General features: G+C 44.8%; 1 protein-coding gene across 2 annotated transcripts; it reads right to left on the reverse strand.

Moving 5' to 3' along the window:
• Positions 1–14,772: 14,772 nt before the first annotated feature.
• On the reverse strand, positions 14,773–40,396 carry myl12.1 (myosin, light chain 12, genome duplicate 1). 2 transcript variants are annotated; one of them, XM_085992784.1, is made up of 4 exons: positions 40,259–40,396; positions 18,861–19,060; positions 18,111–18,272; positions 14,773–15,808 (listed from the first exon to the last, which is right to left on the reverse strand). In XM_085992784.1, exons 2-4 carry the CDS (start codon positions 19,042–19,044, stop codon positions 15,636–15,638), a joined length of 519 nt encoding a protein of 172 aa, XP_085848910.1. In that variant the 5' UTR covers positions 19,045–19,060; positions 40,259–40,396; the 3' UTR covers positions 14,773–15,635. The 2 variants fall into 2 exon arrangements, with proteins under 2 accessions (XP_085848910.1, XP_085848911.1); XM_085992785.1 differs by lacking the exon at positions 40,259–40,396 and adding an exon at positions 39,931–40,051.
• Positions 40,397–72,089: the final 31,693 nt, after the last annotated feature.

The raw sequence follows: 72,089 nt of genomic DNA on the forward strand, positions 1-72,089 counted from the left end.
TGACAGCTGAACCCAATCCAGTCCTCATCTATTCATACAGATGCACCTCCAGCTTGGGATAGCAGTCAGCAGCAGAAATCCAGGTTGAATTTCTTCTCCCTACTGCAGGGACACCAAAGTCAATTGTATTGCCTGTACTGCCACCCTTGTAATAATAATAATAATAATTCAACTTTATTGTCATTGCACAAGTACATGAACAACGAAATGTGATCTTGCAAGCTCCCATGACTGGGAGAAGCAAAGCCGCTGCGTCGGTGCGCGCCGCCATTCCATTTCCACCATTCCTCCTGTCCGACAATCTTCAGCCCACCGCCCGGGCCTGCTCACCAGCCGCTCCTCCCGTGGCTCCTTCCGTGACCTTTTCACCAACCGCCCCTCCTCGGGGCTCCTTCCGTGACCTTATATTTATATAGCGCCTTTAACGTAGTAAAACGTCCCAAGGCGCTTCACGGGAGTGTTATAAGATAAAAAATTTGACACTGAGCCACATAAGGAGAAATTAGGGCAGATGACCAAAAGTTTGGTCAAAGAGATAGGTTTTAAGGAGCATCTTAAAGGAGGAGAGTTAGAGAGGCAGAGAGGTGTAGGGAGGGAATTCCAGTGCTTAAGGCCAAGGCAACCGAAGGCACGGCCACCAATGGTTGAGCGATTATAATCAGGGATGCTCAAGAGGGCAGAATTAGAGGAGCACAGATATCTCGGGGAGTTGTGGGGCTGGAGGAGATTAGAGAGATAGGAAGGGGCGAGGCCATGGAGGGATTTGAAAATAAGAATGAGAATTTTGAAATCGAGGCGTTGCTTAACTGGGAGCCAATGTAGGTCAGCGAGCACTGGAGTGATGAATGAACGGGACTTGGTGCGAGTTAGGACATGGGCAGGCGAGTTTTGGATGACCTCAAGTTTATGTAGGGCAGAATGTGGAAGGCCAGCCAGGAGTGCATTGGAATTGTCAAGTCTAGAGGTAACAAAGGCATGGATGAGGGTTTCAGCAGCAGATGAGCTGAGGCAATGTTACGGAGGTGGAAATAGGCGGTCTTAGTTGTGCCACGGATATGTGGTCGGAAGCTCATTTCAGGGTCAAATATGACACCAAGGTTGCGAACAGTATGGTTCAGCCTCAGACAAATGTTAAGGAGAGGGGATGGAGTCAGTGGCTAGGGAACGGAGTTTGTGGCAGGGACTGAAAACAATGGCTTCAGTCTTCCAAATATTTAATTGGAGAAAATTTCTCATAGCACAGATGGGATCATACCTAAGACCTATTTCATCTGCAGACAAACATTCTATCATTAAGACAATGCCCATTTAATTGTTCTATAACTTGTGTGCATTAATGACTGTTTATGACTTGTAACCACAGCACAACTGGAGTCAGTGTTGTTAGCAATAAGGTAAATTGAAACCCGAGTCTCAGATCTGTATGTGTATTGTAAGAGAGATTGTCCCCAAGGTGCCAATCAGGGCATACACTCATACCTAGTAGTAATTGAATTGAAGTTTGATCTATTACTGATCCTTTTTAATTTGAAACTGCTTTGTTATCAATGTTCCTGCAAACAAGAAAATTAGAGAATCCCTTCCTCACTGCATACTGCTTCAGTCAATAAAACAGAACCAATCTCTTATCTTGTATTCTTAGACACAAATCTACTCACCGAATGTTTAAAATAAATCAAACAAACTCTTGCTACCCATATCCTATCCCCCATTAAGTCCCGCTCAGCCATCACCCCTATCCTCGCTGACCTACATTGGCTCCTGATCTCCCAACACCTCCAATTTGAAGTTCTCATCTATGTAATTAAATCCTTTCTTGGCCTTGCCCCTTCCTATCTAAGTAACCTCCTCCAGCCCTATATTACTCCCAGAACTCTCCATTGCTCTGGCCCCTTGGGCATCCCCCCCTCCCTTTGCCCCACTGTTGGTGGCTGTGCCTTCAGCTGTCTTGACCCGACAATCTGTTATTCCCTCCCTAAACCCTTCTCCCTCGCCACCTCCCTCTCCTCCTTTAAGACTTTCCTTAAACCCATCTCTTTGACCGAGCTATTGGTCACCCCTCCTGATATCTTCTTCTTTGGCTCAACATCCATTTTTTCTGATTATGTCTCTGTGAAGCACCTTGGGATATTTTTATATGCTAAAGGCACTACATAAATGCAAGTTGTGATTGAATTAATATTTTAACAAGGATTTCTTTCAATATGCCAACATGAACTGCTGTCAGTGACGTTATGTAAATGCTCAACACGCTCATAACAAATTCCTCTCTCTGCTAGTTCCCATTAAAGTAACATGTAGTAATTTGATATGACTGCAATAGATGTTCATTCAGTAACATCACCAACAGTAGTTTTTATCTTCATATGTTAATCCAGAACACGGCTGTTAACTCCGACCCCTCCCCTCAGAAATGCAACATTTAGAAAGTGAAAGTGCCTGTCTTTAACAGGACACAATTTAATTTATCCCTATTAATAGCTGTATCTCATGTTTTTCTCATTGTATCATGGCCAGATTCCGTAGGCACTGGATATCCCTTTATATATAAACCCAGATGTCAGCTATATGTCAGCTTGGCTCAGTAGTTGCACTCACCTCTGAGTCAGTAGGTTGTTCAAGCCCTATTATGGACACATAGTGCCAAGATTTGCGGTGGGTATGATGGTGTACTCTCAGAATATGCCATCATACCACCTTTGAAATGGTCCGCAAGTTTGGGATTTCCGCACGCGCTTGCGCATGTGCTAAATCCCAAACTTGCGATCTGTCAAATTACGACTTAACAGATAAAAAAACTTGCATTTATATAACGCCTTTCATGACCACTGGATGTCTCAAAGCGCTTTACAGCCAATGATCCACACTGATGGGGAAATCCTCATTGCTGACAGAGTTGGACTAATTGCCCACCAGCTGCCCAGCAATTACATATGAAAATTTTTACAGTTGATGGAAACAGGAACAGGGCCTGCTTGTATCAGCGTAAGGGATCCAAAAGATCCAAAGCATCGTTCGGCATGTTTTAACACCATTTTCATCTTGGATCATTTGGTTATTTAGGAGAGAAATTATATATCAGTTGTTTGCAGCAGTGCTATTGTATTTTTTCTCCCATTGCATTCCATAAAATGTCTGAGATTTTGTATGGAAGTCTGTGGCTAATGCAAAGGGACCATTATTAAATAAGAGGTGGTCAGGGCCATCAGTGAGACCACAGACCATCAGAGCAGCGGTCCGCTATTGATGCAGTTCTTTGTTGAGGCACTTCTCCCAATATATTCTCAGCAGTCGGACTGTTTAATTTTCTGCGATCCGAGTGTACTGTTTGGGGTGTTTGAATTGATCTATAGATCGCCATCCCCATTAATAACTCAATTTTGTTAATTAAACATACACAAAGGACATGTTACAAAAATGTATTGTATAGATGTTTATGCACATTTAAATCCCGGAAGGCTCTAGTAATGAGGGTTTAAATGAATGAGACACCCGTTTCCTGCTTAGAGCACCAGACCCATGTGATCCCAGGTACGCTTCCGCACATGCTGCGCCCCTGGGATCCGTGGGCCATTAAACTGCCCTCCAGCATGCAGCATCAAACAGCAAGTTCGCGAAGGAGGGTCCCCATCAGGTAAGTTCACATTTTATTCAGATACCAGCGGCGTACTGCGTAGGTACGCTGCCGACCGCAAAATTCAGGCCATAATCTACTTCAGTATTGAATGCTACATTGTTGTAGGCACCATCTTTCAAATGAAATGTTAAACTGAGGCCTTCTCTACCTGTTCAGGTGGATATAAAAGATTTCATAACATTATTTGAAGAATTTGCATTTACACAGAGCCTTTACCGTGGAAAAATGTCCCATGGCACTTCACAGAAACATAAACAGGCAAAAATCGATGCAGAGAAAAAAAAAATATTAAGAATGGTGACTAAAAGGTCAGAGGTGGGTTTTAAGAAGGAGAGCAAGTTGGAGAGGCTGACAAGTTTGAAGAGGGAATTCCAAAGTTTAGAGCCTAGACGGCTGAAGGCATGGCTGCCAGTGATGGGGCAAAGGAAGTGATTGATACACAAAAGGACCAAGTTGGAGAGTTGGAGGGCTTGAGGAGACTACAGAGATGAGGAAGGGGCTAAGCCATGAAGGGATTTAAACAAGAGGATGAGAATTTTAAATTGGAGGCATGGGGGACTGGGAGCTAATGTAGGTCAGTGGTGATGGGTGAGTGGAACTTGGTGCAGGATAGGATATGGGCAGGAGAAGTTTGGATGAGCTGAAGTTTGTGGAAGGTGGAGGATGGGAAGGAGAGAATTAGAATAGTTGAGTCTAGAAGCATGGATATGGATTTTGGCAGAAGATGGGCTGAAGCGGGCGGAGACTGGTGATACTGCAGAGGTGGAAGTAGGCAGTCTTTCTGATGGAGAGGATGTGGGGTCAGAAACTCAACTTGTGATCAAATAGGACACTGAGTGTGTGGAATTGGTAGCGAGGGTATGGAGATTGTGGCAGGGGTCCAAGACTATGGCTTCGGTCTTCAGTTTAACTGCAGGAAATTGCAAGTTATCCAGGACTGGAAGTCGGACAAGCAGTCTGACTTTACAGATGCAGTGGAGGGGCCGAGAGAGATGGTGAAGAGGTAGAGCTAGGTGTCATCAGAGTATTTATGGGGGCATATGTCTTCAGATGATGTCGCCAAAGGGCAGCATGTAGATGAGGAAGAGAAGGGGGCCATGGACAGATCTTTGAGGGGACTCCAGAGGTAGCAGTGTGGGAACAGGTTTATGTCTCATAGACAAGATAAGAACTATTGGGTCCTGTTCTCGTCTGTCAAAACTGCTCACTATTCCAGGATCATCCAGGAATGCAGAGATAACCCCCAGCTTCTTTTCTGTTTCGCAAACCGTCTTCTAAAACCCCTCTCCTCCGTCCTCACCTCCAACAAGTGGGAGGAGCTGATGGACTTCTTTCTCACTAAGATTGAAACCATCTGTTCAGCTGCCTCTGCCGCTTCCCTCCCTTCCCCAAGCCCACCGGGCTAAACTTCCTTTAAGGTTCCCCCCTTGCCCTAGCCCTGAACTTGCATCTTTCTCTAGTTTCTCTCCTATCTCTCCTCATGTCCTCTCAAAAAGGGGGCAGGGGGGATGTAGTAGAGATTGCGGGCTGGGGTTGAGCACGGGGGGGGGCGGAGAAAAATCAGAGGCCAGGGGGTGTGTGGAGGATGTCCTTGTGGTGGATATCGGAGGCCTGGGGGGGAAAGCGGAGGCCTGGATGGATCAGATGCCTCGTGGTGGGGGGGGTGGGGGTGGGGTGGGTTATGTAAAGTCACTTACCTCCTGGATCCAGTAGCCCTCGCCTTGTATTAGCTGGCAGGTTTCACAAGGTATGCAAAACCCAACCAGTTAAATACAAAATGGAGGTAATAGTAGAGGCTTCCAGCCTCATTATATTTAAATAGACGACCCGCCTCCTGGCAGCAGATTGGGTACGCTGTCCCTTTAACGAGTTGCACGGCCCATTCAAAGTTTTGCGCACGCACAAAATTTAAAGCCGCCCCGAGCTGTGCAGGACCGGCAGACAGCTGCGTGGCTGCGCAGCTTAGAGGGAACGTTGGCCAGAACACGAGGATCAATCAGGATGGGAGAGAGTGAGTGTTTTATTGGGGACAAGGGCATCAATGGTGGAGGTGAGGGAGCGGTTGAGCAGATTAACAACTGCATACATATCATGGCGAATGGAGCACCAAAGGCTAGACAGTTGGGAGTTTGAAAGTGCAGTTGTAACTGACTATTTGAAGAAGAGTGGACAAACATTGAAGATAGGAGCAGTAGGCCATTCGGCCCCTCGAACCTGTTCCACCATTTAATGAGATCATGGCTGATCATCCAAATTCAGTACCCTGTCCCTGCTTTCTCTCCATATCCCTTGATCCCTTTAGCCTTAAGAAATATATCTAACTCCTTCTTGAATATACTTAATAAGTTGGCCTCAACTGCCTTCTGTGGTAGAGAATTCCACAGGTTCACCACTCTCTGGATGAAGAAATTCCTCCTCATCTCAGTCCTAAATGGCTTACCCCTTATCCTTAGACTGTGACCCCTGGTTCTGGACTCCCCCGCCATCAGGAACATCCTTCCTGCATCTAGTCTCTGTCTAGTCCTGTTAGAATTTTATAAGTTTCAATGAGATCCCCTCTCATTGTTCTAAACTCTAGCGAATATAAGCCTAATCGACCCAATCTCTCCTCCATTCCTGCCATCCCAGGTATCAGTCTGGTGACTCTTCGCTGCACTTTTTCCATGGCAAGAACATCCTTCCTCAGATAAGGCGACCAAAACTGCACACAATACTCAAGGTGTGGTCTCACCAAGGCCCTGTACAACTGCAGCAAGATATCCTTGCTCCTGTACTCGAATCCTCTCGCTATGAAGGCCAACATACCATTTGCCTTGTTGGCCTTCATAGCAAGAGGATCTTCTGGTGTCGTAACCAACATTTTATCCCTCAACCAACACCACCATAAACTGGTCATTCACTCGTTTTCTATTTGTGGGATGTTGCTGTGCACAAATTGGCTGCTATGTTAGCTTACATGATTGTACTTCAAAAAGAAATCCACTGGTTGTGAAATGCTTTGGTATGTCCTGAGGACATGATAAGGCACTTGTATAAATGCAAATCCTTTCCTATGCATTCCCCCTCCCTCCACTGCTTCATCAATGGCAGAGCCTTTAGTCACATCAATCCTATTCTCTGAAATTACCTCCCTGTCTTTAAACCCCTCGTCAAAACATTTTTCAACCAGGCTTTCAGTCATCTCTATCAGCTTTTACTATTGCTTGGAATCGGTTTTGCCTCTATGAGGCACCCTAGGAATTTTACTATATTAAAGGCAGTCCTCACCACCTACACTTATCATGGGCAGTTGCCTATATAGGACAGATAACGCCAACAATTTGTCAGTGCCATAGGAGTCGATTACAAACACGGTGCTTAACATGTCGGCTATTTCGGGCAGTTCAATAAATTCTTCTGTATTTACCAATTTACACACCACTTTGTAACACCCCTCTATCTGTGCAATGTTCATGTTTTATGCCCTGGGGATTTCTGTGACAAACTGTTAGTTAAACTGTAGTATGGTCGCAGAAATGAAGATATCGGGGATTAAAATATCTAAGAGAACCACTAGAACATTGCACGTTACAAAAGCTGAACTGTACATGTAGACAGGAGCACATATCCTGGTTACTTGATCTCGCCCAATTCTGATGCATGCAGATGAATGAAAATACATGTGTGTTTTAAGTTTGCTTGGTTTAAACTGCACATGTTCTGCTGTTGGTCTCAAACATGAGGCACTGGTGCTCAATTTTTATATATTGAGGCAGAGATTGGTTTTACCGTCCACCGCTTATAGTGGGTAAATCACGTTAACATTAACATGCACGCTATAAGCAGTGGGGACTGTGTATAAATGCAAGTTTAAAAAAAAATGCAAAATCATAAATGTTTCCTTTATAAACAGGTTTATGATTTTGCTACACCTGGCACAGGTGAAATCTTCTCGTAAAATGAAGGCAAACCATTCTTTGAATAATGGACAAAGTTGACAACTTTTCAGCTGTTGTATACATTTCCTCAGGCTATTCTGTAATTTCGACATCTGCATACCCTGCCTTCACTGTGAGATTATCCCTGCCAATTCAAAACCAGACATACCCAGCATCCAGGCACTTCCCACTAGAGGAGAATTGCTAATTAATGAGAGTCAGCTTTAATGAAGTGCCGTTGAAAGGTGACAGTCAGAACCAGGCATAAACTGTTAAGAACTGGCACAGATTACACATTCTTATTACTCAGCCAGGTTCAGCAGTGGGTTTCCCTTAAGAGGGACTTATGAAGAGTATCTTTTTCTTTCCAACGTATTAAGTTAATAGCAAAACAAATTGTGTTTTTTTTATAAACTTTTGTTCGAAGGTGGCTGTAGAACGTTGAAAGTGGAAGCATTTTCGCCTGAATTTATGAACCATTTGTATTATTTGCTAATGCATGGAACACCCTTTAAAGTGCATGACATCACTCCTCATGGCTCAAGTTTTAACTTGCAGCCCCCACTCCTGCCTGTGATATGGGTTTCTGATGATGTGTTCATAGTACTTGAAGGAAAAAGGTCACCAGTGCACTTTCTTTTAGAAAAAATATAAATGTAGTAGGAGTGAGCATATGCATTTCATTTCTGCAATTAAGAAAAGTGACTTTGGAAGGAAAATAATTAAACAGCAGACTGTGACTGCCAACAGACTACTTGAACATGATGCGGGGAGTGCGGTGGGGTGGCAGCATCAGAGCTAAACCGGATACTGTCCTCATATATAATAGCAAACAAGAACAGGATCCCAGGTTTGGGACCTGTGGCAAATGTTGCATCTCCACTGTCATCCTGGCAAGCCGAGATCAAACCTGGGCCCTTCCTGGTCATATGATTCAGTACCATAATATGTAGTGCATTTTCCTGCTGTCCCATTGAGGGAGCTCTCTTTAACAATGTTAAATCTGTAGCCATTAGACCTAGATTATTTTATAGCTATTATTGTCTGGTACATTTCCTTCAATTAGTGTTTATGCTAATTTCCTGCTGCACATCAATGGAAAGGGAGGGGTGCAGACCAGAAGTTACAATCGTCAAAAATGCAGCAATCTAACAGATTAAAACAAATTGTGGCAAAAATTAGGGTTGAAATTCTGATTGGCTAAACTCATATACAAACACTTAATTTGCTTCCACTACATTCCTGTGTGCAATACTTTTTACAAAGGTTTTTCTTTAAAAATAGGTTAACAATTGTATAAAAACAATAACATGCATTTATATAGTGCCTTTAATGTAGTAATATTTCCCACAGCGCTTCACAGGAGTGTTATCAAACAAAAGTTGACACCAAGCCACATACGGAGATATCAGTACAAAAGCAAAATACTGCAGATGCTGGAAATAAAAACAGAAAATGCTGGAAATATGCAGGTCTGACAGCATCTATGGAGAGAAAGAGTTAACATTTCAGGTCGATGACCATTCACCAGAATTGGAATAAGTTAGAGATGTAACAAAGTAAAAGAGACAAACGAAGATATTAGGACAGATTAACAGAGTTAAGCATCTGTAAGTGAATTTAGCCAATCAGAATCTATACCCTATTACCTACTTCACCTCAGGGACCTGGTTTTGAATCTGTTCAATTAAGCAGAGGCCTGTCCATTTTATAGAGAAAGTGGGCCAAAGGAACTCTGAAAATTCTAATATCCTCACTGCTAGCTCGGCATGAACCAGGGTTTGAACCTTCCAGTGGAAGCAGTTCTGCAAACACTCCACAAGTGTGGCTACTTGCTTTTCATTTACAGCACAGTATTGTAATATGAAACAAAAACAGAAAATGCTGGAAACACTCAGCTTTGACAACATGTCCACAATTGAAACATCAAATCCTCTGTTCTCTCCACAGATACTACCTAACCTGCTGATTGTTTCAGATTCCACGTATCTTCAGTTTCTTGCTTTTTGTTTATACTGTACTACCATGCAGTTACTTTCTTTGGGGCCACCAAGTGGCAGAAATAGGACTGTACAGCAAGTAAATTACATACTGGGATTAGACTAATTTTACTGCACTGTAACAACTATTTTGTAATTTAAAAAATACTTTTACATAAGAGAAATTCACAAACTTAGTAACTTCCCCCCCCCCTTCCTATCTGAAGGTGTTGTGACTCCTGTTGTAGAGTTCTATGGACACCTGATCCTTCCAGTCTCTGGCCATTCTTTGTGTGTGCCTACCCAGTGAATATCAGTAGTCTATTTAACCATAGAGGCATCAAAGCCCCTGATCCTGTCCTCAAACCTGGGACCTTATGGATTGTAGTCCCAGTACCATACAAGGCTGTAGATTTGTGCATCGACTCACCTGAAAGATCTAAAGTGCATAAAAGAACATATGTTGAAAACATATGCGCATTCATATCAGAAACTTGAATCTGATTCCAATCACCTAGCCCATTTAAAAGGCCAATATGCTGCCCTGATTAAGTTTTAGGTTTAATCTCTAGTCTGTGCTGGACCTCATGAGAATTTCATGTCACTTGAAAAAGTTAATGCCTCCATGGTACCGGAAGATCGATACCAAAGAGGTCATTCACAGCTTTCACAAAGATGCAAGAAAATGTATGTAACCTGACTGATGTCTCATGTTCAAATATTCTAAATTTTAATAATGAGGCTCACCCATATCATGCTTTCAGAACAGGAACATTTTTCTGCTGAAAATTGTATGCTTCAAAAGCCTTCCTTAATTCTTCAAACTGGTGGAGCTTTTCAAAGATGATTCATGTCATATTCTTCCACTAGTTTGTACAATTTTATGAAATTATGCATTAACCCTCAAAGACATAGGCTTGAATTTTCAGACAGGCTTCAGAATTATTTTAGTGCAAGACCTTTTTATTGCCAAATCAAAAATATTTGTGGAAGGCATTTGTTTAATGGCAAACCTGATGAATGTAAAATTTTCTCAATGAACTTGCCAGCAAGTTAGTCTTCATACAATACCATGCCTGAATTTTGTTTTCTCACCTCAAGGGTGTCACAACCCTAAGGTCACCCCAGCTAAGATTAACAGGAGGCTCCGATCGTTATATGGCTGAGAGATTATGCCCACACTAATTTATTACACTAGGGACTCAATTCTGTTAAACTGCAGTTGTCGCACAAAATTTATCCAAATTGTTTTCTCTCTCCTTTTAGCCCATGGTGAATCTCTTCTGTACTTTGAAGGGGTAAGACTATTTTAACAGATATTACTAAATTAATTTTATTACCACATTGTACAGTACTCTAGTACAACTTTCAAAAAGTTTAATATTTCTAAAAACACTCGGATTTTGGTGTTGCAAGTTAAATTTTCTCAGCGCTAGTGTTGAGCACACCCAATTTAAAAAAAAAATTAAATTCAGAGTAAACTTTAAAAAAAATTATTGGGCTAACAGTGCTTGAATGTCTTAAAGGTTACCTCATGTACGCTGACAGAATATTTGTCACAGCTGGTAGTATAAAAGAACAACCGAAAACAAGGGAGCAAATGTAACTCTTGTTCAACACGAAGAATCTCTCTGCAATTACACTTTGGTATCATTCACTATCATATTCTCTGGTTACTGCTTACTGGTCATTAGCTCAACAATCCTTTCTTCCCTCTTCTCCCCACCCTGCCCAAATCTATTGATTTTCTTGCTACCAGACTTCTGAATTTTATGGAGATATAGCAGACCACAGCTAGGGCAGCAGTAGAAAACAATTGCTTCAACTTCCCTACATTATGAGATTTTATATATATATCTATAAATAAAAGGATAGCTCATCACTCAAAAGTTATAGGGCGTACCTACACATATATCAAAAGAAAGCTTATTAGGGGATTCTACTAGGCGTCTTTACTTTTTGGTCAGACAAAAATTGTTCGGACAGTAGACAAAAAACTGAAAATAATCCGCTCATTAGTGGTTGACCAATCCTACCGCTCATTAGCGTTGAGTGACGTGATGGTTGACCAATCCTACAGTTCAGTGACCGGATGGTTGACCAATCGGTGTCGCGGGGGGAGTTTCATGGCGTTTGTGGGCGGAGCCTAATCCTTCAAACTGCCGTTACTGAGGTGAGTGGCGGCCATTACAGACCGGCTGGGCCTGAAGCTTAAATTTCTCTCTCTCCCCCACCCCCCTCTCTCTCTCTCTCACTCTCACCGTGAGTGCGGGACCGGGAAAACCGGGCCTTTCACACGAGCCGTCCCCGACCGATATCGGACACTGGAGTCCGGAGCGAAAGGCGTTCTACTGCCGCCTGGCTAACCGGGTCCAAAGGCCCGCCGCGTTAACCATGAGGAACCCCGGGCTCGCTTCGGAGCGATGGGCACCCGGTGTCAGATATGCTCCGTTCTGGTACCGTGGTGAGTTGGAGAGGAGAGGGAGGGGGAGAGAGGGGCAGGGAGGGGGAGGGAACTTCCCACCGACCTCACAAAATGGCAGCCGCCCTTCTTCACCCAGTCTTTCCTTCCTCCCCCCCCCGTCTCTCTCTCTCTCTCTCTCTCTCTCTCTCGAGCCCCGGATTCTTTTTCCACTTGATATTTTGCATTTGGTTTTCCTCAATTTGCATATCCCCACCCTAACCCTTCTACCCAGGCTCTGGCAGTCATCTCGGTGCCAGATGTAGTCAGTCAGTGTAGCTCAGGACAATCCTTCAGCCTTCATTTCAAGAATCTGCTTGTGGGCTTCAGTTGGGATAGTGGCAACCACATTACTGATAGTGGTGAACTCCCCCAGTATGAATGAAGGCACAAAATGGTGTTTTTTTGTTAACTCTCATCTTTTGGCTCCTACTACACTTGTGCTCTGGTAACTTACCCAAGTGACTGTTGTTCAGGGGAATGTAGACAGCAAACGATACCAATTGTTATCAAAGCTCAATTTTCTGCAACATTTGAAAACTTATTTTCATGGGCTAAATTCTGTTGCATAGCAATCTATATAGAGATTACAAAAGTTAACATAGGGTCTCTTTAGCCTTATACAATCCCATTGCTCAAATATAAATTGGAGAGATGCAAATATTTGAACAGTGCTCCTGGCTAATATAAAAGCCTACTGATTCAACCCTACCCACAATATACCCCAGACTAATGCAGTCAGAAGTCATAGTTATAGGACAATTATTCCAATTTACCCCAATGTATTGCAGGCCCTTTCCTTCTTCCCCACCCAAATTTGACTCCTGAAGGCACCAATTCAATGCTGGAAAATATTTCTACTGGAACAGACTTCCCTCTAGTATTCTTTACACTGCCTTTACCTAACATCCACTCTCCAGCAGAGATGCAGACATCAAATCATAATCCTACTGTTGCCTGGCTGAGGTTTGCTAATGCAGCATGACTCACTGAACCTTGGACTCTAATCTGTCACTCAGTATCACACTTAGCGTATTTACCCACTATGCCACCAGAGAAGCTGTAGTGTAGATTTTTGTGAAAATATTAGGCAGCAGAATAGGGTGCAGCCAAAAAAGTTAGGCAGACATCTCAAGTATGACTCAGTCAGTGGCTAAGTACAGAAATACATTGGGCTGAGAAATCTGTTACCCACTGGTAGAAGTACATTCTCTCTCCCAGCCCACACAAGGGCTGAATCAGGATTGTAAGAGGTGGTAACTATGTCTTTAAAATGCATTCAAAAGATTAGAATTCCAAGCACAATGCAATGTAGACAAGGGTTGTAAAGGCTTGTTATTGCTAAAGCAGCTGTGCACAGATGACAGGTCCGTCTCCAAATTTAGACAGATCTCCAAACAGGTTGTGAATATCTAAGTACTGTAGATACAAAAACCTACTCAACTCACATTTTATACTTCAGTAGGAGACCACTTGAATGTTCCGGGAAATCTATTTCCATTACTGGAGGCACAGCTCGTCAGTCATAATGGCACAGCAGTCCACCATTTGGCCCATTAAGACCGTGCCGGCTCTCTGTAGAGCAATCCAGTCAGTCCCATTCCCCCATTATCTCTGTAGCCCTGCAAGTTTATTTCCCTCAAGAGTCTATCCAGTCTCCCCTTGAAAACATTGTCTCCCCGCTTCCACCAGCAGTGAATTCCAGGTCATCACCACTCACTGTGTAAAAAAGGTTTTTCCTCACATCCCCCTGTACCTCTTTCCCAAAACTTTAAATTTGTGTCTCCCAGTCCTTGTACCATCAACTACAGGAAACTGTGATATTCGGCACTGACGGGACCGAGCTGTTGCCGTCCCATCAAAACTGCCGGACAAACCAGCGCTAATGTTAAAACATACGGAAGCTTTTGAGCTCCGTATCTAGCAACAAACCCACAGCTTCTAAACAATCGGCCGTAGCTTGCAAGCGTCTCTGTAGCTAAGCAACAGCTTTAGCTAGACCTTGCAGAGCCTGACTTGACTAGTGAAAAAAAAGCAACGAAAAGGAAAAAAAACTTACTGAACCGACTCCTGAATTTTGCCAGTGGCTCGAGCATTCTGGACAGTTAACCTCCGGATAAACCAAAGTTTCCTGTAGTGAGAACAGCCTTTCCCTGTCTAGCCTATCCAAACCCGTCAATCTTGTATTTAAAAAAAAACGAACCAGTTAGAGATATCTAGTATCACACAGAACAGATTGTTTGTGGAACTTAAGACCTCAATAATTGAACTCCAAAAGCTCTATGGGTACAATGCCAGAGAGTCATTGGGCAGCTTTGCAACAGGACACCCAAATGACCCTTCTGTAGACTAACATATAGCAGCAACCATATCTTTTGTGATTCCATCTCAGCCAAGTTCAGGCCTGTCCCCACAGCAAGTTTTCCAACAAAAGTCACTAGATGGCAATCAGGAGCAGGAACTTTAGTCAGTAGTTTCCTTTCCTAGTACTTAGCATCAGAAATTGTGGCACTACCACTTCCTGGCTGAGATCAAGCTAACTCCATCTAAATTAGGAATTAAGCTTGGACTGTTCTGGTCTAGGTCGTGCGGTGCCACACCATGTAATGCATTTACACAATCAGAAGGGCAAGAAACTAATGCTTGGGGAGGGGAAAAAAAGTCATTACACAATCCTGGCCTATGTCTCAGTTCCACGTGGACAGTCTATTACAATGTCATTATAAGAATTGACTCAAACCAAGTATCTACTACCAAATGAAACAATTTAAACAAACACAAATTTAGAACTTTTTATTTTAAGTCAGAATTTTGATAAGGACACTCAAATCTGAACAGGATGTAAAGTACGATCAAGAATAAGGCAGAACAGATCTACACCAATCTGCATAGTCACTTGGGACACTTTGGTGCTACCTTAGACAGGAGAACATGGAAAAAAACTCTGGATAAAATCTGAGCATTAAATTGAAATCTTGTCACCGAGTTAATTTTTCACAATACCTCAATATATAGCATACTACTCTCTATACCTTTTACAGTCATCCACAAGTATTGTCAAATAGCAGATTGATTAGATGAGTATCTTATTTAAGCAAAATATAGCTCCAAGAATGGAGAACCAAAACAGACAAACAAAACACAGTTCAGACTCTTGCATATTAAGAGTGCCATCACCACTATACCGTGATCTCTAATGCAAAACCAGCCCTTTTACAGGACATATCTTCATGGTTAACTTGGAGTATATTTTCAATGTTTTAGTTGGACATAATACAGGTATATTGATCAGAATACAATTATATATGGACAATGTGATGTATTTTCCCCTTCCCATAGTACTGCAAACCACACTATGACACTGAATTTAAAAAGGGTTTGTTTTAGGTTTTAAAAAACCAACATCAGGAATTCTGACAAGGCATTTTACTTAAGGGGTCTGTTTCTATACTTTTGTTCCCTGCTACTCATCTTCCACTTATTCTAAACATGTGCAAAGTGTGCCAACATGACTGGAAAAAAATATAAATATGAAAAAAGCAATGTTTATTTTAGAGCCAAGGCATGCAATTTGTTCCAATAGGTATAAATTTTGCAAAGTAAAAGAATGAACAGGAGCTTTTTTAGTAGTTTACATTCCATTAGTCATCTTTGTCCTTAGCACCATGTTTCAGTATGCGGGTAAACTCAATGTAGTTGAAGTTGCTCTTGCTATCAATTGGTGCTTCTCGGAAAAGTTCATCCACCTCATCATCAGTAAACCGATCCCCCATTGTTGTCAGCAGATCCCTCAGGTAGTCTTCCTGGATATAGCCTGCAAAGAAGAAAGCACAATTACAGCAAATACATCCATTGAAACAAAATTAGTTATCCATGTCAGAACAAAAAACTGTACAAAAATCACAAATAATGGTTAGGAATAGAATAACTTCATGAATCTTGTCAAAAGTGTACAATAAAGTATAATTAATCTCAGATGCAACATAAGGAGGTGCACAAGGTACCAGATGTTTTCCCACAAAAAAGGGAGGGAGGGAGATAACCCAATAAAAGACACTCAAATCGCTCCTACTGGCACATTATAAAGCAGCATTGCCAGAAGCTTGGGTGCAGGGTATGGCAGCAAGATTAAGAGTCAGCCATGACTCAGTTGGTAGCACCCTTGCCTCTGAAGGTTGTGGGTTCAAGTCCTACATCCAGAGACTGGAGCACAAAAATCTAGGCTGACACTCCAGTGCAGCACTGAGGGAGTGCTGCACTGTCTGAGGTGCTGTCTTTTGGATGAGACGTTAAACAAAGGCCCCCGTCTGCTCTCAGATGGGTGTAAAAGGTCCCGTGGCACTATTTTGAAGAGCTGGGGAGTTATCCCCAGTGTCCTGGCCAATATTTATCGATCAACATCACAGATTATCTAGTCATTATCACATTGCTGTTTGCAGGAGCTTGCTGTGTGCAAATTGGCTGCCACATTTCCTACATTACAATATAGTGATTACACTTCAAGAAAGTACTTCATTGGCTGTAAAGTGCTATGGGACGTCCGGTGGTCATGAAAGTCACTATATAAATGCAAGTCTCTTTCTCCCTCCACTCAGATGTTGGGTGAACAAAAAACAAAAGCAGCAAAGAAACACCCAAAAGTAGGCTGTTAAAACTGAAAATTTATGGTCCTGGGAAGTTGTAGGCACCCAGAATTTGCTAACCTTCTCATTCCTATCCCCTTCCAAACACCGTGGAGATGCTCCTGACCCCAACCATCTTTCCAGCCCCAGTGTGTTTACATGCTAAAGCCAAGCTCTCCAGGTATCAGCCAGGGAGTTGCATTAGATTGAGGCTTCTGTTGGGGGAAAAGGGCGAGGCTGCCACAGCAGGAGGAAGACAGCGACTGCTGAGCTGCTTAAAAAGTCTTCCCAACGTGAGGTCCCATGCAGACCGCTCACCAGCTGCTGCTGCAGGAAAAGATACCCTGCATGCACAGCAAATTTAAAGGGACGGTACACAAAGTTAGAGGGAACATTGCTTCCCACTACTGGGCTCAAAGCACTTGCACAGACACATCTAAAATTGAGCCCATGCAATCCCTTATGTCTACTTTTGAATAAAGGGCCTGATGGCTTGTGTCCAACATTCAAACAGGGCATATGCCAGGAAACAGCATGGGGACAGAATGAGGAAGAGGAAGGAGGCAGCAGAGATGCAGCAGAGCACATTCCTAGCCTCCTTCATCCCAGATCTGCTGGAAAACCAGTGGGATGGGGCCAGAAAGCCTAGACTCCAATGTCTACATATCAGTATGCTTCAGAGGGGACAGGGGTCTCACTGACTATCTTCTGCTGTCTAGTATGAGGACGAGGTCAACTCATTGAATCATAGCACGGAAGGAGGCCATTTCGGCCCACTGTGTCCAGCGCCAGCCAACAAAGCTATCCAGCCTAATCCCACTTCCCAGCTCTTGGTCTGTAGCCCTGCAGGTTACAGCATCCCAAGTGCACATCCAAGTACTTTTTAAATCAGGCAGTGAGTTCCAGACCCCCACAACCCTCTGGGTGAAGAAATTTCTCAAATCCCCTCTAAACCTTCCACCAAATTACTTTAAATCTGTGCCCCCTGGTTTTTGACCCCTCTGCCAAGGGAAATAGGTCCTTTCTATTCACTTTATCTATGCCCCTCAACCTCCTCTGTTCCAAGGAAAACAGACCCAGTCTTTCCTCATAGCCAAGATTCTCTACTCCCAGCAACATCCTTGTAAATCTCCTCTGTACCCTCTCTAATGCAATCACATCTTTCCTGTAATGTGGTGACCAGAACTGCAGGCAGTACTCTAGCTGAGGCCTAACTAGTGTTTTATACAGTTGAAGCATAACCCCCCTGCTCTTGTATTCTATGCCACAAATAAAGGCAAGCATTCCATATGCCTTCTTAACCACCTTATCTACCTGGCCTGCTACCTTCAGGGATCTGTGGACATGCACTCCAAGGTCCCTTTGTTCCTCTACACTACTCAGTGTCCTACCATTTAATGTGTTTTCCCTTTCCTCGTTAGCCCTCCCCAAATGCATTACCCCTCACTTCTCCGGATTGAATCACTGCCCCCCTGCACAGTTTTACCACTTTACCTGTTCCTTCTTCATCGAAGCATGCAAAGGCATTTCTGATTACATCTTCAGGGTCTGTCCCATTCAGCTTTTCACCAAACATGGTCAAGAACATGGTGAAGTTGATGGGCCCTGGGGCTTCATTCATCATTGCCTCTAGGTATTCATCAGTTGGATTCTTTCCTGCAGGAAATTCAGATATTCAAAATGGTTTGTTACTTTACATCAGAAACATGAGGAGAGAAACAGCTCATCCATAATGCATATAAATAAATTGGTGGTCACTTATCAACTTGCACTAGAGGAAGAGGACAAAGATCATAGCCAAACCTCATCCTGTTCTCAAGGGTTGCTGGATAACAACTTACTCAGGGATGTAGAGACTAATTGGAGTAACCCCATTAGCTCCTCACCTGAAATCAGTTGCCAGGAATCTTCCTGATCTGCATGGCTCAATTATTCACTGGCTAAACTAAGAGCTTCTGGAAGAACCACACCCAAGATTTTTACATGGAATGCTTTGGGCACTAGCTGGATGCAACATTTTCAAGAAAGGAAAAAATGCACATTATAAAAAGTCTGATAAGTGAACTTGGTAACACTATGTAGAATGATGCAATCCAGTTGGACAATTGATCAGTTGCGACTTTGCAACATTACATTGGAGGGAACAGGGAAGCTTGAAAGCATTGCGAAATGTCTTCATTTTTAAGACTTAGCATGTCAAAGATAAAATGGACACATTTACAAGCAAAAGCAAATTATAATTACCAAGTGAAGCCAACATGTCATGCAAATCCTCCTTATCAATGAAGCCATCACGGTTCTGATCAATCATGTTGAAGGCCTCCTTGAATTCCTGAATCTGTGACTGATCAAACATAGCAAATACATTGGAGGTTGCGCGCTGAGGGCGCTTCTTGGTGGTCTTTCCCTTGGCTCTTTTGCTCGACATGGTGGCTAGATCGTATCTAGGAGAAAACAAACAGTGGGGATTATAAACAGTTCATTGACCTGGCTCTCTCTACAGCTGCTGTCTGACCTGCTGAGTGTTTCCAGCATTTTGTTTTTATTTTTGATAAACATGGACTTTTCCAAAGCCGAACTGGACCCAGATATTTTCTAGGTCAAAATGCACAGGTTTTCCTTACTTAAGTTTAACACACTTGAGTCAGAGAATAAAATGGAGATATTCTAGTTTGTTAAAGGAGAAGGGGTGTAAGAAATCCTCTAAACAAAGTTTCAGGTCAGGCCTCTATTCAGTGCCAAAGACTCCAGGGAATGTGACAGAAAAGGCACAAAATACAGGGAGGCACTTACACACCCCATCCCCCAGCTTAGTTTATTTAGAACTGAGTAAATTATCTATCTTCTTGGCTGGGGATGGCATGTGGCACAAGCAAGATAAGTTTTTTTTTTTTTAAAAAGGAAGCTCAAAACTTCAGGTTAAAATTAGGTTTGAAATTCCACAAATACACAATGTGGCCTACACACAATTTTACTAGCACAGATGACCCGAGATTACAAACTAGAGTGCAAAAAGTACCACAGATGCAAAAACAAGACTGGAATGCAGGAATAAAATATGTTGTGCAACCTTGGTTCTGTCCCATAGATTAGGATGTTAATTGTATAAATTCTCACAAAGTCTCAGAATCATTTATATAGCATTTCACAACCAATGAATTGTTTTGATATGCAACTGCCGTTACAGGTAAACACAGCAACCAACTTGCCCAAAACAGCAAATGAGATGACAGCACTTTATATAATTTGTTTCCCATGCATAACTGGTCTGAAGTTGATAACAGCACTGCAATATTAAGGGAGTGGGAGGAGCGCAATCACCAGAAGCAGCATCCATCAGGTGGTGTTTTCTGCACATACTTCCAACACATTATAGGTAGCATTCTGGGAGCATTGTTGACTTTAACCAACTACTGCACATCAGTCACACACAAGCAGCTTTGCTATTACTGGCCTGTACAGACTTAGCAAGTGGGGAAGGCACCAGCCACAGTTAGTTTTGAGGCATCTAAAAAAAGTGGCTGCAGAAACCATCCCACAATATAATAGCTGCAAGAGCAGGAGTGACAGCCAGTAATGCAGCTCTCTTCCGTCACTAGAGGAAGCCCTACTACCTGACTAGTGGCAATAAAAATTAAATGCAAGCAGCAGATTTCAAACCATCACATTCGGTTTTGCACAGGACCAGACTCCTACACTTAAGATTAATGGATACCTGGAAGCGATTGCACCATTTTCTTTTCAATACCCAGGCTACGTAAAAGTGACTGCACTTAAAGTAATTCATTGGTTATGAAATGTTTTGTGCCAGACATCCTGAGGCCATGATAAGACACTGTATAAATACAAGTTATTCCCTTGTGTAGACAGACTGCATCGAATATTTTCAAAAACCTAATTTGCAGGGGGAAGGGGCAGGCAGGTTCAAGCATTAAATTATTTTCTACGAGATTTTTCTTCATTGCTGCAAGTTTTCAGTAAACCTCAGAACTACCAGAGCTAGAAATTTTAGATTTCAAGAGCTGCCCATTTATTGCAGTTTGCCCATTATCAGGCAGGGTTAAAAAAAGTATTAACACTTAATACTAACATTCAAGTATAGTTAAAGCAAGACTGTTGCTATCTAAAGAAATGTATGCTGTAAAATATATATCCTTACTCTAGAATTTGCTGGATTATAAAATTTTAGTTGGCCCTTACTGTTACTATTAAAGTTTCTATTTCATTGAAGTAATGATGCAGTGTTTTGGCTCCAATACTAGAAATTGTTCTTTACCAAAGGGAAATGGCAAAGCAATCAAATAAAAAAAAGGGCCACACAGTTGAGGTGCTGTTTGGATTCAAGTTATAAATTATGCACTGAGAATACCATAAGTAGAATTTACTCAAGTCAAATGATTTTAAATAATTGTCATAGTACTATACTAGGTAAGTGACTGTCAGAAGGAAATAGGGCTGAACACATGGATATCTAAAACTGTAGAAGTTTACAACAGCACCATTTGGCCATGGTCAGCTGGCCCGCTGCCAAAATTAATTCCACTGCTAGAGACCACCACCCCCAAAATAGCTTCATACCTTCTCTGCTTCAAATATTTATCCATTTTTCCCTTAAAACATGCAATCATTGTGGGATGGGCACGTCAATTAAGCTAGCAGTCTTTCTACAAGACTAAAGAATATTTTGTGCAAAAAGAACGAGCTTGCATTTATATAGCACCTTTCACGACCATCGAACTTTCCATGGCATTTTGCAGCCATTTACTTTTGAAGTGTAGTAGTCACTGTTTCATAGGCATAAGTAGCAGCCAATTCAGAGCAAGGATCCACGAACAGCAATTAGATAAATGAATAAATAGGTCATGCTTTTTGGAGGAATAAATGTTGGGTCAGAACACTAGAAAAAAACCTCCTGCTCGCTGAATAGTGCCATGGAATCTTTACATCCACCCAAGAGCATAGACAGTGCCTCGGGTTTATTGTCTATCCAAAAGATAGAACAGGAAACTCTGGTATCTGGCACCAACGGGACCGGGATGGTGCCGGTTGATTAAAAATTCCAGATGACGGAGAGGGTTATCTACCGAGGCTATTTTTTAAACAAACAAAAATTTTAAAAAATCAAGAAATGTGCAGTACAGGAAACTTTCGATTAACCGGCCCCTAAATAACCGGAACGCTCTATCCAACGGAAAATTCAGGAGTCGGTTCAGGTAACTTTTTTTTACTTTTAGTTACTTTTTAAAAAATTGATTTGTTGCTGTGCAAGGGTGTAGCTGAAGCTGTTGCTAAGCTACAGAGTCGCTTGCAACTTGTGCCGATTGTTTTGAAGCAAGCAACAGGGTTTGTTGCTTTATACGGAGCTCTGAGCTCCGGATCTTTTACTATAGCGTTCGGTTATCCGGAATTGTTGATGAACCGGCAACACGTCGGTCCCGTCCGTGCCGGATACCAGAAAGTTTCCTGTAATTGGGTACTCCTGGCAGCACGGGAGAGTCAGACTCCTGTTATTGAGGTGTTCAGACTTCCGACAGCGCCAAGAAGCCGCGTAGTGGCAGTTTGGAGAACTACCCCCCACTGACTAACTCGGCCACCGCGGGAGACTCGGACTCGGCAACATTTCCAGTTATTGAGGTGTTGTTTTTGGAGTATGAATTTTGCCGGTTAATAGAGAATTCCGGATATTTAGGTGCCATTTAAACGAGAGTTTCCTGTACCTGCAACGATGCAGCACTCCCTCAGAACTGTGCTGAGGTGTCAGCCTAGCTTGTATGCTCAAGTGTGGAGCTTGAGCCCACGACCTTCCAGTTAAGAAGCGCTACCACTGAGCCAAGGCCAACACTGCAGATGGTAGCAAATACAACATGGGTCGGAAGGCAAGATGAGTTCAAGGACAATCTCAAAATAAAGATTTCCTGGTTTACTTCTTCCAGAAATACACAAGTCCCCAAAAAAAAAAACTTTTCCACTCCCATAAAATAACACGAGGTACAGTTTGGTAGGCAACAGCAGCCATTGTACCTTTTTCAAGTAACCGTTCTTTAAGCTATGAATCAGCAAGTGTTCAGATTTGAATGTGATTTTTACTGAGTCGGATCCTCTAGCCTCCCAACATCTGCAGGCTTCCTGAGACAATGGATAGTAATGTGGAAAACCAAATTGATTTGACCCCTTCCTAGCCCAGGAAGGAGACCAACTGTAGCATAGTCAATGCTGCCTAGTAGAGATCAGCTAACAGCACTGACTATGGAATGATACCAACACAGGAAAGGCAAGATGCAAAGTCTAGTCTTCTTGCAGTGATCTTCAAGACCAGCACCCAAATATTAACCCCCCCCCAAACAATAAGAATGAACTTGCATTATAATCGCACCTTTCACACACTCAGGATGTCCCCAAGTGTTTTACAGCCAATGAAGTGTAATCACTTGTATGCAAATTGCTGCTGCATTTCTTACACAAGGCCTCAGAATATGCAATGAAATAAATGACCAGATAATCTGTTTTAGTGAGGTTAGTTGAGGGATAAACATTGGCCCGGACACCAGGGAGAACTCTCCTACTCTTCTGTGAATAGTACCCTGGGATGTTTTACATCAACCTGAGGGGCAGACAGCTTAGTTTAACATCTCATCTGTTACAGATACCAGGCACCTCCCAATAGTGAAGCACTCCGTCACTGCACTGAACTGTCAGCTCAGGCTATGTGCTCAAGTCCTGCGTGAACCCATGACCTTCGCAGGCAAGAGCACTACAACTGGGACAAGGCTGACTCCTAGTCTAAGTTTTACTTGGAAAAATCACAATAAGGAAGTTACCTAAAGCCATCAAAGCAACATTAAAAACTGAGCTTACTTACCACAAGATTTGTACTAGTACTAAAAAATAAAATTAATTAATTCACAATCAAGTTGCAAACTATGTCTAGATCTTGTTTATATTGCATTGCACAGGTCTATTGGTTATGTTCATACTGGCTTTTAAAAAAAAAAAAGACTTGTACAACAGGAACTGTTTCACAATATTGCAGGCAAGAAAGATAGAATGAATAAGGATTAAATAAAACTGCAAGGAAACGGGGAATATTGCACTTTTCAAATTCCTTTTGACTAATTTCTTCTGCTGGATCTCCGACATGGTAAAAGTCAAAGGACCAAAAAACAAGCAAGTGATCAAGCCAGATGCCACCGTTTTATTAAAAGACAAAGTATTAATTTTCTCTTCAGGACTCCCAACTGATACAGGTTCAAGAATAAGCAGACAATTAGCTTCATCTATTGCTTAGTTTGAGGAATAGGTGATAAGACTGTTGCCAAAGTAGGCATCGGTCTTCTAAAAAGAACTGGAAGGTATAGGATGACTAATAAGTTAGAATACTATAAGAATGCAACATGTCACTGCATTGATAGCAAAATACTGCGGATGCAGGAAATCCAAAACAGAAGTCCCTGGAAAAACTCAGCAGGCCAGACAACATCCGTGGAGAGAGAAATAGTCAACGTTTCAGGTCAAAACCCTTCTTCAGAGCTGAGAAAAAAAGGCAGGAAATGAAACAGATTAAAAGGCAGTTTGGGGCTGGGAAATGGGGGAGGGGGATGAAAGAAGAGACATTAAGATATTCAAGGTGAGACGAGATAGCAATAGGACAGGTAAAGAAACAAACAATGGCTCTAGATGAAGTGTGAAATGCGCTGGCAGAGTGAGACAGCTGCCATGTGGGAGAGAAGTCACAAACCAAAAGTGTGGATAAAAAATATGAAAATATAATGGGGCCGAGGTTATGATCTGAAATTGTTGAACTCGAGTCCGGAAGGCTGTAAAGTGCCTAATCGGAAGATGGTGCAGTTCTGTGCGCTTACGCTGAGCTTCCGTGGAACAATGCAAGAGGCCGCAGATGGTGAAATCTGAGTGGGAATGGAACGGTGACTGGAAATGACAGGTGACCGGAAGCTCGGGGTCCCCCTTATAGACTGAACGGAGGTGTTCCGCAAAGCGGTCACCCAATCTGCGTTTGGTCTCCCCAATGTAGAGGAGACCACAGTGAGCAGCGAACACGGTACAGGAAACTCTGGTTTATCCGGAGGTTGTATGGCCGGAAACCTCGATCTAACGGCAGAAATCAGCCGTTTTGTTAGGTTTTTTTTCTTTTTTTCCTTCTAGCATTTTTTTTATTTTAATTTTTTTTTTTTTTAAATAAGTCAGTCTCTGGAAAGCCTCTCTGAAGCTGTTGCTAAGCTACAGAGAGGCTTCCAAGGTACGGGCCGACTGTTTACAAGCTGTTGCTAAGCAAGTGTTTGTTGTCAGATACGGAGCCTTCAACATTAGTGCTGGTCTGTCCGGAAGTTTTCACAGATCAGCATCACGCTGGTCCTGTCGGTGCCAGATATCGCAAAGTTTCCTGTATACTAGCTTGCAAGAAGTGCAAGTAAATCGCTGTTTCACCTGGAAGGGGTGTTTGGGGCCCTGGCCAGTGGGAAGGGGGGACGTATATGGGCAGGTGTTGCATCTCCTGCACTTGCATGGGAAGGTGCCGGGCAAAGGGGAAGGGGTGATAGAGGAGTGGACTAGGGTGTCTGAGGGAGTGGTCCCTACAGAATGCTGAAAGGGGAGGGGAAGGGAAGATGCGTTTGGTGGTGGGATCACGTTGGAGGTGGCGGAAATGGAGGATGATCCGTTGAATGTGGAGGCTGGTGGGGTGAAAGGTGAGGACAAGGGGAACCCTATTGTGGTTCCGGGAGGGAGGGGCAGGGGTGAGGGCAAAAGTGCGGGAGATAGAACGGACCCGGTCGAGGGCCGTGTCAACCACAGTGGAGGGGAATCCTTGGTTGAGGAAAGAGACAGACATGTCGGAAGCACTGGTGTGGAAGGTGGCATCGCCAGAGCAGATGTGGCAGAGATGGAGAAACTGGGAGAATGGAATAGAGTCCTTACAGGAGGCAGGGTGGGAGGAAGTGTAGTCCATGTTACTGCATGTTAGGCTCATCAGTGGAAGGTATGTTAAAAGCTTTGACAATACAAATCATAAGATTGATCTCTGGGACAAGCATTTACAAGTAAACCTATTCCCAATGTCCTAAGGGCATAGAAGAGTCAACACATGTCACTACATACCCATTACAATTTCTAGATCCTTCCACTAATCTAAATTGACACTTCAGTGCCATACTGAGGGAGTGCTGCATTGGAGTTGCATATTTGAATGAAAGGTTAAACCGATCCCCCATCTGCCCTTTCAAGTGGATGAAAAGATTCCATGGCAACTGAATCAGGAGCAGGAACATTCTCCTGGTGTCCAACCAACATTTATCCCTCAACCAAGGCTCTGTACAACTGAAGCATCACTTCATCCCCTTTATATTCCAGCCCACTTGCGATAAATACCGTGCTCATTTTTTGTTCCCGTCTACTAGCTTTAAATGATGTGTGTACTTGGCCTCCCAAATTACTTTGGGATCTCTGAAGGATATCTTAAGGCAGAGCTTCCCCTGGGGGAAGGAGTGATGGTTATTTTTGGGGTGGGGTGCGTGAAGAGGTTGCTGGTTTTAACTCAAGACAGGTAATGCCTGCAATATGTATGTTCTCCATTAGTGGCAGTGTAGCCCAACCCTCAACTGAGGCAGATACCCAACTCTGCTCTCTCCAAAGTTCAGGAACCCCCTCCAAACAAGTTTAAGCTCACCAGGTACTTTTAATGATCCTCAGTTTAAATGGGTTTCCTTCAATTTCACAAAAATAAAATTGCTTTCGGCTCTGTACCTCTGCCGCTTGGATAGCGAGCTGGCCACAAAACAGTAGGGGTTAAGGGTAGCTACTCAGATTGGCAGAAGGTGGGAAGTGGTGTTCCACAAGGTTCAGTGCTGGGACCACTCTTGTTCACCATTTACGTAAATGATTTGGACTTGGGAATCAGAAGTACAATTTCAAAATTTTGCAGATGACTCAAAGTTGGGGATGTAGTTATTCTGAAGGGGATTGACAGGGTAGATGCGGAGAGGTTGTTTCCCCTGGCTGGAGTGTCTAGAACTAGGGAACAGTCGCTGGATAAGGGGTAGGCCATTTAAGACTGAGATGAGGGAAATTTCTTCAGAGGGTTGGGAATCTTTGGAATTCTCTATCCCAGAGGGCTGTGGACGCTGAGTCTGAGTATATGCAAAGCAGAGAGATACATTTTTGGACTCTAGGGAAAATAAAGGGATATGGAGATCGGGCAGGAAAGTGGAGCCGAGGTCAATGATCAGCCATGATCTTATTGAATGGTGGAGCAGGCTCAAGGAGTCTTATGGCCTACTCCTATTTATGTTCTTAACCAACACCAGATTAACTGATCATTTCTCTCAATTCCTACTGCTATTTTGCTGTGCACAAATCAGCTGCTGTGTTTGCCTACAAAACCATCACCACACTTCAAAAAAGTAGTTTACTGGCTGTGGAAGGCACTATATGAAAGCAAACTTGCTCCTTCTCCTCTCCCTTCAACAACAATGAAAAGCTTGCCGGTCAATTAGTTACAATTAGGTCACTCCTTTACATTTTCAAATTATTTTTCCTCATTAAAACAGCAATTTTCACTGCAGTCACAATATTTCCATTCAAAAGCAGAACAATCTGCTTCTAGGCCTCCATCCTCCCAACTGTGATCCAACCCTCATGTACATAGGAGGTGGTCTGTTTAAAATCTCCAAATGTTTTAACTTTATCTCAGTAGTATTGGAGAAAAAAGTGAATCTCAGCAGCAGAAATTGGCAGCCTAGGGAGCTGGGAAATGGAGCAGACATGCAAAACCGGAGCTATATGGAGAATGAAACAAACAGGGATTCTAGGAGATTGTAATAAGGATGGAGATAATGTACTGTTTGCTATATATGTTCTCATTCAAATGAGCAATCGGTACATACAAGCCTGGCAAGTGTTAGAGAATTATTTAACTGAGGCCACCACAACCAAGCTCAAAGTTGCCTACATCCACTTCTCATTTTCAAGAGTTCATTGGATAGCAACATGGAGTAGTAACCTTGGCTACTGTTCTCCTTCCCTAATTGAAGGGGAGTGATCAAGCATAGTACCTTGCTTCAATGGCCTTCCCTTTTATATTAGGCTGTTCACTGATTATTTTACAGTTTTCAGTTCCATTCACAACTCCTCCGATAACAAAGAAAGACTTGCATTTATATAGTGCCTGTCACAACCACCGGACGTCTCAAAGCACTTTACAGCCAATGAAATACTTTTTTGGAGTGTTATCACTGTTGTAATGTGGGAAACGCGGCAGCCAGTTTGTGCACAGCAAGCTCCCACAAACAGCAATGTGATAATTACCAGATAACCTGTTTTTGTTATGTTGATTGAGGGATAAATATTGGCCAGGACACCAGGGATAACTCCCCTGCTCTTCAAAATAGTGCCATGGATCTTTTACGTCCACCTGGGAGAGCAGACGGGGCCTCGGTTTAATGTCTCATCCGAAAGACAGCACCTCAGACAGTGCAGCACTCCACTGGAGTATCAGCCTAGCTTTATGTGCTCAAATCCCTGGAGTGGAACTTGAACCCACAACCTTCTGACTCAGAGGCAAGTGTGCTACCTACTGAGCCACAGCTGACACTGCAGCATATGCCAACCTAGAACGTTGAGGTTTGGGCTGACAAGTGGCAGGCAACATTCACACCACTCGAGTACCAGGCAAGGATCATCAACAAGAGAAGGCCTAACCATCTCACCTTGACTGGCGGGACCATTGCTCAACTTCCAATCATCCTGATGGGTCACCAGTGATCAGAAGCTTAACTGGACCAGCCACATCAATACCATGCCAACAAAACAGAGCAGGGGCTGGTTACACTGATGAATCTCACCCCTCCGGAACCATTGTGCCTCTGTACAATCTAAATTGAACATTGTAGAAGTGTGTTGGAATGATCACCATTTGCCTGGATGTGTTCAGCTGCAACAACACTCAAGCTGACCAACATCCAAGACAAAGTCGTCTGCTTGATCAATATTTTACCATCACCGCACTTTTGGCTGCTCTATTTTCTATCTACAGGATACACTGCAGCACAAGCTTACTTCAATAGCACCTCCTAGTTATACAACCTCCACCACTGAAGGATAAAAAAGACTTGCATTTATATAGCACCTTTCATGACCACCGGATGTCTCAAAGCACTTTACAGCCAATGAAGTATTTTTTTTAATAAAGTGGAGTCACTGTTGTAATGTGGGAAACATGGCAGCCAAATTGCACACAGCAAGGTCCCACAAACAGCAATGTGATAATGACCAGATAATCTGTTTTTTGGTTATGTTGGTTGAGGGATAAATATGCAGCAAGATCATGGATCAGCATCACCTTCAAGTTCTCCAACTGACATGCCATCTTGACATGGACAATATCACAATTCCTTCATTACAGTATTGGGTCAAAATCTTGGGTTTCTGTAGCTGCCATCATTGTGGGAGCACCATCACAAAGACTGCAGCAGTTAACACAAATGTCCACCACCATCTTTTTAGGGCAACTAGAGACATGCAATAAATGTGACCTTGCTAGTGCTGACCACACCCAGAGAACAAAATAAAAATTGAAAGCCACCCAACATGCAAGAGGAATGAAGCCTGGATGTTTGATATTTATAGTAAAGTACCACATACATTATTAACCTATGAACCAAGGAGGAAGGGGTGCAGCATAATTTAGTAGTTGTGCTTCTGATCAGCTTGTGGCATGACAGCTTATTGGCAATCTCTCCGGTGAGCAGATCTGGATCAGGTGAATTGAACTCATTCAAAACTCTGCTGCTTGCATTCTAACTCGCAACAAGTCTCGTTCACCCACCACCCCTGCGCTCGCTGACCTACACTGGCTCGATTTTAAAGTTCTTAACCTTGTTTCCAAATCCCTCCATGACCTCACCCGTCCCTATCTCTAACCTGCTCCAGCCCTCAGATCTGTGCTTCTCCAAATCTGGCCTCTTGCACAGCCCCGATTGTAATCACTCCACCATTGGCAACCATGCCTTCAGCTGCCTGATAGAAATAAACAGTATCTGATGAAGGGAGGTTCGTTTTGAATAAGTTTCAGTTTAGCTATAAAGTATGGCTAATTTTGTAAAGTAGTACATTCTCAAAAGGAGAGATTCAAAAAACAAACTTGCATGTATACAGCACTTTTCACAGCTTCAGGACATCCTAAAGTTCTGCACAGCCAATAAACCCCCAGTACACCAGTGATCTACAGTTGTTGGTTTGGTTTCCTGCTTTGCTCATGTGATCAAGGAGTGAAAATATGAACTGGCTAAACTGAGGATGACAACTGTGCATTTCTCCAATATTACTTCATTACAAATCGAAGTAACTTAACTCACCATAAAAAGGTCAACTGGAGTAATGGCTTCCCTCCCACTCCCCAACAGCTGCTTTGGCTTCATTTGATATTTGTTGTGGACTTCCAGAACAAGAATCTTTTGCCACTCACAGGCCAAGTGTATTAAGAAACTGAAGTTCTTGGGCTGTATCACACTTTTACAGAGGCAAGTCCCTGCACATACCAGCCAAGGAAAGCTGAATGAATGATTAACCACAACTTGTTTTAAGCAAAACTGTTCAACATTAAGCAGCAGACTTTTCAATTAAAAATACAGTATCTGGTACTGAAAAGGATTCTATACATTTTTTTGGGGGGCAGGCAAGAAATTAAAGTAACATTTTCTGACTTTAATTTATGCCCATTATTCTGCCACAGTCACTATTCCTTTTAAACTTGAAGGGATTAAACAGTGATCATTTGCCTGTTGGAAATTACACAGCATGACACATGAGGGAGGTGTAGAAACAGAGTTAACTAATTACACAAACCTCTCAGACATGCAATTATTTAAGCAAGTCAAGCTAGTGACCTAAATTTTTACCAGGCCTACAAAAGGCTGAAAAACAGCACAAGGGCAGATTTTTAAAAAAATTAAAAATGGCACAATTCTCACTTCTACCGTTACTTAAAATGTAGATCTTAAATCCCATATAAAGCATGTCAGGCTTAAAAACATTCAGCACAAATGTGACAGGTATGCAAAATACATTTATCATAGAAATGGTACATATTTCTTGTACAACACCAAGTGCTTGCATGCCCACAAGAAGCTCATATCAAGTAAAAACTCACTTCCCTCCTACTTTCAATGCTGTAAAAGTTCAGTTCTCTCCCCTTTGCCAAGTCACTTCCTCCTCTATTCAAATTCTCTCTTCCCCCTCACCCTAATGCAGAGCCATGCAGAAGTCTCAAAACTCACTTATTGGATTCAAATATATGCCTGAAGTTTGGTCTTAGTCAGGAACCAAAGGTTATAAAGCGCACTAAACAATGTTTAGTATTTAAGAATTATCAAAATTCTTATGATTAACATTTTCACTGATTTTTCAGGGAAATGGGATGTGGTTTCAACTTCATAAACATTAACAAGTTCAGCAATCTCAGCCATGTCATCATAGAATGAGACAGAAGGCGGCCATTCGGCCCATATTGTCTGTGCTGGCTCTTATCCAATTTGTCCCACTTCCCTGCTCTTTCCCCATAGCCTTGCAGTTCTCCAGCCCCCCCCCAACTTTTCATTTCCCTATAGAAAAAGTTACTAGTGAATCTGCTTCTACTGCCCTTTTGGGCAGAGCCTTCACTGTGCTCCTGGCTAGCCTCCCACATTCTACTCTATGGAAACTTGGTCATCCAAAACCCCCTCAGCTGTCCGTGTCCTAACACACTAAGTCCCGCTCACCCGTGCTCACTGACCTCCACTGGCTCCCAGTTAAGCAACGCCTTCATTTCAAAATTCTCATCCTTGTTTTCAAAGCCCTCCATGGCCTCACCTCTCACCATCTCTAATCTCCTTCAGCCCCACAACATTTCTTCCCCCCCCCCCCCAAAACAAGATATGGGAGCTCTTCAAATTTGCCCTCAAGCAGCCCTGATTATAAATAAATCACAACCATCAGTGGCTGGGCCTTCAGCTACCTCGGCCCCAAGCTCTGGAACAACCGCTCCACCTCTCTCTCCTCCTTTAAGACGCTCCTTAAAACCTACCTCCGACCAAGCTCTTGGTCATCTGCTGCAATTTCTTATGTGGCGCGGTGTCAATTTTTTTGTCTAACACTCCTGTGAAACGCCTTGGGATATTTCACTATGTTAAAGGCGCTAAAAAGTAGTTGTTGCTGCCAAATGCATTCTGCTAAAAGCAGGTGCTTAAAAGAAACATTACAAAATGCCAAAAAAACAGCTGCACATTCAGGAGTACTATGAGGTGTCAGATGTCCATCATCCTATTTCAACTTGAACACATTCTGGAAGAATCACCATGTATCCCTAGGACTGAGTAATGCCAAGTTTCCAGTAGCTTACATGTAACTGGCTGAATTAACTCAGTTGCTATTTTTTCTGGTCTTCTGTACTGGCAAAAAAATGTGCTGAATCAGGTGGGGTGGGTTTTGATAAGTCGATTTGGAACCACTTGTAAATACTGACTAAAAACATTTTCATTTTATATTACATTTATGTATTTGTATGTTAGTCATAGTCAGTTATATAGCACAGAAAGAGGCCCCTCAGCCCATCGTGTCTGCACCGGCCAACAAGCCCTGTCTATTTTAATCCCATTTTCCAGCACTTGGTCCACAGCCTTGTATGCTATGGCGTTTCAAGTGCTCACCTAAATGCTTCTTGAATGTTGAGGGTTCCTGCCTCTACCACCCTTTCAGGCAGTGAGTTCCAGATTCCAACCACCCGCTGGGGGAAAAAGTTTTCCCTCAAATCCCCTCAACCTCCTGCCCCTTACCTTGAAACTATGCCCCCTGGTTATTGACCCCTCTACTAAGGGGAAAGTTCCTTTCTATCCACTTTATCTATGCCCCTCAATTTTGTACACCTCAATCAGGTCCCCCTCAGCCTTCTCTGCTCTTCTCAGGCTGAGGGGGGACCGGATTGAGGTGTACAAAATTGAGGGGCATAGATAAGGTGGATAGAAAGGAACTTTCCCCTGGGATGGCAGGAATGGCATATGAAGAGAGATTGAGTCAATTAGGCTTATATTCGCTAGAGTTTAGAATGAGAGGGGATCTCATTGAAACTTATAAAATTCTAACAGGACTAGACGCAGGAAGGATGCTCCCGATGGCCAGGGAGTCCAGAACCAGGGGTCACAGTCTAAGGATAAGGGGTAAGCCATTTAGGACTGAGATAAGGAGGAATTTCTTCACCCAGAGTGTGGTGAACCTGTGGAATTCTCTACCACAGAAGGCAGTGGAGGCCAATTCATTAAATATATTCAAGGAGTTAGATATATTTAAGGCTAAAGGGATCAAGGGATATGGGGAGAAAGCAGGGACAGGGTACTGAATTTGGATGATCAGCCATGATCTCATTAAATGGCAGAACAGGCTCAAGGGGCCAAATGGCCTACTCCTGCTCCTATCTATGCTTCTAAGGAAAACCCCAGCCTGTCCAGTCTCTCTTCATAGCTGAAACACTCCAGTCCAGGTAACATCCTGGTGAATCTCCTCTGCACCCTCTAATGCAATCACATCCTTCCTATAGTGTGGCGACCAGAACTGCACACAGTATTCCAGCTGTGGCCTAACTAGCATTTTGTACAGCTCCATCATAACCTCCCTGCTCTTATATTCTATGCCTTGGCTAATGAAGGCAAGTGTCCCATATGCCTTAACCACCATATATCTACTTGTCCTGCTGCCTGCAGGGATCTATGTACGTGCACACCAAGGTTCCTCTGTCCTTCCTAGGGTCCTACCATTCATTGTGTATTCCCATGCCTCGTTAGTCCTCCCAAAATGCATCACCTCACACTTTTCAGGGTTAAATTCCATTTGCCACTGTTCTGCCCAACCCGTCTATATCGCCCTGTAGCCTGAGGCTTCCCTCCTCACTATTCACCACCACCAATTTTCATGTCATCTGCAAACTTACTGATCATACCTCCTATTCATATCTAAATCATTAATGTACACTACAAACAGCAAGGGACCCAGCACCGATCCCTGTGGTACACCACTGGACACAGGCTTCCAGTCACAAAAACAACCTTCAACCATCACCCTCTGCCTCCTGCCACTAAGCCAATTTTGGATCCAATGTGCCAAATTGCCCTGGATCCCATGGGCACTTACCTTCTTGACTAGTCTCCCATGTGGGACTTTGTCAAAAGCCTCACTGAAGTCAATGTAGACTACAACTGCACTACCCTCATCCACACACCTAGTCACCCCCTTGAAAAATTCAATCAAATTGGTTAGACATGATCTCCCCCTGACAAAGCTACGCTGGCTATCCTTGACTCCAAGTGGAGACTAATTCTGTCCCTCAGAATTTTTTCCAATAATTTTCCTACCACTGACTTGTAATTCCCTGGTTTATCCCTACTACCCTTCTTGAATAATGGTACTACGTTAGCTGTCCTCCAGTCCTCTGCCACCCCCCACTGTGGCCAGAGAGGTTCTGAAAATGTGTGTCAGAGCCCCTGCAATCTCCTCACTTGCCTCAGCAGTCTGGGATACATCTCGTCTGGGCCTGGGGATTTATCCACTTTTAAGCCCACTAAAACCACTAGTACCTCCTCTCTCAATGCTAACTTGTTCAAGTATATCACAACCCCCCCTGCCGGATTTCTATGCCTACATCGTCATTCTTCAGTGAACACAGATGCAAAATATTCATTTAAAACCTCACCTACATCTTCCGGCTCTACAGAAAGATTCCCACTTTGGGCCCTACTCTTTCCCTGAATATACTTATAAAACCGTGGGATTTTCCTTTATTTTGCCCACCAGTGTTTTTTCATGCCCCCTCTTCGCTCTCCTAATTTCTTTAAGTACCCCCGTGCACTTTCTATACTCCTTTAGGGCTTCCACTGTTTTTAGTCCTTTGTATCTGCCAAAAGCCTCCCCCCCGCCCCCCACACCCATCCATTCTTGTATATCCCTCGACATCCAGGGTTCCCTGGACTTGTTGGTCCCACCCTTGACCTTTACGGGAACATGTTGGCGCTGTACTCTATTTCCTTTCTGAATGACTCCCACTGCTCTGATGTGGATTTTCCTACAAGTAGCTGATCCCAGCCCACTTTGGCCAGATCCTGCCTTATCATATTAAAATCAGCCTTCCCCCAATTTAGAACCTTTATTTCTGGTCCATCTTTGTCCTTTTCCAGGACTACCTTAAATCTCACTGAATTATGGTCACGGTCACCAAAATGCTCTCCTACTGACACTTCAGCCACTTGCCCGGCTACATTCCCTAGAATTAGATCCAGTACCGCCCCCTCTCTAGTAGGACTTTCTACATGCTGGCTCAAAAAGCTCTCCTGGATGCACTTTAAGAATTCTGCACCCTCTAAGCCTTTCACACTCTGACTATCCCAGTTAATATTGGGGAAATTGAAATCCCCTATTACCCTATTATTTCTACACTTCTGAAATTTGCCTACATATCTGTTCCTCTATCGCCCCCCGACTGTTTGGGGGCTTATGGTACACTCCCAGCAAAGTGCTTGCCCCCTTTTTGTTTAAGTTCTACCCATATGGCCTCATTAGAGGAACCTGCTAAGATATCATCCCTCCTTACTGCAGTAATTGACTCCTTGATTAATATTGCGACACCCCCCTCTGTCTCGCCTGAAGATTATATACTCCGGAATATTGAGTTGCCAGTCCTACCCCTCCCTCAACCATGTCTGTGATAGCAACAATATCATACTCCCATGTGTTAATCAACACCTTCAATTCATCTGCCTTACTCAAGACTCCTTGCAATAAAATAAATGCCATCCAGCCTTGCCATACTCCCTTGTGCCGTTACATATTCGCTCTGCCTTCCAGGCTGACTTGTTTTTTCCTCTATATTTGGCTGTGCATCACCCCCTACCTCCTCCCCACCACCCACAGTACTAGCAAACCTCCCCGCAAGGATGTTGGTCCCGGTCTGACTTGTACAGGTCCCACCTTCCCCAGAAGCAGACCCAGTGATCCAGGAAACTAAAGCCCTCCCTCCTACACCAACTCTTTAGCCACACATTCATCTGCTCTATCCTCCTATTCCTATACTCACTAGCACATGGCACCAGGAGTAATCCAGAGATTACAACCTTTTGAGGTCCTGCTTTTTAAATCTGCTACCTAGCTCCCTAAATTCTTGTTGCAGGACCTCATCCCTCTTTCTACCCATGTCGTTGGTACCAATGTGGACCACGACCTCTGACTGTTCGTTCTCCCCCTTCAAACTGAGTTTAATGACTTAGTAAATTAACTTCAAAAGTACAAGGGAAACGAGCAGGAAAATGCAATTTCTGTGTCTAGCCTCAATAAAAATGGCACTCAATCAGATTAGCCAGGAAGGTTAAGGCCAGGTTCTCTATTCGCCTCCCCAAAGCGTTGAATTTTTGATAGCATATTCTTCCACAATCTCAAGTCATCCTCTGGTACCTCAACTCATGGAACAATTCTTCCCTTCCTTACTGCCGGGGGGGGGGAAGGAAAGAGAGGGGGGGATGGTTAAAGGTAGTATCCCATACACTTACCTACCCACCTCAACTGATTCAGCACAGAACAAATGTGGGACTTTTGTCTGTCAGCTCAGATACTACTTTAGCTAGCTAATCCATTGAGGGGCAGTTATTGTAAGTTTAAATGTAAATACAAAATCAGTATGTTTCTTAACTGAGTATCCTGTATCACATATTCACACAAATTAGAATAGATAAAAGCCCCAGGTAGTCCTATAACCACATACACAACCCAAGAGCACAGCTGAAATTAGAAAGGGAAAATGTTCTGTTGCAGCTCAGATCACCACCCCCTCCAGTTCTTTCCCCACCCCTTCCATAAAGGCAGATTCACAGCAGGGCATCTGTAGATCCTCATTGCCTCATCCAAGTGGCCATTTTTCCAAACAAGACTGGAAAGCAAATGTTAGTAAAAATTTAAACTATTGCCCAAATGAGATCAGCTAACCTTGTCCAAACTGAAGGGAAATCAGTGAATAAACACCAATGCAGCTCATCAAAGCTCATTCCTCTCTGAATGCTAATCAATGGCTACTACATACATAAAACATCTATGCAGCAGACACTATAGCACAGCAGAGCACAATAAACTAGCCAAACCGTAAACTTCAGATCAAACTTTTTTCTGCCAAGTTTAGCTACTATTTCAGCACCATGTACAGCCTTTTACCATTGAGGTGACCAACCTTTCCTTGCCCCCTTACAATAATTAAATAAAAGAGACTCACATCAGACAAATTGCACATTCTAATATAGCTAAAATTCAAAAAATTATGTGCTATCACATAGGATATACCAAAGCACATACCAATGAATTAGAGACAAACACAACTGTTATGATCATAGCAAGGCCCCACAAACAGCAAATGAGATGAGTGACCAGTTGCTGTTTCTGGCCAAGGGAGGAATGTAGCAGGGAGTGCTGGTACCCTAAGCTCTTCAAGGAGTGCCCTGGGATATTTTACATCCACCTAAAACCAGTATCATTCAAAAGACAGCAACAACTTGCAATTATATAGCATCTTTAATGTAAAAAAAAATCCCAAGGCACTGTATAGAAGCATAATCAGACAAAGCTCAATACTGAGCCAAAGGAGGGGCAACTGAAAGCTTGGTGAAATTTAAAAGAGGGTCTTAGAGGGGAATGAGGCTGACATACTTGGGAACAAAATTCCAGTGCTAAAGGCCGAGACAGCCAAAGATAACTGCCAATGGTGAGGTGACGTGAATGGAGGAGGCACAAGGGGCCAGAAATATAGGAAGAGAGTTCAGAGGTTTGTAGGGCTTTGAAAATGTTAGAGATAGGGAGGGAAATGTCCAAGAGGAGATTTGAGGATGATAACTTTACATTTGAGACACAGGGAACCAAGGGCCAATGTAGAATCAGAAATTTACAGCACAGAAGGAGGCCATTCAGCCCATCTCGTCCGACAAAGAGCTAGCCACCCTAATCCCACTTTCCAGCACTTGGTCCGACAACCTTGTTGGTTACGGCACTTCAAGTGCATATCCAAGTACTTTTTAAATGTGATGAGTTTCTGCCTCTACCACCCTCTCAGGCAGAGAGTTCCAGACCCCCACCACCCTCTGGGTGAAAAAAAAAATCTCTCAACTCCCCACTAAACCTCCTACCAATTACTTTAAATCTATGCCCCCTGGTTACTGGCCCTTCTGACAAGGTAAATAGGTCCTTCCTATCCACTTTATCTAGGCCCCTCAATTAGGTCTGCCCTCAGCCTTCTCTGTTCCAAAGAAAATAACCCCAGCCTATCCAAGATCTTTCCTCATAACTAAAATTCCCTAGCCCAGGCAACATCCTCGTAAATCTCCTCTGCACCCTCTCTAGTGCAATCACATCCTTCCTGTAATGTGACCAGAACTGCACGCAGTACTCTAGCTGCGGCCTAACTAGTGTTTTATACAGTTCAAGCATAACCTCCCTGCTCTTGTATTCTATGCCTCAGCTAATAAAGGCAAGTATCCCATATGCCTTCTTAACCACCTTATCTATCTGTCCTACTACCTTCAGGGTTCTGTGGACATGCACTCCAAGGTCCTTCTGATCCACTGCACTTCAGTGCCCTACCATTTAATGTGCATTCCCTTGCCTTGTTAGCCCTCCCCAAATGCATTGCCTCACACTTGTCTGTATTAAATTCCATTTGCCACTGTTCTGCCCACCTGCAGCCCACAGCTTCCTTCTTCATTATCAACCACACGGCCAATTTTTGTATCATCTGTAAACTTCTTAATCATACTTCCTACATTCAAGTCCAAATCATTGATATATACACACACAACAAAAAGCAAAGGACCCAGTACTGAGCCCTGCAGACCACCACTGGAAACAGCCTTCCAGTCACAGAACCAGCCTTCAACCATTACCCTTTGTTTTCTGCCTCGAGTCAATTTCAGATCCAACTTGCCACTTTGCCTTGGATCCCATGGGCTTTTACTTTTGCGGCCAGTCTGCCATGCAGGATCTTATCAAAAGCCTTGCTAAAATCCATACAGACTACATCAAACACTATCCTCATCGACCCTCCTGGTTACCTCCTCAAAAAATTCAATCAAGTTAGTCAGACACAACCTTCCCTTAGCAAATCCATGCTGACTGTCCCTGATTAATCACATCTATCTAAATTAAGATATAATCCTGTCCCTCAGAATATTTCCAATAATTTTCCCACCAGAGGTTCGGCTGACTAGCCTGTAATTACTCAGTCTATCCCTTTCTCCTTTTTAAACAACAGTACCACATTAGCAATCCTCCAGCACCACACCTGTAGCGAGAGGATTGGAAAATGGTCAGAGCCTCTATTTCCTCTCAACAGTCTGGGATACATCCCCAGCCCTGGATGAAACGTATCGACTTTCAAAGAGGCTAAACCCCTTAATACTTGCTCGTTCACTGTTTATTTCATCTAATATTTGACACCACTCCTCCCCGATTGCTATACCTCCAACAATACATTACTTGTCAACCAAGATCATAGCAGTACATACTAGTGTATTCCAAAGCAAGATTCATTCTATGTGCAGTTACTGCTTAAAGAAAACCTGTTAGTGTTTACCTTTCATATATAGCCTACAACAATGGAGTGTCAGCTGTGACTCGGTTGGTCACACACACACCCGAGTCAGAAGGTTGTGGGTTCAAGTCCTACTCCAGGGACTTGCGTACAAAGCTAGGCTGACACTGGTTAAGCCAAGGCCCCCAACTGCTTTCAGGTGGAGCCTGATGTACGCAAATTGGCTGCCGTATTTCCCACATTACAACAGTACTTCATTGGCTGTAAAGCACTTTGGAGACGTTCGGTGGTCGTGAAAGACACTATATAAAAAGGCAAGAGAGCAGCATTTGGCTGTTTAGGCAATTTGGTAACAGTTGCATACCATGATTGTTATACACCAAATTTCAGCCATTATCCATGATAAAATTTAACACATCCAAGTATATTTGAAATCAAGTTTTCAAAAATTTAATAATCAAAATACTTAAGAGCTTTCAAAAAACCAAAATGAGGCAAATTAACATTCTAGAAGTTTATTTACTTTGTTTAAAAAAAAAATCAATCAATTATTGTTGCTTCGTAAAGCTATATAACCCCTCCCAGAATACTTGGCAATGGCGTCTTTGCAACAGGAAATGCCAACTTTCAGAAGTATTTAAATTAAATTACTACTCTCCCCGCAACAGTCCCTTCCAATGAAACAAAAAACACTTTAGATTAAAATTACAATGTTTTAGGGCCTACATTGCAGCTGCAGACCACTAAAACTAGAGAAAGTCCGGAATCCGAATTTAATGAAACAAAAGCGACTTCAGTAGCACCCGGTAAACGGCGGTCGTTTCGCCAGCGATTCCTTGCCAAGGCCCGCGGGCCTGGCGCTGCCCGCTCCCAGGGTCTGTACCCGGGCTCCAGTCCGGCCGGCCAGTCGGCTTCCCCGCACTCACATCGGCCAGTCTCACCGGAGCGCGGTCGCCATCGAGCTTTTTACTGCCCAACATGCCGGCGCCCCGGCTTTCGTTACGGCCGCCGGGGGGGGGGGGGGGGGGGGGAATGGCTGGAGTCGACCCCTTACCTTACAACTACACGACACTTGAAATGTCTGCGTCTTCCCAAAGTAATCAGCGCCGCCGCCCTACTTCCCCAATAACTAGCGAGCCCGGGCAACCGCCGGAAATAACTCCGAGCGCTTCCATCACAAACCCCACCCTACAGGAGGGGGGGATTGTTTTCATCAACACGGTTCAAACACAATGACACAGAACCGGAGGCCGACTCCTGCAATAAAGGATATTAATAATTGTATATAATTAATTCTTTGCATTCTGTTTTAAAATGTTCTCATTAACGTTTGTTCGTTGAGAAATATTATCAACTATTCCCTCCCCTTTTCCACATCAGTTCAAAGTGGTACAGGCGACGCCCGGCCGGTTTGACATTCCTGAGGTGTCACGTGTGCGCGGAGGAGCGCGAGACATGCCCGTATTAGGCGATGGAGCGCAGGGTTTCCTGTGCGTCACCAGCGCCAGGCTGTGGCATGTTGGCGCAGTTGAGTGTTTGTTCGTAAATAGTGCGCAGGGCCACAACGGGGATAGATGGTGCGGTCATTTCATTAATTGGCAACGAGGAGCTACACTGCCCAGTATAGTATCAAGCCATACAGAGCGAGAGAGGACAGGTCACGGGGTCAATTCTGATCAAGGATCCAAATCCCAAACTTAATTATCTGCCTAACTGTTAAAATAAAAAAAAACTTATCTGCCTAACAATTTCAGACCATAACCTCTGCCCCTATTTTTCCAGGCGGCTGGTGTTGATGATTCTGCCATCCCCCTTTGCAACATTTAACCACTCCTGCCTTCTACCCTATCACAGTTCTGACGAAGGGTCACAGACCTGAATCGTTAACTCGGTTTCTTTCTCCACAGATGCTGACTGACCTGCTGAGTGTTTCCAGCATTTTCTGTTGTTATTTCAGATTTCCAGCATCTGCAGTATTTTGCTGTTTCATTATCTGCCTTTCCTTTTAGAATCACAGAATGCTTATGTTGGCATATGGAACTCAGTTAATTCAGCTTCTGCAAGGTGTTCATGTTTAGTTCATTCAAGATGGGGAAAATGTGGTTGGTATCATGGGAGAGAGAGACACACGTACAGATTTCACTCAGCAACATCCGGTGTTTGTTAACTATGGCCTTGGATATTTTCGTATTTTCATATAGTTTAGAAATGTTATGTTAGGATAAGAAAGAGACTAGAAGGTTTATGCTTACCACAACAAGGCCTCTGTTTTAATGTGCTTCTAACGATGTTGATGAAAATGTAGACTTGTGTCTCTGGACTATGCAGTAGCCAGAGACTACCATATTAGGCAATGCCTGCTCCAGTTTGATAAGAAAACAGTGTATAAATGTAAGCCTTTTCATTTGTTCAAGCGGCACGAAAAGACCCATGCTTAGGTTGACGTGCTCTATCTGTGACTATACTCAGCTTGTTAATTGCTTTCTATGCTGTAGTTAAAGAATACAATGATTATAACCAGAAGACTGAATTCGTTACTACTCGAGTGAACAAACATATGTTTGTTTAAGACAACAGGTTACAGCACAGAAGGAGGCTATTCGGCCTGTTGAGCCCATGGCAGCTCTCTGCAAGAGCATTTCAGCTAGTCCCACTCCCCTTCCCTTTCCCTGTAGCCCTGAACATTTTTTTTTCCTTCAGGTACTTATCCAACTCCCTTTTGAAAGCCACGATTGAATCTTGCACCACCACCCTCTCAGGCAGTACATTCCAGATTTTCAGATGCCTTTTCTTAATTTAAACGGTGAGACACTGGGTTGCCCCAGTGCCAGCAAGCAAAATTGCCTCCTTTTTAGAGGGATGCAACTAATACAGGACTAAACCATAAAACAAAGGAAACTTATAAAATTAATAATGTCAGCTGTGTGCAGTACACACTCCAGTCCCCGTGGTGCCCTCCGATCACGGAAGACTTCAAGCGTACCAGTGGACATCTCTTGCTCCTTCTCCAGGGCCACCTGGGTGCCGACAAGTCTCTTTTCAGATGCTGACTGACCTCTGGTCTATTTCCAGCATTTTCTGTTTTTATCCCATGTTCAATTTCTGGTTTGTATTAATTTGAGGAGCTTTAATATTTCAAAACCACAGTCAATGGCAAAAGCATAGTTCTCTCATGGATTGACCAGCTTTTTTGTAATCACAGTCGCAAAGAATGTCGTTGCACTTTGACCAGGGCAGTCTCAGTGATGTGGGCTGGTTTGGAGGGATTTGAATAGGGAGTAAAGAGAGGTGAGCACAGAAATGGGTGGCAAAAGTGTAAGCTTTAGCTCAGTGATAGCACTCTCACTTCTGGGTCAGAAGATTGTGGGTTCATGTCCCACTCCAGAGACTTGAACACATAATTTAGGCTGACACTTCAATGCAGTACTGAGGGAGTGCTGCATTGTCAGAGTTGCCATCTTTCAGATGAGATCTTTAAACTGAGGCCTGTCTGCCCTCTCAGATGACACAACTGAAGAATAGCAGGGGATTGGGAAGAACTCTCCAGAAGTACTTCAAAAGTATTTAATTGGCTGTAATGCGCTTTGGGGTGTCGTGAGGTTCTGAAAGGCTCTCTCTCTCCCTATATGTACATATATATATGTATATATGCAATTTCTTTTTTCCCAGAGAGGAAAGGAAGGTTAGAGAGGGGGTGGTAAGTGGAGAAGATGGAGGGGCTGAGGTGTTTTTTTTTTAGTAGAGGTAATCACAGCAGTTTTGAAGGGTTGATAGACCGCTTGAAGAAAGGGAGCCATCAATTATGCTAATGAGCATTGGACCAAGCAGTGGTAGTTGTGTGGTAAGAAGCTATGTTGAGAGGAGGTGTGTCACAGAAAATATGTTCTGATGAGTGTAGTGAGAAGATGGAGAAGCCATATAGATAAGAGGATGGAGTTAGAGTATGACAGGGCTGTGGAGGGTGTTGGTGTGTAGCGGGAGCAGCTAGAGGAGGCTGAGACAGCCAAGTGGATCATAGAGTCATAGAGTAATACAGCACGGATAGAGGCCCTTCGGCCCATCGTGTCCGCGCCGGCCATCAAGCCCTGTCTAATCTAATCCCATATTCCAGCATTTGGCCCGTAGCCTTGTATGCTATGGCATTTCAAGTGCACATCCAAATGCTTCTTAAATGTTGTGAGGGTTTCTGCCTCCACAACCCTTTCAGGCAGTGAGTTCCAGACTCCAACCACCCTCTGGGTGAAAAAGTTCTTTCTCAAATCCCCTCTAAACCTCCCGCCCTTTACCTTGAATCTATGCCCCCTAGTTATTGACCCCTCTACTAAGGGAAAAAGCTCCTCAGCATCCATCCTATCTATGCCCCTCATAATTTTGTACACCTCAATCATGTCCCCCCTCAGCCTCCTCAGCTCCAAGGAAAACAAACCCAACCTGCCCAGTCTCTCTTCATAGCTGAAGCGCTCCAGCCCTGGTAACATCCTGGTGAACCTCCTCTGCACCCTCTCTAACGCGATCACATCCTTCCTGTAGTGTGGCGACCAGAACTGCACACAATATTCCAGCTGTGGCCTAACCAGTGTTTTATACAGCTCCATCATAACCTCCTTGCTCTTATATTCAATGCCTCGGCTAATGAAGGCAAGTATCCCATATGCCTTTTTTACCACCTTATCCACCTGTTCCGCCGCCTTCAGGGATCTGTGTACTTGCACACCCAGATCCCTCTGACCCTCCGTCTTGCCTAGGGTCTTTCCATTCATTGTGTATTCCTTTGCCTTGTTAGTCCCCCCAAAGTGCATCACCTCGCACTTTTCCGGGTTAAATTCCATTTGCCACTGTTCCGCCCATCTGACCAACCCATCTATATCGTCCTGCAGACTGAGGCTACCCTCCTCGCTATTTACCACCCTACCAATTTTTGTATCATCCGCGAACTTACTGATCATACCCTTTACATTCATATCCAAGTCATTAATGTAGACCACAAACAGCAAGGGACCCAGCACCGATCCCTGTGGTACCCCACTGGCCACAGGCTTCCAGTCACAAAAACAACCTTCGACCATCACCCTCTGCCTTCTGCCACTAAGCCAGTTTTGTATCCAATGTGCCAAGGCACCCTGGATTCCATGGGCTCTTACCTTCTTGACCAGTCTCCTGTGCGGGACTTTATCGAAGGCCTTACTGAAATCCATGTATACCACATCCACTGCGTTACCCTCATCCACACACCTAGTCACCCCCTCAAAAAATTCAATCAAATTAGTCAGACATGATCTTCCCTTGACAAAGCCATGTTGACTATCCCTGATTAATCCTTGCCTCTCCAAGTGGAGACAAATTTTGTCCCTCAGGATTTTTTCCAATAATTTTCCTACCACTGATGTTAGGCTCACTGGCCTGTAGTTCCCCGGTTTTTCCCTACTACCCTTCTTGAATAATGGTACTACATTAGCGGTTCTCCAGTCCTCTGGCACATCCCCTGTGGCCAGAGAGGTCCTGAATATATGTGTTAGAGCCCCCGCAATCTCCTCCTTTGCCTCACACAGCAGCCTGGGATACATTTCATCCGGGCCTGGGGATTTATCCATTTTTAGGCCAGCTAAAACCGCCAATACCTCCTCCCGCTCGATGTTAATATGTTCGAGCATATCACAGTCCCCCCGCCCTATTTCTATGTCTACATCGTCCTTCTCCATAGTGAAAACAGATGCAAAAAATTCATTTAGAACCCCTCCTACATCTTCCGGCTCCACACACAGATTGCCACTTTTGTCCCTAATGGGCCCTATTTTTTCCCTAGTTATCCTCTTACCCTTAATATACTTATAAAACATCTTCGGATTTTCCTTTATTTTGCTTGCCAGTGTTATTTCATGGCCCCTCCTTGATCTCCTAATTTCTTTTTTAAGTATCCCCCTGCACTTTTTGTACTCCTCTAGGGCTTCCTCCGTCTTTAGCCTTTTGTATCTACCAAAAGCCCACCTTTTTTTCCTAATCCATTCTCGTATATCCCCTGTCATCCAAGGTTCCCTGTGGTTTTTGGAACCACCCTTGACCTTTACGGGAACATGTTGCCATTGTATGATCTCAATCTCCCTTCTGAAAGCCTCCCATTGCTCCGATGTGGATTTTCCTACAAGTAGCTGATCCCAGTCCATTTTGGCCAGATCCTGCCTTATCCTATTAAAATCGGCCTTCCCCCAATTTAGAACCTTTATTTCCGGCCCATCCCTGTCCTTTTCCATGGCCACCTTAAATCTTACCATATTATGGTCACTATCACCAAAGTGCTCACCTACTAGCACTTTTTCCACTTGGCCGGCCACATTCCCTAGAATTAGGTCCAGTACCGCCCCCTCTCTTGTAGGACTTTCTACATGCTGGCTCAAAAAGCTCTCCTGGATGCACTTTAAGAATTCTACACCCTCTGAGCCTTTCACACTCTGACTATCCCAGTTAATATTGGGGAAGTTGAAATCCCCCATTATTATTACCCTATTATTTGCACATTTCTCTGAGATTTGCCTACATATCTGTTCCTCTATCTCCCCCTGACTGTTTGGAGGCCTATAGTACACTCCCAGCAAAGTGCTTGCCCCCTTTTTGTTTTTAAGCTCCACCCATATGGCCTCATTAGAGGACCCTGCTAATATATCATCCCTCCTTACTGCAGTAATTGACTCCTTAATTAATATTGCGACACCCCCTCCTCTTATACCTCCCCCTCTGTCTCACCTGAAGATTCTGTACCCCGGAATATTGAGCTGCCAGTCTTGCCCTTCCCTCAACCATGTCTCCGTGATAGCAACAATATCATACTCCCATGTGTTTATCAACACCTTCAGTTCATCCACCTTATTCGCAAGACTCCTTGCATTAAAATAGATGCCATCCAGCCTTGCCCTTATATATTTGCCCTGTCTACCAAGCTGACTTGTTTTTTTCTCTATAATTGGCAGCACATCCCCCCCTATTTCAGCTCCCCTCTGTATCCCATCCCCCTGCCAAGTTAGTTTAAACCCCCCCCAACAGTGCTAGCAAACCTCCCCGCAAGGATATTTGTCCCGCTCTGGTTCAGGTGCAACCCGTCCGACTTGTACAAGTCCCACCTTTCCCAGAAGCAGGCCCAGTGATCCAGGAAAGTAAAACCCTCCCCCCTACACCAACTCTTTAGCCACGCATTCATCTGCTCTATCCTCCCATTCCTATACTTACTAGCACGTGGCACTGGGAGTAATCCAGAGATTACAACCTTTGAGGTCCTGCTCTTTAATCTGTTACCTAGCTCCCTAAATTCTTGATGCAGGACCTCATCCCTCTTTTTACCTATGTCGTTGGTACCAATGTGGACCACGACCATTGGCTGTTCACCCTCCCCCTCCAGAATGCCCTGCAGCCGCTCAGTGACATCCTTGACCCTGGCACCAGGGAGGCAACAAACCATCCTGGATTCACGTCTACGGCCACAGAAATGCCTATCTGTTCCCCTTACTATAGAATCCCCTACCACTATTGCTCTCCCACTCTTTTTCCCCCCTTCCTGGGCAGCAGGAGCACCCCCAGTGCCAGGAAGTTGGCTGCTGCTGCCTTCCCCTGGTGAGTCATCCCCCTCAACAGTATCCAAAGCGGTATACTTGTTTGAAAGGGGGATGTCCGCATCTTGATCTTTCATACCCAAAATATTCATGAGCCACTCACAATTGAAAAGGATCAGGGAGTGGCCAAAGGGAGTAGAAGGATGCAGTTTGTTACCAAAAAGAGAAGTTTGGGATTATCCTTACCCTCCAGGATAATCTTAGAGTATTAGGAGGACTTGACAGTGGGGGAGGAAAGCTTTTTTATTTAAGGTGGTTCAGCCAGATGTGGTGAATGATCAGGTCAGTCATGTGCCTGATGGGCTCAAATATGGAGCTCTTAGACACCCATGGGGTGTAAATTTTTCGGCACTCGGTTTTGGGAATGAAGGCAGTGCTGTGGCCGCAACAACAAGATAAAATTTATTGCCATATGGGTTAATAAATGAAAGTCAGCACAGATTTGTTAAAGGCAAATCACGTTTGACTAACTTGATTGAGTTCTTTGATGAAGTAATGGAAAGGGTTGATGAATGTAGTACAGTTGATGTTGTGTATATGGACTTTCAAAAGGCGTTTAATAAAGTACCACGTAATAGACTTGTTAACAAAATTGAAGCCCATGGGATGAAAGGGGCAGTGGCAGTGAGTAAAAAAAGCAGAGAGTAGTGGTGAATGTTTTTTGGACTGGAGAGATATATACAATGATGTTCCTCAGGAGTCAGTATTAGGACCACTGCTCTTTTTGATATATATTTTAATGACCTGGACTTGGGTATACAGGGCATAATTTCAAAGTTTGCAGATGACACACAACACGGAGAAGTAGTAAACAGTGAGGAGGATAGTAACATACTTCAGGGGGACATAGACAAACTGATGAAATGGGGAAACACATGGCAGATGAAATTTAACGGAGAGAAGTGTGAAGTGATGCATTTTGGTAGAAAGAATGAGGAAAGGCAATATAAACTAAATGATACAATTTTAAAGGGGATGCAGGAACAGAGACATGGGGTAGTATGTACACAAGTCTTTGAAGGTGGCAGAATAAGTTGAAGGCTGATAAAACATACATATGAGATCCTTGGCTTTATAAATAAAGGCATGGGGGAGAAATTCGGTATCGCCCCGTTTGGGGCGCAATTATCAGCCGGGCGCAAAGTTTAGTGCCTGGCGCTAATTATCGCCTCCGACTGCAAAGGTGATTGGAGCACTAAATCAGGCGCTACACACCTCTCTCAAGGCACTAACGCCGAGGAGCGAGGCGCTACCTCAGAGCACTGGCGAAGCTCATGTGATGTCAGTCAGCAATGGAACACAGACACACTGGCGCTGGCCAGTTCTTAAAGGTGACGGTCAATCTTGCTCTCCATCCACACTTTGCTCATTGCAGCCTTGAATCTCGGCCTGGAGAGACCTGTACATCAAATCTGCTGGAAAGAACAATTGAGAGGCCCAGGGAAAGAGCTCAGATTGCAGCCCCCACAGTCTCTTCTAAATCGATGCAAGGAAGGTCAAACCAAAATGAACCTGCAAAGTGCTGCTCAGTACCCAAAACTCCTTCGCACAGTGTTGAATCTCTCCAGAAGTCTCTCTCTCTCAGAATGTGTGGTGCAAAAATGTCGCTGACAGAAAAAGGCAGGAAGCGGTCGCCTTTAAATAGCGCTCCCCCAGTCCCTTCCCGACTGCAAAACGTTCCCCTCAACCTGTCGTTGCTAGCGGCAGGCAGAAAGGCAGGGAGCGCCACTCAATATCCAGTCCGGGGCGCTACTGGGGTGTTGCACACTCGGCTGATGTCACAATCTGCAGGCGCAGGAGATCATGGCGGTAGTGTTTAGCGCCGCCGCAAAATGTTTGGTCAATTTCGCGAGTGGCGCAAACATCGCCGCGCCCGGGCGCTAGTTGCTTTGTGCCCCATTAGCACCCTCTTAGGGCACTAATGGGGGGCGCAAAGCAACCAAATTTTTCCCCCATAGAGTACAAAAGCAAGGACGTTATGCTAAACCTTTATAAATCACTGGTTGGGCCCCAGCTGGAGTATTGTGTCCAATTCTGGGCACCACACTATAGGAAGGATGTCAGGGCTTTGGAGAGGGTGCAGAGGAGATTTACTAGAATGATACCAGGGATGCGGGACATCAATTAAGTGAAGAGACTCGAGAAGCTGGGGATGTTCCCAGAGGTAATTGGCAAAAGAACCAGAGATGACATGAGGAAAAAAAATACACAATGAGTTGTTATGATCTGGAATGCACTGCTTGAAAGGATGGTGGAAGCAGATTCAATAATAACTTTCACAAGGGAATTGGATAAATACTTGAAGTGGAAAAATTTGCAGGGCTATGGGGAAAGAGCAGGGGAGTGGGACAATTGGATAGCTCTTTCAAAGGGTTGGCATAGGCAAGATGGGCCGAATGGCCTCCTTCTGTGCTGTATCATTCTATGATTCTATGAATGCGCGCCTGAACCGAGAGGCCCTAGACCTGACCAAAAGTAGTCCTTGAGCCTCATTCCAATAATTTAGGCGACCTGTTGGTTCTTGTCGTGCCTCCACAGGCAGCTATCCCATTTCAGGGGATGAAATTTGGGCCACTTGCCTCGCCGACAGTGGCTGTCAGTTGAGAGTTGTGTCTATTTGAAACACCAAATTTCTGATTGGTCCCCTTGGAGGACAAGACACACCTAGCAGTTTATCTGAAATGTGTAATTAGATTCTACCTGCCAAAAGTAATCAAGTACTTTGCATTGTGTAATTTGAGCCATTCATTCTGACTGGCAGGCTCCAGACAGAGAACAGATAGGGCTCACGCTCACAGGTTAGGACCTTCTCCCCTGCGACAAGTTCCTAACCTTCCCCCGCAAATTGCTGACCCCCCCCCGCTATGGGTTCTTGACCTTCTCCCCCTGCCCAAGTTCCTGACCTTCTCCACCTGCCCAAGATCCTGACCTTCTCCCCCTGCCCAAGTTCCTGACCTTCTCCCCCTGCCCATGTTCCTGACCTTCTCCACCTGCTCAAGATCCTGACCTTCTCCCCCTGCCCAAGTTCCTGACCTTCTCCCCCTGCCCATGTTCCTGACCTTCTCCACCTGCTCAAGATCCTGACCTTCTCCCCCTGCCCAAGTTCCTGACCTTCTCCCCCTGCCCATGTTCCTGACCTTCTCCACCTGCTCAAGATCCTGACCTTCTCCCCCTGCCCAAGTTCCTGACCTTCTCCCCCTGCCCAAGGTCCTGACCTTCCTCTTACGCCCACCCCCCAAGTTCCTGACCTCCCCCCATCCCCCAGCCCGGGTTCCTGACCTTCTCCCTCCCCCCAAGTTCCTGACCTCCCCCCGCCCCATAAATGGGGCATTGTGTGTGGGTCATGGATTGTTAACAGGTTTATTGGGTATGAAGTGAATAGTGACAGTGTCATGACTTCCAGATTTTGTCCAGTCCAATAATGTCACTTGCCACACACGCACCGAACTTTCCGAGAAATCAACCAGGTCTAGGGGGAGGAGGGGGAGAACGTGGTGTGGGTGTACAGGGGGTGGGGGTGGGGTAGGAAGAATGTGATCCGTCTTCCCAGCTGGATCGCTCTCACCCCACCCCCCCGCTTTAGAACTGGATCACGTTCTTCCCCCATCCCCACTGTGCTCTCTATGCTCTTTACCCCCCCTCGAGTTCCTGACTTCCTCTCCCCCTCCGAGCTCCTCTCCTCTCCCCACCGATCCTCTCTCTCCCCCCTTCGATCCTCTCTCCTCTTCGATTCCTCCCCCTTAGATCTCCTCTCTCCACACCCCCGATCTCCTCTCTCCTACCTTCAATCTCCTCTCTCCCCCCTGCGATCACCTCTCTCTCTTTCCCCTTCAATCTCCACTCTCTTCCCCCTCCAATCTCCTCTCTCTGTCTCTGATCTCCTTTCTCTCCCCCTCTGATCTCCTCTCTTCTACCCCCCTCCGATCTCCTCTCTCTCTCTCTCTGATCTTCTCTCTCTCTTCGATCCCCTTTCTCTCCCCTCCCGATCTCTTGTCTCTCTCTCCAATCTCTGTCTTCCCACCTCTGATCTCTCTCTCTTTCCCCTTCGATCTCTCTTCCCCCGACTCCGATCTCCTCTCGCTCTCCCTCTGTTCTCCTCTCTCTCTCCCCCCTCCGATCTCCTCTCTCTCTCTCCGATCTCTCTCTCCCTGATCTCCTCTCTCTGCCCCCTCCAATCTCTTCTCTCTCTCTTCATTCTCCTCTCTCTCTCCGATCTCTCTCTCTCCGATCTCCTCTCTCTCTCTCCGATCCTCTCTCCCCCCCAATCTCCTCTTCCTCTCTCTGATCTCTCTCTCCCCCTGCCATCGATCTCCTCTCTCCCCCCTCCGATCTCCTCTCTCTCTCTTCATTCTCCTCTTCCTCTCTCCGATCTCTCTCTCCCCCTGCCATCGATCTTCTCTCTCCCCCCTCTGATCTCCTCTCTCTCTCTTCATTCTCCTCTTCCTCTCTCCGATCTCTCTCTCCCCCTGCCATCAATCTCCTGTCTCCCCCCTCTGATCTCCTCTCTTTCTCTGTTCTCCTCTCTCTCTCCGACCCTCTCTCCCCCCTCCGATCTCCATCCCTCCCTCCGATCTCCTCTCTCTCCCCAGTCCAATCTCCTCTCTCTCCCCCTTCGACCTCCTCTATCTCTCTCTCCAATCTCCTCTCTCTCCCCCCTTCGATCTCCGCTATCTCTCTCTCCGATCCTCTCTACCCAGTCCAATCCCCTTGCTCTCTCTCTCCAATCTCCTCTCTCTCCCCCTTCTGACCTCCTCTCTCTCTCCGATCCTCTCTCTCTCCCCAGTCCAATCCCCTCTCTCTCCCCCCTCTGACCTCCTCTCTCTCTCCCCAGTCCAATCCCCTCTCTCTCCCCCCTCTGACCTCCTCTCTCTCTCTCCGATCCTCTCTCTCCCCAGTCCAATCCCCTCTCTCTCCCCCTCTGATCTCCTCTCTCTCCCCCTTCGATCTCCTCTATCTCTCTCTCTGATCCTCTCTCTTTCCCCAGTCCAATCCCCTCACTCTCTCCCTCCCTCCGATCTCCTCTCTCTCTCTCTCCAATCCCCTCTCTCTCCCTCCTTCCGATCTCCTCTCTCCTCCCCCCTTCAATCTCCTCTATCTCTCTCTCCGATCCCCCCTCTCTCCCCAGTCCAATCCCCTCACTCTCTCACTCTCCGATCTCCTCCCCCCTTCGATCTCCTCTATCTCTCTCTCCAATCCCCTCTCTCCCTCCCTCCAATCTCCTCTCTCTGCCCCCTCCGGTCTCCTCTCTCTCCCCCCTTCGATCTTTTCTCTCTCTCTCTCTCTCTCTTTCTCTCCAATCCCCTCTCTCACCCGGTCCCCCTCCGATCTCCTCTCTCCCCTGTCGATCCTCTCTCTTCCTCCCCACCCCCGACCACCAATGGATCCCCTGATTTTCTCCACATGGAGCTGAGGAAAGCGTGGCCCATGGAGCAGGCCACAATGGTTGGGTACTGAGCAGGTGCCGCTCTGCAATAGTGTACGCATGCGCAGAACGCCGCAAAGGTGTTCATGCAAATAATCACAGCGGTCAGTTAAGCGCTGGGTGGGGTGTGGGCCGAGGACAGTGGGAAGGGGAGTCAATTGTGACCTTTAGGGGTACTGTCAAACTAGGAGAAACATTCTCACTCCTCCTAACTCCACCTGAATTAAAATATATATATATATATATATACCTTTCCGGTGGTGACCGCTGCGTAGGCCAGGAAAACCTGAGCGGAGAAGGCTTGACACTTGCTCCATTCAGGGCAACCCAATTTCTCAGAGAGGTCTAAAACAGGCCGTAGGCCCCTTATTAGCATATGCAAGAGGCCTAATGCCTGTTTTAAGTGGCTGCACCGGGTACCTGATAATCAGGTTTTCATGCTTCCTTGGGGTGTTAAGGCCCATGGCAATACTCCATATAAATATTACCGTGGGTTCGTGGCCTGTTTATTTAAATGTGCGGTACCTTTAAATTTGCAGCGGCCGTGCACGCACAGTATCTTCAACGGAACAGCTTATGGACAGCCTTCGTGGACAGGGTATTATGTAATGAGAAAGGATTAATTAGCAATCTTGTTGTGCGAGGCACCTTGGGGAGGAGCAATCATAATATGATAGAATTCTTCATTAAAATAGAGAGTGAAGTAGTTGACTCAGAGACTAGGGTCCTGAATTTAAATAAAGGAAACTACGATGGTATGAGGCACGAGTTGGCTAGGATGGATTGGGGAATGTTACTTAAAGGGTTGACGGTGGATAGGCAATGGCAAACATTTAAAGATCGCATGGATGAACTACAGAATTTGTTCATCCCTGTTTGGCATAAAAATAAAACAAAAAAGGTGACTCAACCGTGGCTAACAAGGGAAATTAGGGATAGCATAAGATCCAAGGAGAGGACATATAATTTGGCCAGAAAAAGCAACAAACCTGAGGATTGGGAGCAGTTTAGGATTCAGCAAAGGAGGACAAATGGATTAATTAAGAGGGGGAAAATAGATTATGAGAGTAAGCTTGCAGGGAACATAAAAACTGACTGTAAAAGCTTCTATAGATATGTGAAGAGAAAAAGATTGGTGAAGTCAAGCGTAGGTCCCTTGCAGTCAGAATCAGGGGAATTTATAATGGGGAACAAAGAAATGGCGGACCATAATAACAACAGAAAATGCTGGAAAAACTCAGCAGGTCAGGCAACATCCATGGAGAGAAATTTGAGTTGACGTTTCGGGTCGAACCCTTCTTCAAAACTGGAAAGAAAAGAAAATAGATCGGAGAATTAAATACATACTTTGGTTCTGTCTTCACAAAGGAGGACACAAATAAACTCCCAGAGATGTCGGGGAACATAGGGTCTAATGAGAGGGAGGAATTGAATGAAATCAGTATTTGTAGGGAAATGGTGTTAGGGAAATTGACGGGATTGAAGACCGATAAATCCCCAGGGCCTGATAATCTACATCCTACGGTACTTATGGAAGTGGCCCTAGAAGTAGTAGATGCATTGCTGGTCATCTTCCAAAATTCTATAGACTCTGGAACAGTTCCCATGGATTGGACGATAACTAATGTAACCCCACTATTTAAAAAAGGTGGTAGAGAGAAAACGGGGAATTATAGACCAGTAAGTCTGACATCGGTAATGGGGAAAATGCTAGAGTCCATTATAAAAGATACAATAGCGGAACACTTGGAAAACAGTGACAGGATCGGACAAAGTCAACATGGATTTACAAAAGGTAAATCATGCTTGACTAATCTACTGGAAATTTTTGAGGATGTAACTGGTAGAATAGATAAGGGAGAACCAGTGGATGTGGTGTATTTGGACTTTCCGAAGGCTTTCGATAAAGTCCCACATAAGAGATTAGCGTGCAAAGTTAAAGCACATGGGATTGGGGGTAAGGTACTGTCTTGGATAGAGAACTGGTTGGCAGACAGGAAGCAAAGAGTTGGAATAACTGGGTCTTTTTCCGAGTGGCAGGCATGACTAGTGGGGTACTGCAGGGATCGGTGCTATGACCCCTGCTATTCACAATATATATGAATGATCTGGATGAGGGAACTAGATGTAATATCTCCAAGTTTGCAGATGACACAAAGCTGGGTGGGCGTGTGTGCTGTGAGGAGGAAGCAGAGAAACTCCAGTATGATTTGGACAGGTTGGGTGATTGGACAGATGCATGGCAAATGCAGTATAATGTGGATAAATGCGAAGTTATCCACTTCGGTGGCAAAAACAGGAAGACAGATTATTATCTGAACGGCAGTAGATTGGGAAAAGGGGAAGTGCAACGAGACCTGGGTATCCTTGTGCACTAGTCGCTGAAGGTAAGCATGCAGGTGCAGCAGGCGGTTAAGAAGGCAAATGGTATTTTGGCCTTCATAGCAAGAGGATTTGATTACAGGAGCAAGGATGTCTTGCTGCAGTTGTATAGGGCCTTGGTGAGACCACACTGTAGTGGCGCTTCGTAATTTCCAAACATGCAGCCACTGAGCTTTGAGGCTTTAGCAATGAGTAGACGCGTGTCGAAATAAAACATTCCAAACCATAACTTTGTCTTTAAACTGTTTACTGTAACACCTTACAAACAGAATTACAAAGCAAAACACGTTTAAACGCACACGATCAAAAACTGTATTGCTCCAGCCCTCAAAGCTTCTGCCTTCTCCAGCCTCGTGGTGCTTGAGCTGTAAAATGGCTGGATACCATGTGACAAGCTTAAGGACTGTACCATTGTAGCAAGAATAAAGGGGGTCACTCAGCCTATACTATTGTAACAAGAAAAGAGGGGGTTTCTCAATACAATAAGTCAGTCAGGTAAATTAACTGTATTATACTATTTAACCAATATTTTAAAGTATTTTCTTTCTTAAACTTTCATGACTCTTACATTCCAGCCCCTAATTGATTAGGCACATGAAGCATATCAATTACTCAAACATTCTTAAGAGTCATAAACTAATGAGTTCAACATATTTACAATATAAATGTCCCCTTCTTTTTGTTCAGGAACCTTTCACGCTGCTTCTTGTAGCAGGCAGAGCTTTGTGATCAGTCTTTCCAGGGTCGTGTAACCATCTGCAAACAATGCATTCAGAGAGTATTTTTCTTATTACAGAATTAGCTCCTGGAATCCAGTATCTTTGTCTTAGCTTCACAAGCACGTGGTTCCTCCCACTGTGTCCAATACTCTGGTGTATATGCTGAAGAATGAGAGTAGCAACCCGGCGGTCCTTAGAAAGGATAGCAGGATGCTTGGCCTCCTCTGGCATAGCAGATTTGTTTAGTCGCCCTCCCACCCTCAGCACTCCATCTTGCAGTGTAGGGTCCAGCTTGTAGATATGACTACCTTTCTTGATTGGAGTATTTCGCTGTAAAGCTTCGATTTCTTCTGGATATCTTTGTCTTTGACTGAAGCAAACTATCTCCATCTCAGCCTTGGCCAAATCCTCCACGGTCAATGAATTCTTACCCAATGTGGTCTTGTGCTGGTGCATATATTGCTGTAGAAGCATTCTCTGCTTATCAGGGTTACTTTCAGACTGATGGATAGTGGCTCGATACTCTTTTCTCTTACCGCTCAGGTGTAGCAGCAACTCTTTCAACCTTAGAAACCATGCAGCTGCTTTCCTCAACTGGTGCCATCCTGAGAAATGGTTAACAAGCTTGTTCACTGTGTCAAAGTTCTCTTTCGTAGTTATGAGATTTGCTGTGACTGATCTCTTGACTTCGACGTTGTCTTCAGCAATCTGACTTGGCATATCTGGTCTTTCTGGCCATGATCTCTCTGTTTCCAGCAGATAACTTGGGCCTTGTATCCAAGTTTCACTCCTCATGAAGTTTTCAGCCTTCAATCCCCGTGAGGCTTGATCTGCTGGGTTTAATGAGGTGTTTACATACCTCCATTGAGATGGTTGTGTAGCTTCTCTAATGGATGAGATTCTGTTTGCTACGAAGGTCTTGAAGCGTATCTTCTCATTCTCTATATACTTCAGCACCGTCGTGCTATCCGTCCAGAAGACAGATTCTTCTAGTGGGAGCTGTAACTCTTTCCGCATCACCTTGTCAACTTTAACTGCAACAACGCTGCCGTCAACTCCAGTCTCGGGATGGTGACCTGCTTCAGCGGAGCCACCCTGGATTTCCCCATGAGGAAGGAACAATGTTTCTGGCCCTTTTGATTTGTCAGCAAGAGGTAAGTAGCCGTGCCATAGCCGTCCTCACTGGCGTCCGAGAAATGATGTAGTTGAGCCGTTTTTGTAACTCCAAAACTCACAGGCCTGATGCATCTGCTGACATTGAAGCTAGAAAGTTGTTGCAAATCTGTCAACCATCTGAGCCATCTCTGAGCTTGATCTTCTGGGATATCTTCATCCCAACCTCTCTTGTCTCTACACAGCTCTCGTAGGATCAGCTTCACCAGCAGAATGAGTGGTGCCAGGAATCCAAGAGGGTCATAGATGGAACTGACCACGGAGAGAATCCCTCGTCTTGTGGATGGTCTTTCGTTCACCATTATTCTGAAGTTGAACGTGTCTGACTCAATGCACCATTGTACACCAAGAGCTCTCTCGATAGGAAGGACATTGTGGCTCAGGTCCAGATCTTTGACTTCAGTGGCCCTTTCCCTTTCTGGGATAGAAGCTAGAACTGCTCTGCTGTTGCTTATCCACTTAGTCAGATGGAATCCTCCATTCGAATACAGAGTTCTAAGGTCTCTTGACAGTGCAATGGCATCGTCTTCTGTTGACACGGACTTCAGACAGTCATCGACGTAAAAGTTTCTGAAGATTGTCTCCACAGCCTCTGATGGTGCTTTGCCTTTGCCATCTTCTGCAGTTTTTCTGAGAGCGTAGCTTGCACAGCTGGGAGATGATGTGGCTCCAAACAAGTGTACAGCCATTTTACATTCCACCATAGCTTGACTAACGTCGCCATCTGGCCACCAAAGGAAACGCAGAAGATCAGCATCTTCATCAGGGATTCTGACTTGGTAGAACATTGATTCTGTATCTGCCATCATGGCAACGAGCTCTTGTCTAAACCTCGTCAAGACGCCAATGAGGGTATTAGTAAGATCAGGACCTTGAAGCAGCTGGTCATTCAGTGAAGTTCCTCTGAATGAGGTGGTGCAGTCAAACACTACACGGATCTTTTTCTTCTTTGGGTGATACACACCGTGATGAGGAATGTACCAGACCCTTCCATCTTCTCTGTTCAACTGTTCCTCGGGCACTTTTACAGCATAGCCTTTCGCTATGATGTTTCTCATGAAGCCTTTGTAGTCCTTGTGAAAGTCAGGGTTCTTGATCTGCTTTCTCTTTAGACTGATGGCACGCTGCTCTGCTATGCAGCGATTGTTCGGCATCTTCGCGTTCTGTCTTCTCAGTGGCAAACCAATGTGATAGTGGCCATCAATGAACTGTGTAGACCTTGTCATCAAATCCATGAACTGATGGTCTTCTTGTGACATCTCTGTCTTTTCCTCACAGCTGCGTTCTGAAAAGTCTGCGTTGAACTGCTGTATCAACAGCTCTTCAGTGCTTGCGATAGAGATACGATTAACTGTTACATTTTGTCGTTGCTCCTTGTTCGACTTGTTGCCATCATCTCTCCTTACCGGTCCATTGACTACCCATCCAAGGGCTGTCCTGACTGTGTAGGGTCCGTCATCCTTGCTGTTTATCACCTGCCATGGCTCCATAGTTTTGTAGGCATTGGTTCCAATTAATAGGCCAATTTCTGCTTCAATATATGGGAGACGCACCTTTTCCAGGTAAGGCCATCTCTCCACATCTTTCTGCAGGGCTAAGTTCCCTATTTTAACAGGAATCTCCCTCTGTGTGAAAACATTAGGCAGGTCTATGAAGTCCTTCTCTTCAAGTCCACACACTTCTAAGTCTGACAGGATATAACTTTGCATTGACTTCTCATGACCCATGGTGCGTAATAGGATTTCTGTTCTTCTGCCTCTAACGTTCAGCTGTCGCATGAGTGATTCTGTGCAGAACATTGCTGAACTACCTGGATCCATGAAGGCATAAGTCTCCACAAGCTTCTCACTCCTCTTAGACTTGATCTTTACAGGTACGATGGCAAGAATACAATCACTGTCACCGGCCCCAATGAATCCACCAGTCTCTGGTTCTAGCGACACCAGAGCACTTGAAACAACATTCTCGTCGGTATTGTTTTCTTCACTCTTCTTAGAGACTTGTTCTTCTTTGTGGATATGCAGCAGACTGGGATGTTTCCGAGTGCACTCTCTGCATAGAGTCATAGAGTCATAGAGTTTTACAGCACAGAAAGAGGCCCTTCGGCCCATCGTGTCTGCGCCGCCCATCCATCCCTGTCCAGTCTAATCCCATTTTCCAGCATTTGGTCCATAGCCTTGTATGCAATGGCATTTCAAGTGCTCATCCAAATGCTTCTTGAATGTTGTGAGGGTTCCTGCCTCTACCACCCTTTCAGGCATTGAATTCCACATTCCAACCACCCTCTGGGTGAAGAAGTTCCTCCTCAAATCCCCTCTAAATCTCCTGCCCCTTACCCTGAATCTATGCCCCCTTGTTATTGACCCCCCCACTAAGGGGAAAAGTTCCTCTTTATCTACCCTATCTATGCCCCTCATCATTTTGTACACCTCAATCAGGTCCCCCCTCAGCCTTCTCTGCTCCAAGGAAAACAACCCCAGCCTGTCCAGCCTCTCTTCATAGCTGAGGCGCTCCATCCCAGGTAACATCCTGGTGAATCTTCTCTGCACCCTCTCCAAAGCAATCACATCCTTCCTATAGTGAGGCGACCAGAACTGCACACAGTACTCCAGCTGTGGCCTCACCAGCGTTTTGTACAGCTCCATCATAACCTCCCTGCTCTTATATTCTATGCCTCGGCTAATGAAGGCAAGTATCCCATATGCCTTTTTAACCACCTTATCTACCTGCTCCGCTGCCTTCAGGGATCTATGTACATGTACACCAAGGTCCCTCTGACCCTCTGTACTTCCTAGGGTCCTACCACTCATTATGTATTCCCTTGCCTTATTTGTCCGTCCAAAATGCATCACCTCGCACTTTTCAGGGTTAAATTCCATTTGCCACTTTTCCGCCCATCTGACCAACCCGTTTATATCGTCCTGTAGCCTAAGGCTTTCCTCCTCGCAATTTACCACCCCACCAATTTTCGTGTCATCTGCGAACTTACTGATCATACCTTTTACATTCTCATCCAAATCATTTATGTAGATCACAAACAACAAGGGACCCAGCACCGATCCCTGAGGTACCCCACTGGACACAGGCTTCCAGTCACAAAAGCAACCTTCGACCATCACCCTCTGCCTCCTGCCACTCAGCCAGTTTAGGATCCAACGCGCCAAGGCACCCTGGATCCCATGGGCTCTTACCTTCTTGACCAGTCTCCTATGCGGGACTTTGTCAAAAGCTTTACTGAAGTCCATGTAAACCACATCCACAGCATTTCCCTCATCCACCCCCGTAGTCACCCCCTCGAAAAATTCAATCAGATTTGTCAGACATGATTTACCCTTGACAAAGCCATGCTGACTATCCCCGATTAATCCTTGCCTCTCCAAGTGGAGATTAATTTTGTCCCTCAGAATGTTGTTCTTTGCTTACAGTTTCTACTCAGGTGCCCCTGAGAGAGACATCTAAAACATAGGCCATTGTACTTCAGAAATTCGATTCTGTCTTTATGTGGCTGTGCTTTGATGTCACTGCAGAAATCCAATGTATGATTCTTCTGGCAGAATAAACATGGCTTCTGAAAGGCATTAGCAGGCGTCACTGTGCTGCTCTTTTTGGGAGGTGAGTTCTGAGACTTTTCTTCCCCAGCCTGAGTGACGATAGTTGCAAAGCTGCTTCCCCTGGAACCACCTTTCCTGAGAGTCTTTGATTCAGCAGGCTTGGCTTTCACTCTTCCATCAGTAGTCAGGCTGACATCCTGGATGTTTCCAAACAATGGGTCCCTAGCAATTTTAGCTTGTTTGTCTATGAAATTCACTAAGTCTGCAAACCTGGCTCTACTTTTCCGTCTCTCCATTATCTCAAAGGCTGTTCCTCTCCATTGTTCTCTCATCCTGTAAGGAAGCTTAGAGATGATGATTCTCATAGTCGTAGGATTGTCCATCTCTTCCATGAATTCAACATCCTCCATGGTGTTGCGACATCCTATGAGAAAAAGAACATATGTGTTCAATGCCTCCCCGTCCTCCGATCTGATCTGTGGCCACTTGATAGTCTTTTCAATATATGCAGTGGCTATCTTCAGCTTGTTACCATAGTGCTCCTGCAGCAACTTCCTGGCTTCTATGTATCCCCGGTCCGGTCTCATGTGTTCACAGCTTCTGACCAGGTCTTGTGGTTTACCACTGGTGTACTGTCCCAGGTAGTACAACTTATCACTGCTGCTCTCTGTTTTGGAGTCAATGGCTTGTTCGAAGGATCTGTTGAAGGGCTTATACTTGAGTGGGTCGCCTTGGAACACTGGTATGTCTCTTTGAGGGAGTCGAAACAGATTCTGTTGTTTTACAAGCATCTCTGTAATTTCGTTCTGACGTTGCATCACTCAGTATAGGCTTCTCCCTGTGTCTTCAGGCCTCTGGTGGTCATCAGCAGGGTCTAGTCTAGACCGTCTGACGTCTGGGGTAGCATCACGTGTTCCTGTTAGTGGAGAGGCCTCTCTTCCATGCTGTAATGTCAGGAGATGGCCTTCAGACTCTCTTTTAACTCTTGAAGGTGCCCTGGATCCAACTCTGTGTGACAACATTGACTGGCAGTATTCGTTCATGCCATCCTGTGAGCCTTCATAATCTTCATACACACTCAACTTGGCATCTGAGACCGCAATAGCTGTTTTTAGCTCCAGCTGTTCTTTCTTTGCCTGCAGTTGGGCCTGCAGTTGGGCCTGTTGGGCCTGCAGTTGGGCCTCTTGGGCCTGCAGTTGGGCCTCTTCCCGTTCAAGAGCTTGCTTCTCCACTAAAGATGCTGCGCGCGCCATCAACGCTGCCCGTTCAACCTCCTCTCTCATGCGTCGCGACGAGCATGTGGTAGAAGCGACTGACCTGTGTCCAGAAACAGAGCTACCTTCTTTTCGATTTTTGCTCAGTCTGGCTGAAGTCTCTGAAATGCTATCATCTGGTCCGACTTCATCGTCATCTTTATCTTTCTCTGCTGTATCAGCATCTTGACGAATCTTTAACATCCACTGTTCTGTGCCCTTGACATAGTCCTTAATGCTGGATGATTTAAGATCAAACCAGTTGTGCTGATCAGCGTTTCCCTCTTCTTCAGACAGAAGTGCTAATACATCTTCATTGAGTACATTAAATTCTTCATGCAACTTGGAGAAATCATAATGCATTATGTCTTCAACTTTCTTAATATTAGCATTATCTTCCATGAGACAATCAATTATCTTCATTTTTCCAGTTATCTGAGCTAATTTAGCCCTCCTTGCACCTATGCTTCTATGTAACTTCTCTTCCATTGCCTTTGGGGTGAGCTTTACTTCCCTCTTTTGGCTAACAATCCTTCTGGCTGGGGGAAGCTCCTCACGGCTCCATAAGGTCTTGGCCATTTTACCCGCAGCTCTTATTTAGCTTCTCAATAGAATGAACAAAGCAAGTAACAATCACTGTACCTTTGCTTTCTTATATTGTCGTCTGGCTCTGTGACCATTCATGTATATACGTTCGCCGACAATTCCGTCCTTTCCTTCTTAGGGAGCTAGTTTTTGACTAATGTAGTGGCGCTTCGTAATTTCCAAACATGCAGCCACTGAGCTTTGAGGCTTTAGCAACGAGTAGACGCGTGTCGAAATAAAACGTTCCAAACCATAACTTTGTCTTTAAACTGTTTACTGTAACACCTTACAAACAGAATTACAAAGCAAAACACGTTTAAACGCACACGATCAAAAACTGTATTGCTCCAGCCCTCAAAGCTTCTGCCTTCTCCAGCCTCGTGGTGCTTGAGCTGTAAAATGGCTGGATACCATGTGACAAGCTTAAGGACTGTACCATTGTAGCAAGAATAAAGGGGGTCACTCAGCCTATACTATTGTAACAAGAAAAGAGGGGGGTTCTCAATACAATAAGTCAGTCAGGTAAATTAACTGTATTATACTATTTAACCAATATTTTAAAGTATTTTCTTTCTTAAACTTTCATGACTCTTACACACACCTTGAGTATTGTGTGCAGTTTTGGTCACCTTATCTGAGGAAGGATGTTCTTGCCATGGAGAGAGTGCAGCGAAGATTCACAAGACTAATACCTGGGATAGCAGGAATGACGTATGAGGAGAGATTGGGTCGATTAGGCTTATATTCGCTAGAGTTTAGAAGAATGAGAGGGGATCTCATATATTTAACTTATAAAATATCAAACTTATAAAATTCTAACAGGACGAGACAGACTAGATGCAGGATTTTCTCGATGGCGGGGGAGTCCAGAACCAGGGGTCACAGTCTAAGGATAAGAGGTAAGTCATTTAGGACTGAGATGAGGAGGAATTTCTTCACCCAGACAGAGCTGAACCTGTGGAATTCTCTACCACACAAGGCAGTTGAGGCCAATTCATTAAATATATTCAAGAAGGAGTTAGATATATTTCTTAAGGTTAAAGGGATCAAGGGATATGGGGAGAAAGCAGGGACAGGGTACTGAATTTGAATGATCAGCCATGATCTCATTAAGTGGTGGAACAGGCTTGAGGGGCGGAATGGCCTACTCCTGCTCCTATCTTCTATGTTTCTATGTTTCTATGTACCCTCACAGATTGCTGCATGGCCGCACACCCACACAGCTTACAGGGAACATTGGTCCAAGTTATAATTGAACTGAGTGCTTGACGCTGGCATAGGTTAATGAAAGTGCAAAAATGTCCCATTAACAATGTCCCGTCATGTTGATGAACACAAAAATACACCAAAAAGTAATTAAGCAGCAATCAGAATTGATGAGAACTGTTTTTTAAATGACAACTAATTATCATATCTCTACAAAGGGAACATATTTTGAAGAATTCAATGATGGTATTTTGCCCTTTTGATATTTAAAAAATGAACAGGAACTAGGAATAATTTGCAGAACTTACAGCTTGCCACATTTTTTAAATTTTCACACAAACCACGTTACCTTCATTAGAAGATAATGCAACTTCAATGAAACCAAAACTATTCTGATGCAAATAGACTTCCATGTTTAAAAAATGTCAGGCAGATCAAAATAATAGCATCAAAGGACTCCGTTTTTTAAAGGTTCAAATCAGATCCAAGTTCAGGATTGATGCCATCAACCAACATCTTCAAAGACTTGTGTATATACACCCCCAGGCCTCCGTTCCTGCACACACTTTCAAATTGTGCCTTTTAGTTTATATTGCATCTCCTCATTCCTCCTACCAAAATGAATCACTTCACACTCCTCTGCATTAAATTTCATCAGCATGCGTTTGCCCATTTCACCAGTCTGTCTATGTTCTCCTGAAGTCTGTTACTATCCTCCTCACTGTTTACTACATTTCCGAGTTTCGTGTTACCTGCAAACTTTGAAATGATGCCCTGTATACTCAAGTCCAAATAATTAATATATATCAAAAAGAGCAACGGTCCCAACACTGACCCCTGGGGGACACCACTGCACACTTCCCTCCTGTCTGAAAAACAACTGTTCACTACTACTCTCTGCTTTCTGTTCATTAGCCAATTTCATATCCATACAGCCATGGTCCCCTTAATTCCATGGACTTCAATTCTGCTAACAAGTCTATTATGTGGTACTTTGTCAAACACCCTTTGAAAGTCCATATACACAACATCAACCACACTATCCTCATAAACCCTCCCCGTTACTTCATCAAAGAAGTCAATCAAGTTAGTCAAACATGGTTTGCCTTTAACAAATCTCTGGCTTTCATTTATTAACCAATATTTTTCCCAGTGCCAATTAATTTTGTCTTGGATTAATGTCTCTAAAGTTCCCCCACCATTGACGTTAGGCTAACTAGCCTTTGGTTGCCAGGTTTAACACTCTCCCCCTTTTTTTAAACAGGGCTGTAACATTTGCAATCCTCCAATCTTCTGGCACCACTCCCATATCTAAGGACAATTGGAAGACTGTGACCAGAGGCTCCGCAATTTCCACCTTTATTTCCCTCAGCAATCTTGGATGCATCCCATCCGTGTTATGTTCATTAATAACTAGACATTCTTATTATGAACACAGCTAGCTTTTGCTAGACCTTTTATTGAGCACATGTGGACTAGGTACTGTATCTGTGGAGGCCTCCATCTTGACTGCTGCCTTGTGGGTAGCCTAGTGCCTCATGGGTAATGTAGTCTTAATATCATACAGCTATATACAGCTCTACGGCTCCACCTAGTGTCCACTATAGAATGACATGTTATTGATCGTTACAATCCGGTCCAGGTGACTTTTCTACTTTGAGCACTGCCAAGCCTTTTAGTACCTCCTATTTATCTATTTTTATCCTATCTAATTTCTCGACTACCTCCTAATTTACTGTGACATTGGCAGCATCCTTTCCTTTAGTGAAGACAGATGCAAAGTACAGTAGTGCCTCAACCATGCCCTCTGCCTCCATAAGATGATCTCCTTTTTGGTCACTAATCGGCCCCACCCTTCCTTTAACTACCCTATTTATATGTTTATAAAAGACTTTTGGGCTCCCTTTTATGTTGCTCGCTAATCTATGCTCATACACTCTCTTTGACCCTCTTATTTCCTTTTTCAGTTCTCCCCTGTACTTCTTGTATTCAACTTGTTTCTCTACTGAATTATGAACACAATACTTATCTGTTTCATTTTAGTCTCTATGGGCTGGAAATTCAGTTGGCTTTGCGCCCAGTTTTCGCCCAAAGAGGGCTTTTGCGCCAGTAGGGGTGGTAGCGCTGATATTGAGCGCCGCGGTAATGGCGGCGGTAGTCGGTAGCGCTGCACCGGCACCGATGACGTCATCAGTGTGCGCAGTGCCCCGGTTCCGCCCCGCTACCGCCCCGACCCCCATCTTCAGTAGCGGCTGCCTCTTCCGTGGCGGTCGCTAATAACATTCGGAGACCGGGTTGGTACTGCAGCCTTAGTGGGGCGCTTTAAAGTGGAGGTGCGGCCGGCCGCTTTTTCGGCGGCCGCCTGGCCGCACCTCCTTCCCCGGCCTCCTCCACCCCCCCCCCCCGCGGCATTGCCGGCTGCTTTCCGCGAACCCGGCACTTCACCGTGGTGCCGGGCTCATTTGCCGGCTCTATCCAGCGGCGATCTACCCGTTGCAGGCACGTCCCCCTTAAGAGAAGGAGGAGGCCTGCAGTACCGCAGCCTGCCGCTCCGCAGCGGGTGGCGCAGCGGCGCCTAGAGCGCTGAAATTCAGTTTCAGCGCCCCAAGCGGGGGCGGGCACACCCTGGAATAGCGCCCGGTTCTGACTTGGGACGCAAAAACTGAATATCTGACGGGCGCAACTGGCTCCGCGCCCAGCGGTAAATTCTGGGCGCAAGCGAGCTGGCGGGGCTATACCTAATTTCTAGGCCTATATCTTTAGTCATCCAGGGAGCTCGCTTTGGATGACCTCCCTTTCCCCCTCATGTCTAGTCTGTACCCAAACTATCTCCTCTATGAAGGCCTCCCATTGCTCATTTATTGTTTTACCTGCCAATCTTTGATTCCAATCAACCTAGGCCAGATCCCTTTTCAATTCACTAAAGTTAGCCCTTCTCCAGTTGAGTATTTTCACATTTGATTTTTTTTTTGTCCTTTTCCATAACTAGTCTAACCCTAAAAATATTATGATCACTTTTTTCAAATGCTCTCCCACTGAAACATGCTCCACTTCATTCCCCAGAACTAGATCCAGCACTGCTTCCTTTCTCGTTGGGCTGGAAACACACTGATCAAGAAAGTTCTCCTCTACATATTTCAGAAATTCCTCCCCTTCTTTGCCCTTTACACTGTTATTTTCACAGTCTATATTAGGATAATTGAAGTCCCTTATTATCACTACTCTAAAGTTCTTGCATCTTTCTGCAATTTGCTTGCAAATTGGTGAGCACTTAGAGATGCATAAGATAATCAAGGACAGCGAGCAAAAGATTTGTTAAAAGCAAGTTGCATTCGACAAACCTAACAGAGCGTTTTGAAGAAGTGACTAATTATATATAGATATATAAAGAGAATGCAGTAGATGTGATGTAAATGAATTTTCAGAAGGCGTGAACAGGAAGATTGTGTTAAATCCGTGTATCTTGATGTTGTGTGTCCTTCAATAACTAGACAGAGACTGCAGAGAACAATCAACAGGTGTTTACTGGATGAGGGTTACTCTAAAACTAAAAGTACAGATCCCTACTCAGGGTTTATATACAGGTGTGGTCACTGCCGGTACTACAGTATACAGGAGCTGTAAAAAGTAGTTCTCCCCTTAAAGGTACATACACTACAATTCCCCCCCTTTTAGATTAACAGTACCATAACATTCATTTAACAATTAACACTTTTAACATGCAACATTAACTGAAAATAGTCCATTTATAAATTTAATCTTTGGGGCGGCTTCCTGATCCATTCTGGATAGCGCCTTTCCTGAGTGTCTTGCTCTTGGTGCGGAGGCGATTCTGGCCCCCTGTCGTCGGTTGGTTCATCAGCTTCCGATGCTACTGTTGCTGGGGTAGATGCTACCTGTATGTTGGGTTCATCACCAGGTATGCGAGACATGGGGTTGACTCGTTCCTGTGACTCTAGGATCTGGTCAACATGGCGTCTCACAATGTTCTCCCCAACATCCACTGTGTACATTAGTGGTCCCTGCCGTGTGCATATCGTTCCTGGTTGCCATTTCTCTGTTCGGTAGTCGCGGGCCAAGACTGGTTGCCCTACATTGAAGCTCCTTGTCGGCTTCTCATTGATGTGCTGGAATTGCTTATTCTCAACATCTCTTCGTACATTTAGTCTGAGCAAATCCAGATGAGATCTCAACCTCTGGTTAAAGAACATCATGGCCGGGGTCTGGTTGGTGACTGCATGTGTCGCATTTCTGTAGGCTAACAGGAAATTGTCCACCTTATGCTGCAGTGGAATGTCGTCATCGCACATGGCCCCTACTGCCTTTTTAAAGGTTTGTACGAACCTCTCAGCCAATCCATTTGTGGCTGGATGATACGGGGCGGATGTGTAATGCCTTACCCCATTCCTTTTCATAAATTTCCGAAACTCTTCTGACACAAACTGTGGTCCGTTATCAGAGCAAATCTGCTCTGGCAAGCCGTTCCTGGCAAATATGGTCGGTAGGACTGCAATCATTTTCTCCGTGGTGGTGGAGGACATTTTGATCACCTCAGGCCATTTCGAGTGCGCATCCACGGCTATTAAGAACATTGAGTCCATGAATGGACCAGCAAAATCAATATGCACCCGTTGCTATGGAGAGGAGGGCCACTCCCATGGGTGTAGAGGGGCATGTGGTGGTGCATTTTGGACCTTCTGGCATCCTGAGCAGCTCTTTGTCAGGTCCTCGATTTGCTGATCGATCCCCGGCCACCACACATAAGCCCTAGCAAGGCTTTTCATTTTCACCCCTCCCAGATGGCCTTCGTGAAGCTCATTGAGCACTCTCTCCCTTAACTTGGGTGAAATTACCACTCGGGATGCACACATCAAGGTCCCCTGACATACTGACAGCTGTTCTCTTCTGGATGAGAATGCTGGTAACAGCAAGTCCCCATGTGTTGGCCATCCCTTCACCGTCAAGTCATATACCCGAGACAGTGTCGGGTCATTTCGGGTCTCCTTCTCTGTATCCGCGTTAGTTACTGGCAAGCATTCAATTATAGTCGAATAAAATATTTCGACAGGGTCCACTGCTGGTGCTTCCTCCGCAGTAGGCAGTGGCAGGCGTGATAGCCCATCAGCGTTTCCATGCTCTTTCGTGCCCTTATACTCTATTTCATATTGGTTCGCCCCTAGAAAAAGGGACCATCTTTGTAGCCGTTGCGCAGTCATCACCGGAACGCCCTTCTTTGGATTAAAGATGGAGACAAGTGATTGGTGGTCAGTCAGCAAGGTGAACTTCTGCCCGTGCAGATAGTGGTTGAACTTTTTCACTCCCCACACTAGGCTGAGGTCCTCCCTGTCAATCTGGGCGTAGTTACACTCGGCTGAGGTTAGTGACCGAGACGCAAAGGCTACTGGCCTCTCCGAGCCGTCCGGGAATTTGTGCGACAGCACCGCTCCAATACCATAGGATGATGCATCACACGCCAACCAAATTGGTCGTGCTGGGTTGAAATGAGCCAACACCTCTTTTGATGTGATCAATTCTTTGCACTTCTGGAAAGCTCGTTTACATTCGTCATTCCACTTCCATGGTACCCCCATTTGCAGTAGGGTGTTCAGTGGGTGTAGTACGGTAGACAAATTCGGCAAGAACTTATGGTAGTAGTTCACCAGCCCGAGGAACGACTTCAGTTGTGACACATTTTCCGGTGCTGGAGCCTTGACTACTGCCTTAATCTTTTCAGGGGACTTATGTAACCCCTTTTCATCAATAACGTGGCCACAATACAAGATCTGCTTCTGGAAAAACTCGCATTTGTGGCAATTAGCTCGGAGCCCATATTCCTTCAATCTAGTGAGCACCTGCTCCAGGTTGGCGAGGTGATCACTGTCATTTTCGTCCGTGACCAGGATGTCGTCCAAATAACACTGGGTCCCTGGAATCCCTTGCAGGACTTGATCCATTGCCCTTTGCCAAATAGCTGGAGCTGATGCTACCCCGAACACCAGCCGGTTGTATTGGTAGAGACCTTTATGAGTGTTGATCGTGAGGTACTGTTTCGAGGCTTCTTCTACCTCCATTTGCAGGTACGCCTGGGCCAGATCAATCTTAGTGAAGCGTTTTCCTCCAGATAGCGAGGCGAAAATATCTTCCATCCGCGGAAGCGGATATTGTACCGTGTGAAGGACTGGGTTCACTGTCACCTTAAAGTCCCCACAGATGCGAACCTTCTTTGGTTCCCCAGGCGTATTACTCAACGACCTCTTCATTACAGGAATGATGGGTGTAGCCCACTCGCTCCAGTTCACTTTGGACAGTACTCCAGAACGTTCCAAACCTTCCAGCTCTGCTTCGACGGCTGGGCGGATCGCATAAGGCATCGGTCTGGCCTTAAAAAACTTTGGGCTTGCATTTTTCTCTATTTTGATCATCGCTGTTATGCCTTTTAGTGTTCCGAGTCCCTCCTGGAACACTTCTTGGGCGTCAGTTAGCATTTTTGACAGTCGTCCAGGTGTGACATCGTCATCCTTTTTGGCATCTACCGTCAGTGCTTGTATGGAATGCCAATCTAACTGTATCTTCCGGATCCATTCACGTCCTAGTAGTGGTGGTCCTCCATCTGGCAATACATATAGGTCCATTTTTGGTGTTTCCTTGCCGTTATATATGACGTTCACCCTTATTTTTCCTTTGGGGTAGACTTTTTGCCCCGTGTACGTCTTCAAGACAATCTTTGTATCTCTCAAGGGTATATGTGAGAATAGCCGCTTGTAGTCCCTTCGGTTTATGACTGTTAGGGCTGATCCTGTGTCCAATTCCATTTTCACTTGGACTCCGGCTATCTTGAGCGTGACCCAGATAGTTTGGTGATCCTCCATTTTGATCACATTATGCAGTTTCAGACAACCCAGCTCCTTGCTTCCAGAGTCTGTATCACTTTTCTGTTCATCTGCACTACTCTCCGTCACCTTATGTACCTTCTTGTACTTCTCCTGTGGGGATTTCTTGCTGCTGGTTTTCTTTTCCGACCTGCAGACTCTTGCTATGTGTCCTACTTTTCCACACTGTCTGCACACTTGGTCCTTGAACCAGCAATCCTTATGGTCGTGTGTTGTTCTGCCGCAGCGATAGCACTTCACTGTTCCGTATGACATTTCATTGGTGCCATATTCTTGCGGTCTCCATTGTATCTCTGCCGCGCCCCGTGCTGCTGCCTCGTGCGATACTGCCATGCTGAAAGCCTTGTCCAGCGTAAGATCCTTTTCTGATAGAAGCCGTTTCTGGGTTCCTTCACTTTGAAGCCCACACACAAACTTGTCCCTTAAAGTATCTGCTAGTCCCGTTCCAAACTGGAAGTGTTTCGATAGCTTGCGCAGTTCCGTTAAAAACTCTGCATTACTTTCATCTTTATGCTGGTTCCTTTTGTGAAACTTAAATCTTTCCGCTATCAGCAGCGGTGTGGGGTCTAAGTGGTCCTGTAGGATTGACACTATGCTTTCAAAATCCTTTTCCACTGGCTTCTCTGGGGTTACTAGGTTTTGCAGTAAGCCATACGTTTTTGCACCCATTGAATTCAACAATACCAGCACTTTCCTGCCATCTGGCACTTCATTCGCCTTGCAGTACACTTCTATGCGTTCGACATATGTCGTCCAATCTTCGACTTCATTGTCGAACGCTGTGACACTGCCACTCTTCGGCATCCCTGGGTGTGGTTAGACTGGCTCAAAATGGCATCTCCCACGCTCTCCCTTCTTCTCCGCTGCGGCTCAAAATGGCGTCTCCCGCGCTCTCCCTTCTTCTCCGCTGCGGCTCAAAATGGCGTCTCCCGCGCTTTCCTTTCTTCCCCGCTGATGCTGCTCAACCCCTGAACACCGGCTGTGCTCTGCGCGTTTTCCTGCGTGCCTCTCTCTCTCGTTGACGCCGCTCGGTCCTGAACAGCGGCTGCGCCCTGTGCGCTCTACCCTCTCTCTTTTCCCGTCGACGCCGCTCGGTCCAGAACACCGGCTGTGCCCTGTGCGCTCTACCCTCCCTCTTCTCAGCGTCGATGCTGCTCGGCCTTTTTCTGTGCCGTCGGTCAGCTCTAGCCGCCGCTGTGCGGGAAGGGTCTGCGCCGTACCTGTTGCCAGCCCGTTTCGCTGGAGTCTCCGTTGGATGGTCGACGCCTGTGCTTCTGGACTCTCTGAAGAAATAGCAGTATTTTCTTCACTATCTCCTTGTCAAAGAGCCGTTTACAACAGAATTCACAGCAATGATGGAATTTCCTTCTGCAGAGTTGCAGGTAGGTTCGAATTTTCTCGTCGCCAATGTTAAATCCGTGTATCTTGATGTTGTGTGCCCTTCAATAACTAGACAGAGACTGCAGAGAACAATCAACAGGTGTTTACTGGATGAGGGTTACTCTAAAACTAACAGTACAGATCCCTACTCAGGGTTTATATACAGGTGTGGTCACTGCTGGTACTACAGTATACAGGAGCTGTAAAAAGTAGTTCTCCCCTTAAAGGTACATACACTACAGATTGTTACAAAACTTTTGGCGTCTGGTGTAAGAGGAAATGTAGCAGCAATGATAGAAAGTTGGTTGATGAACAGGAAGCAAAGAGGGTGAATTTTCGTGGGGTTCTCTTGCTCGTCTACCACAAATTCAACAGAAAAGTGGTAGAAACACTGGAACAAGATGGTTAAAAAAACTCAGGAGGACATGGACAAGTTTGTAGAGTGGGCAGACAGGAGGCAGGTGCAACTTAATACAAAGGTGAGGAAAATAAAGACTTGAGAGTACACAATCAATGCAAAGTGCTGAATGGCATTGAGGAACAGAGGGGTTCAAATGGATACTTTCTAGAATGTGCAAGTAGATAAATTCATAAAAATGGCCTTTTTAATAGGGACACAGAGTATAAGAGCAAAGAGGTTTATGGTAAAACAAAAGAAAGACTTGCATTTCCATAGCGCCTTTCACGACCACCGGACGTCCCAAAGCGCTTTACAGCCAATTGAGT

This window comes from Somniosus microcephalus, chromosome 7, assembly GCF_052327205.1.
Source record: "Somniosus microcephalus isolate GS21.2 chromosome 7, FLI_Smic_1.0, whole genome shotgun sequence".
NCBI classification, from domain to species: domain Eukaryota; kingdom Metazoa; phylum Chordata; class Chondrichthyes; order Squaliformes; family Somniosidae; genus Somniosus; species Somniosus microcephalus.

What these genes read in the sequence shown, in the direction of transcription:
- myl12.1 (XM_085992784.1), bottom strand. Translation starts at nt 19,044, where the DNA reads ATGTCGAGCAAAAGAGCCAAGGGAAAGACCACCAAGAAGCGCCCTCAG. An exon ending in TGACATGTTGGCTTCACTTG is followed by an intron (nt 18,273 to 18,860) that starts GTAATTATAATT and finishes AATTTCCTGCAG; the next exon opens with GAAAGAATCCAACTGATGAA. An exon ending in CTTCGATGAAGAAGGAACAG is followed by an intron (nt 15,809 to 18,110) that starts GTAAAGTGGTAA and finishes TCTTCTTTGCAG; the next exon opens with GCTATATCCAGGAAGACTAC.